This window comes from Enhydra lutris, unplaced genomic scaffold, assembly GCF_002288905.1.
Source record: "Enhydra lutris kenyoni isolate GAN:26980312 unplaced genomic scaffold, ASM228890v2 scaffoldscaffold21, whole genome shotgun sequence".
Classification (NCBI taxonomy): Eukaryota; Metazoa; Chordata; class Mammalia; order Carnivora; family Mustelidae; genus Enhydra; species Enhydra lutris.
The window spans coordinates 48,757,560-48,828,876 of record NW_019154105.1 but is presented as its reverse complement, the minus strand read 5'-3'; the positions used below and the strand labels follow the sequence as shown (position 1 = coordinate 48,828,876).

At 45.8% G+C, this 71,317-nt stretch overlaps 1 protein-coding gene across 1 annotated transcript; it reads left to right on the top strand.

Annotated features, from left to right (window-relative positions):
- Positions 1–25,849: 25,849 nt before the first annotated feature.
- LOC111149128 (solute carrier family 34 member 2) lies at positions 25,850–49,209 on the top strand. Its single transcript, XM_022506062.1, has 13 exons — positions 25,850–25,887; positions 35,686–35,800; positions 35,902–36,036; positions 37,045–37,173; positions 38,597–38,740; positions 40,020–40,131; positions 42,493–42,688; positions 43,454–43,549; positions 43,969–44,089; positions 45,452–45,619; positions 46,999–47,115; positions 47,209–47,333; positions 48,583–49,209. The coding sequence occupies exons 2-13, from the start codon at positions 35,689–35,691 to the stop codon at positions 49,207–49,209; spliced, it is 2,082 nt and encodes a 693-aa protein (XP_022361770.1). The 5' UTR covers positions 25,850–25,887; positions 35,686–35,688.
- Positions 49,210–71,317: the final 22,108 nt, after the last annotated feature.

Below are 71,317 nucleotides of genomic sequence, written 5' to 3'. Positions count from 1 at the left end.
TGGTCCAATGGGTGTTTTTTTGTTTGTTCTTTTGTGTGCCCTTGAGATTGGCTTTTGTGTATGGAAAGAGGTTCCGAAAAGATTTCAGCTTTTACAATGTTTTAAATTTGTGTAAGCTGCAATTTTTAAAAATTCTTCTCTCTTCATTTCCTTCAATTTAGTTTTAAAATATCTTAATTCAGTTTTAAAAGAACTCTACCCAAGTTTAGACAATTTTTTAAAATTTATTTTTATTTAAATTCAATTAACATGTAATGTATTATTGGTTTCGGAGGTAGAGGTCAGTGATTCATCAGTCTTATGTAAAACCCAGTGCTCATTACATCACGTGTCCTCCTTAATGCCCATCACCCAATCACCCCTTCCCCTACCCTAATCCCGTCCAGCAATCCTCAGTTTGTTTCCTATAGTTAAGAGTCTCTTATGGTTTGTCTTCATCTCTGATTTTGTCTTATTTTTTCCTCTCTTCCCCTTTGCTGTTCTGTGATATCATATGATAATTGTATCAGTGACATCATATGATAATTGTCTTTCTCTGATTGACTTATTTAGCTTAGCATAACACCATCTAATTCCATCCACACCTTTGCAAACGGCAAGATTTCATTTTTTGATGGCTGAGTAGTATTCCATTGTATATCTATACCATTTTCTTCATTCATCTGTTGATGGACATCTTAAACCACTGGTTCTAAGAGTACTTTATTTACACGTTAGACTTCATTTATACTTTGAACATACTGGTTTGTTTGGTTTCTTTAAGTTATTGCAACCGCCAAAGGTAGCAAGTCTTCCAAGATACCCAAGTAATTTTTATAAATCTAACAAATTAAACCTTAACATAGTGGATTTTAGGTTCTCTTAAGTGTTCCGATATGGTTTACAAACTTATTAAGATTTCCATTTAAATTCACAAATCTAAATCCATTATGCAATTACCTATATTAAGTTAAAATCACTGGGTTGGTCTATTTAAAATACAAATATGCTGGATTGTCCTTAACATTTCAAGAAACTAAAGTGACACATACATAGAGATTATAAATAAAAATTTATTTGACATTCAGAGTTTGATGGACCTTGTAGCTCTTTTTAATTCTGAACCTCCCCGGGGGATAAGTTCTGCAGCCCCATCAAGGGAAGAAATCCCGTCTCTGCTGTACTGAGCCTTCTATGGCAGTCATTGTGTCCCGGCCCCAGACTCTGAAAGGGAGGGTCCCAATCTAATCGCTGAAATCTGCATCTCCACTAGGACTGCTATAAGATTATAATTTTTAATTAGATTTGATTGCATGGGGCTTTTGTTTGGTTTACTCCTAAGTCATTTAGGTGTTTTTCACCTCAGACTTGATGGAATTCTTGCTGATTTTACGTGGTTCACACCCAGTGGACCACACAGCTCAAAGCCCACAAGGTCTCATGGAATCTGTCAAGGCTTTGCCTGAGTCCTGGCTCTCAGAAATCGCGGGCCACGCGCGGGACAGCATCAACCCTCAGATCCCAAGTTACGCCCCCTGAGATGTGTTAGTTGAATTTACAGAAGGCGGAGAACTTGATCTAAGGGAGAGAGGGGAATCATGGGAGTGAGTGTCAGCCAATCGGAGGGAGCGCATATTAAGCCCAAGGGTAGGGTGAAGGTGGGGCGACCAGCACAGCGTGATGCCACGGAAGCCGAGGGTGGACAGAATCCTCAGAAAAGAGCATTTACCAAGACTGTCAAAACTACAGAAAAATTGAGATGGATGAGGGTTTAAGAAAGACCGGAAATCGCTTGGATTCCAAGGGCGTGATTTCTGAACCTGACTGTTAGCTGAAGCTTCTTTGATACCGGGCAAAAAGGCTAGCATTATTTCAAGGAATGGTTCCTTTTCCTAAAATGTGTTAGGATTTCTAGGTCCCCCACACTGTATGAGATTCAAGAGGCAGCTGTGTCTTTTCACACAGGCTCCTTATGGCCATACCAGATCCTTGAAACTTCTGCCAAACTCCCTTCATCTCTTTTTCTGGGCACTGGAAGAAGAAATCGATCATTAGACTTTCCCTTCAGGTCCCTTTCTTGTGTCTCCTGAAGGGAGGAATTATTCTTGACACTGTGAACCTCCTAAGCAGGAGAAGAGAGCAGCGCCACATAGTAGACGGAACACGGATTTAGGGCATATATGGAGAAAATGCAGCCTCTATGAGTTTTGAAGAAAACAGAAGAACATGCTAGTTCAGGATTTCTCAGTCTTGGCACTAAGAACATTTTGAGCTGGATCATTCCTTGCGGGCTTGGGGGTGTGTGTGTGGTTGCTGTGCAGTGGAGGGTGCTCAGGGCTTAGAGCATTCCTGGATACCCATCAGATGCCCTTAGTACCCCCACTTCCAGTTGTAGCAAAAAATGAGACCAAAAATGTCCCCAGACTTTGCCAAGTGTCCCTTTTGTCAAATTATCACTTGCTCTAGCTATTTCAATCAGAGAGAGGGGCTTAATTCAGGAAATGGGGTGCTTTTAGAACCACACTGGAGGGCTCCAAGTTTGTTTCAATGTCAGGGAGACCTCTCTGCAAATCCTTGGTTCTGCCCTTGGCCAGTGCACGCTCTTGAGTCAGTTCATTTCTTTGAGCTTTGGTTTCCCCATCTTGGAAATGGTACATAATACCTATTTGGAGTGGTTACTTAACTCTACTCCCCAACATGGGGATACAAATAGTACCAACCTCATTGGGGTCATTGTGAGGATGAGATAGTAGATGCATTTGAAGGGCATACAGCTGGGTCTGATGCTACAGGAGCTCAGTTGTGCTATTTTTGTTTTCAAGATTCTAGATAGCTGATGCAGAGAATGAGTGCGTGAGGCACACTGCAGGTGAATGAGAAAGAAAGCTGTTGTTAGTAGTAGAAGTATATCCAATGGTCAATAACAAGGACTATCTTCTTAGGAAACAAGAAATTTAAAGATGCGGTGTCCAGCTGTGGACCACATCTGGTCCTTCTAATTTCAGCCAGATTGCAGGGCAGGTGTGAACCAGGTGTGCTTAGAGTTAGAAACCAAGATATGGAGTTTTGGTGATGCTGATTCTTGAAGTTGCTTTTCTTTTTTTTTCCTCTCTGCAAAATGAAATCTTACTTCTCAGACCAAAAACTGAGCATGGTCTCCAGGGAACTGGAAGAAAAGAAAAGTTATAAAGAACCCAAGTGCTTTCAAACTGTAAAGAGGAATAGATACATTAGTATGTCTAAAAATTTGATGGCAAGTACCCCTCCCTCATTTTTTAATATGGAGAGTTGTATTTTTGGAAAAAGCCATATTGATAAATGAGCTCGGTGAACTGGTTCTTCCCACCCCAGCCCCAGCACTTCTGTCTCTTCTAAATTTCCCTCCTGGATCCTGCTGTTCTCTCCACATCTGAGCACTCCATCACTGCCTGGGTCTGATGCATTCCCTTGCTCTGCAACTTGGCCCTCTTCCCTCCTGCAGTCTGGGCATCTTCTCTCTGCCTGTTTCTGTTCCATAGATCTCAATCCCATTTTCTTTCTTTTCTGTCTTTTGTTTCCCTCCCTATCTTTTTTACCTTCTGTGTCTTTCCTTGAACTGCTGAAGTACGCTTGTCAAGTGAAATTTATCAAATAGAACTTTTATGTTTTTTAAAAGACATCAGGAAAAAAAAGACATTGGATTGTAAAACAAAAACTCCATCAACTCCATCAGAGAAAGCCTGGAAAAATAAGAAGCATTTAAAAAGTTCCCTTTAATCTTATCACCCTCATACCATTATTCTTATAAATCTGGATACACCTTATTTTTTTTGCTTTACCATTTTTTTTCCTGTTTTTTTTTTTCCTTCCCAACCTATTTCTTAAATTTATTTTATTTTTATTGATTTATTTTTAAAGTAATCTCTCTGCCCAATGTGGGGCTCGAACTCATGACCTTGAGACTTCCCAACCTATTTCTGTTTTGGATTTCTTTGTTACATCATATCACAAACATTTTTTTTTAAGATTTTATTTATTTATTTGACAGAGAGAGAGAGAGAGATCACAAGTAGGCAGAGAGGCAGGCAGAGAGAGGAGGAAGCAGGCTCACTGCTGAGCAGAGAGCCCAATGCGGGGCTTGATCCCAAGACCCTGAGATCATGACCTGAGCCGGAGGCAGAGGCTTAACCCACTGAGCCACCCAGGCGCCCCCATATCACAAACATTTTTATCTTGTTTTTATAAATGCTATTTTTATTGTATTTTTGCATTTAATTTATTTATTTTATTTTTTTCTATTTTTTTATTATTTTCAGTTAGTTGCCGTTTGTACGTTATTAGTTTTTGATGTAGTGTTCAATGATTCATTATTTTTTTTATTTTAAGTTGAAGTACGGTGGGCTGATAGTATTATGTCAGTTTCAGGCGTACAACATAGTGATTTGGCAATTATGTACATTATGAAATGCTCACCATAGTAAGTGTACCTACCCTCTGTCACCACACAGTTATTACAACACTATTAACTATATTCTTTATTTCGTATTTTTTATCCTTGTGACTGATTGATTTTATAATTGCAAGTTTGTGCCTCTTAATCCCATTCACTTATTGTACCCATCTCCCCACCCCCTACCTTCTGGCAATGAAAAGTTTGGTCTCTATATTTAGGTGTATATTTCTGTTGTTTGTTTCTTTTGTTTGTTTGTTGTTGTTGTTGTTTTTCAGAATCCACATACAAGTGAAATCATCTGGTATTGTTTTTCTCTGTCTGATCTATTTCACTCAGCATCATACCCTCGAGGTCCATCCATGCTATTGTGAATTGTCAGAGTTCATTATTACGGTTGAGTAATATTCCATTATATATATATATATGTACTATACGTAATATATATATGTACTATATATACCATTATATATATAGTACATATATATATAATGGAATATTAACCGTAAAACTATATATATATATGTGTGTGTGTATATATATATATACCACTTCTTCTTTATCCATTCATCTATCAGTGGACACAGAAGTTGCTTGCATATCTTGGCTAGTATAAATAATGATTCAGTGAACATAGGGGTGCATATATCTGAAGAAAGTACCCAGAAGTGAAATTTCTGGGTTGTATGGTATTTCTATTTTTAATTTTTTGAAGAATCTTCATACTGTTTTTAATAGTGACTGCACCATCTACATTCCTATCCAGAGTGAACAAGGATTCCCTTTTCTCCACATCCTCAGCAACACCTGTTATTTCTTGTCTTTTTGATGCTAGCCATTATGACACAGGCAAGGTGACATCTCCTTGTGGTTTTCATTTGCATTTCCCTGATGATTAGTGATGCACATCCTTTCATGTGTCTGTTGACCATCTGTATGTCTTCTTTGGAAAAAATATCTTTTCAGGTCCTCTGCCCATCTTCCAATTGCATTACTTGGTTTTTTGGTGTTGAGTTTTATGAGTTTATGAGTTCTTGAATTTATGAGTTTATGAGTTCTTTATGTATTTTAGATATTAACCTGCTATTGGATATATAATTTACAATCATCTTCTAAAATTCAATAGGTCACTTTTTTGTTTTGTTAAGGGTTTCTTTCACTGTGCTTTTGTTTTTTTTAAGATTTTATTTATTTATTTGAGAGAGAGAGAGAGAGAGAGAGAAGGATGAGCATGAGGGGCAGAAGGAGAGGGAGAAGAAGGCTCTGCATGGAGCCTGACACAGGGCTCAGTCCCAGACTCTGAGATCATGACCTGAGGTGAAGGCAGACACTTGATCAACTGAGCCATCCAGGTGCCCCTCCTTCACTCTGCTTTTTAATTTGATATAGACCCCATTGTTTATTTTTTATTTTGTTTCTCTTGCTTGAGGAGATATAACCAGAAAAATATTGCTAAGGCTGATGTCGAAGAGATGACTGCCTATTTTCTTTGGGAGTTTTATGTTTTTCAGGTCTCACATTAAGCTCTTTAACCCATTGGGAGTTTATTTTTGTGTATAGTGTAAGAAAATGACCCAGTTTCATTCTTTTGCATGTAGCTACCAGTTTCCCTAATACCATTTATTGAAGAGACTGCCTTTTCCCCCATTGTATATATTCTTGCCTCTTTTGTTGTAAATTAATTGATCAAATGAGTATGAATTTATTTCTGGGCTCTCTATTCTGTCCCATAGAGCAATGTATCTATTTTTGTGCCAGTACCATATTGTTTTGACTATTGGGACTTTATAGGATAATTTGGAATCTGGGATTATGATAACTCCATCTTTGTTGTTCTTTCTCAAGATTGCTTTGGGTCATAAGGGCTCTTTTTCTTAAAGTGGCTGCAAACAGTCTTAATTGCTCAGCGGAATATTTATCATGCTCTCATTTGGGATATAAGACACACTTCCTTCTTTATTCTTTACACTGTGATGAATATTTTAATTCATATGTTTAGGATCTTTTCTTAATGTGAGCTACTAGGTCAAAGGGTAATAATCATGTTGTGTTTCTTAACACGTTTCCAACTTTCTCCCAAAGGCTGTATGAACTTGAATTACCAGTCAAACAGGAAAATATCTATACCATTGCTCACTGCAACAGGACATTAATGTTTCAAACAAATCTATACTAGTAGGGAGACGTGTCCTTTAGTGTTAATATGTAGTTCAAAAGATTATTGGCACTTTTCAAGATTGGATTAGTAGATCTAGATCTTTTATGGTGGATTTCCTGCTTACTCCTTGTATTTATGGAAGTCTTAGAGTTTGATTTACTAACATAGATGAATTTGAACAATTTAAAAAAGTGGTACCAACTCAATGTTTATTACCGAGCAGGGATATTTTTTCTTACTGTAATTTTTATCTATTCAGTCAAATCTATAGCTCTTTTTGTCTGACTCATTCATCATTTTTCTGTGGTCTGCGTTTTATAGTCTATCTGGAATTAATTTTGATAGATGATATGGGTGTGTCTGAGTTAATTTTTTTCAATTTGCTAGTAAGTTACTCTAGAAAATTTAGTAATATTACTTGATTTTAAAGTTGATTTGAGATGCCTTCTTTATCAGATTTTAGCAGGGGTCTGTTTCTAAGGCCATTTTATTCAATTAATCCATCATCTTGCTCCTAGGCTGTTACCATACTATTTTGATAACTGTGGCCTTTTAGCATGTTTTAATATCTTATAAGGCATTTTTTCATCTCACTTCTTTACTGTCTTCTGAATGTTCTTCTATATTCTTTCCTTCCCTGTTCTTCCAGATGAGTTTTAGGATTGTCTTCTTGATGTTTATACCTTCTTCCCCAGCAGGGATGTCAGTGGGCTGGCCCAAGTGTCCTGGGTTTCTAATGCCCCAGAGCATATGTATGTGAACCAGACTAGGCTGCTCAGAGGGGTCATCACAGCAAGAGGCTTGTGGTGAGTATGAGCAGAACGAAGGAATCACCCCAAAGCTGGGTCTCCAAGCTGAACAAGGGAGGGTGAAAGCAACCCTAGGGAGAAAACGGAATGAATGGATTTAGGGAGGGAGCTGGCAGTGATGGGCTGTTCCACCCTAAACTGAGTAAAGGAGATTAAGGGAGGCTGCAGGCTATATATTTTGGGAATGGGAGGCTATGTCTTGGCTCACCCCGGATAAGGTCTGGTGTCTTTTTCCTCCTCAGGCAGTAGCAATTTCTGGCTTTTCCTGACTCCATCCTTCTCAGGTATGATGACGGGGCATGAGGGACCTAGAGTCTTTCACAGTGTACTTATTTTCCTCAAGTCCTGGGTGAACAGAGCTGGTTTCTGGGAAGGTGGTGGAACGTGGGGTGCCCTGTTGGGCAGAGAGGGTCAAAGTAAGTCTGAGGGATCTGTAAAAAGGTCTCCATTTTCCAGTTGCAACAGGTTCTGTGTTGGGAGTTGGGGGTGGGGGTGAGTCCCTGTGCCTAGAGTGTTGTACTTGTGTGTCACTGAGCTCCCCATTGGGAGGACCCCTGTTGCAGAGCTTGGGTCCCACTAGAAACTCCCCATTGGGGAGGCCCTTGTTGGAGAGCTTGGGTCCACAGATTCATGCTTAGGCCCCTGAGGGGTTGGGTGGAGTGGTCATTAATCTGGGTTTGCATCCTGATTGGACCAGAAACTAACTTAATGCTTTTGGGAAAAAAAACAGAAGCCTGTCTGAGCCTGAGCCTGAGTTTTTCATCTGTAACATGAAGATTCAGTGACCAGTTGACTCAGGTTTGTTATGAGCCACAAAGGTTAGAGATTAAAAGCAACAGGTTTTGGTACTGTGGATTCACCATGCTTTGCCACTCACTAGCTGTGAGATTTTAGGTAATCTGCAAAATGTGGATAATGATGGGATCAAGCTTATAAAGTGATGAGGATTAAATGAGATAAACCCAAGCCCCAGAAGGTAATGGAGGATAGTTGGAAGAAAGGCCTGCAGGGGCAAGGTTCCTTTCTCCTAAGAGGAAAACTACCCTTAAAAGAAAAAAACAAACAAACAAACAAAAAAACCATCCTGTTATTCTATACCACCCCTTCCCACATGAATAACTACCTGATAGGTAGATGAGTGTGTGGACAAAAAACCTGATTGGGTGGGGGGGGGGGCAGCACAGGGAGGATTCATCAGATTAAGAGTCTACCAACAAGCTCATAAAAATCTCTAGATTTAGAAACTCAAAGGGCAACCCTCTCCCGAGTCCCCTCCCTCCTCAGGAGCTTTGGTACTATCACCTGATAAACTTTGCTGCGCTGCTTACCACTCATTGTCTGGTCTACGTCTTCATTTTTCAAAGCAGCGTGACCAGGAACTGTGGACACTGAAAGAAAAGAAACCTTGAAACAAAGGTTTAGCCCTGGACTGTCCATTCACTCCACTCCCACAAATATGGTGATTTCCAGAGCCTTGGGGGTAATCCCTTTACTCAGCAGGGGCTCCCAATACACTTCCTTCAGGCAAAATCAGGGAGTGGGATTTGGAGCCTTAAGAGGACCCCTGGTATTGCTTCCAGGCTAAATTATGTAGCCTTGCTTTTCTCTCTCGTTTCTAGGGAACTGAGGGTAAGAGGGAGGAAGGTGCCCTTGAGGGTGGATGGAGCTACTTCATCCTTGGGGAAGTACCCACAGGACATTATGAACGCAAGAAGGAACCACCCAGTTCTGGAGTCCCTATAAACAACTATCTTTGCAAAATGGGGGACAGGGTGTGTAGGGAGGCATGGTGCCCACCCATTTCTCTTGAACAAACCCTCAGCAGAATCCAGAAGAGGCGTCTGTGATTTGTGGAGTCAGTAACTTTAAGAAAATTTAATAACCAAAAAAAAAAAAAAAAAGCCACTAATAGCAGAATAGAGGGAGAAATAGGGAAATGAAAGCTTATGCACAGAATAACAATTCTATCAGCATTTCCTTAAGCCACTCCTCTCCAAGCTGGCGGTACCCAAGTAGCAGGCATCTACAAGGGCCTGAAGTTACTTATCAGCTCCGGATTCTTTCAGGTTGCGGAGGGCAGCCCGAGAACAGGAAGCCTCACGGAATCTGGAATTACAAAATTGACTTGCCTTCGAGTACAAAAACCTTAGCAAAAGCCACTTTGGTTCTAAGTAGAGAATTTATACTAACATACCATCTGGTTGTGGTGGGGGAGGTTAGCCAAGTGCCATACCCTTGTCATTGGTGATTGAAATTATCTCTAGATCTGGTCTTCTCCACAATACACCTGATGGGGCAAGTAAGTACACCTTGAAGCATGGATTGCCAAGTGCTTTTTCTGTGTTTCAACAATTAAACTACTCCATGTGGCTTCGACGGGGCCTCAAAGAATTCTCATTCCAGGTAGAAAGATAACCCTTCAAGAAGACCCTTGACCTACCTTAGCTCTGGGCAAAATTGCAGAGTTATCCTTGACAAGTCACTGAAGTTTTGAACAGCAGGTTGGCAACGTGTTTAATAAGGGAGGTCTCAAAGATCTTAAATTCCAGTTCTAAGGTTTTGAGTGTTTTAAGTCAAGGTTGTCCCCCCCCCACCCCGCCCATCCGGTTGAGTTTTGTTTTGCATGTGAATGCTTTAGGGCAGATCAGGCTCCATCCATTTTGCCTCAAGTCCCACTTAGTCCTTATCCCTATCTCACCATTCTTGCATTGACCTGCTTAAATGCAGCATTTGAGTATCATTTGTTATTTCAACAAATATTTATTGAATACCTATTGGGTATCAGGCACTCCTTGAGCCCAGCGACCAAAATAAATCCTCCTTCAAAATAAATCCTCCTTCACGGAACTTGTGGCCTACAGACAATGGAAAAAGTAAGAAATACATAACAATGTTATGTGATGATGAGTGTCAATAGAAGGAAAACAGGACGAAACAAGGGGCTACCTAGACCTCTCAGTTCTTTTTTGAGTGAAGCAAAGAAGCAAGTTGTACAATACCTGTGCCACCCAGGAAGAGAGACCAGTAAGGCCAATGGCCCTGGGTTAGGAATATACTTGTCAAGTTTGAGGAACAGCAGGAAGGCTGATGTGGCTGGAGCAGAAGGAAATGAGGTTAGAACAGCCATAGGTGGAGAGTCTGGAAAGACTTTAGAGATTGAGTTGTAAGTGGGATGGGGACACATGGGAGGGCTTTGAGTGAAGGACATGATTTAGTTTATATCAAGGATTCCTTTAGCTGCTGTGTTGAATAGACTGTAGAGGGGTTGGAATAGATGTAGAAAGACTAGCTAAGACACTCGAAAGAGTCCAGGTAACAGATGGTGAGAAGTGATTGCATTGGTGTATATGTTGAAGGTGGATCATTTAGAAGGATTTTCTGATAAAGCAGATGTAGGGTGAGAAAGGAAAAGGTCAAAAGGGCACAAATGCAGGCCCTGGTTTTGGATCTGAGCAACTGGGTGAATCGTTGCTGAGCTGGAGAAGGCCAGGGATGGGGCTTGCCAAGTTTGAAAGGCTGGTGGGATGTGCCAATGAAGGGACTGTTGAGTAGGCTCTTGGAAATTCATGTCTAAAGGTCAGGTTCAGGCTGGAGATGATAAATTTGGGGGTTGTCAGCATACAGATGGCATTTAAGGACTAGAGCATGACCCGATGGTGGTCTTGAGCAGCATTTTAAAAAGAAAGAAAATTTCAGATACTGTTGAACATAGTAGGGTTAGTCACTGTTCTGCAAAACATTTTATGTCAACTGTGTTTATATACATGCACAAAGCTCCTGAGTCAGGATGTGAAATATATTTTACCGTGGGTTGTGATCAGAAAAGTTTGAAAGTCATTGACCTAAGGGCTGAGTGGAAGAGAGCTGAGGACTGAGCCCTTGTGTGGGACACTTGGGTGTGCAGAGGTCAGGAAAGGAATCCAGCAAGAGGCAGGAGTGGCTGGCCCACGATGTAGGAGGAAAGCATTTCAGGTCAGGAAGAGGGATCATGCACTTCTCACGCTGTCACAAGGTTAGGAAAGATAACTAAGAGCTGAATGTTGGGTTGGCAACATGGAGGACAATGGTGACCTTGATAAGAGCTCATTTATTTTTTAATTTTTATTTATTGAGAGAGAGAGCAAGCAGAGGGAGGGTCAGAAAGAGAGGGAGAGAAAGAATCTCAAGCAGATTCCATGCTGAGCACAGAGCCCCAGGCGGGGCTCGATCCCCAGACCCTGAGACTATGACCTGAGTGGAAATGAAGAGTTAGATGCTCAACTGACTGAGCCACCCGGGCACCCCCAATAAGAGCTCTTTTAGTGAGGCATATTCAGAGCAAAAACCTGGTTAGAATGGATTCAAGAGAGAATGGGATGGAGGAAAGAGGAGATGGAGTACGGGTGATCTTTCAAGGAGTACTGCTATCAGGAGGAATAAAATAGCTAAGAGGGGGATGTGAGGTCAAGGATGAGGGGAAGTTTCTAAAGATAGCAGGAAAACCCTGCATTTGCATGCCAATTGGAAACATTCCCACTAAGGAAAGACCTCAGTGATGTCGGAGAGGGATGGGAGAGGTGGGGGACATGCCTGGGAAATTGTCCTAGAGCAGGTGAGAGGGAAGAGGATCTAAGGGAGTCTGAGCAGAGTCAGAGGAGAGTCGAGCCAGGTGCAAAGAGGAAATGCAGAGTATATGAATACAAGGTCAGGAGGTTCAGTTAATTTGGTGGAGAGATGGGATGGTCTCTTCTGAATGCTTTTGTCTTCTGGGCAGGATTAGAAACAGTTCATCAGCTGAGGGAAAAGAAGGGAGAGCTAGTGATCCCCAATTACTGCTCAGCGTTAATCCATAAGTCCTCCGGGGTGTGCAGCCTGACTCTGGAGCCCTCCTGCCTGCCCTCCTCCCTCTGACCTGCTGCAGAATGCTTGGGCGACCATGTAGTGGTTGAACTCTGGCCTCCTTTGGGGCTGAGTGTACCTACCTTCCCATCAAAATACCTCCCAAGGGCCTCTGAATCTGCCACTAGGCTCATCTCCACTGAGTGAGGTCACCCAGAAGGGCATTTGGGGTTCTGAGCAGAGTGGTGTCAGGGCTGTGGAGTCAGCCTGGGAGGAGCTGAAGTCCATGGACTCTGGTTTCCCACTTCTGTGTGAATTGGGGAAAAGTGCCCTCTCTGGTTGGATGCAGCCCCAGGTGAAAACCAAGACCCAAAGAAACTACTTTTATGCATAGAAAAAGGAAAGTCTTTATTTTTTCTACGTGTCGTTTATTTGGATTTTGGTTTTCAATATCCCAGCAAATGCTGGGAATAAAATAAACGGAAGGAAATGCACCCAAACTGCCATAGTGGCTATTCATGGAGAGTGACTTGCCCCCCTTTTCTGGAAATTTCACAAGGTTCACAATAACCATAGATTCCTTGTATAATAGGGATCTTCAGTAAATTTTTCTACCCCCCCTCACCATGGGTCAGGTTTTCAAACTCAGGACTCCCAGCAGTTTGGTGGAGCTCCCCCCTTCAGAACAAGCCCTGCCCCGAGGTTATCCAAGGACTGGAAGGAGATGGGAAAGAGGACAGAGCAGTGGGGGAGGAGGATCAGATCAAGCAATCCTGTTATCTGTTTTATCTGTTTGTGCTGAAAAATCACTGGGCTAGATGATTTCTAAGGTTTGTTCCAACTTAAACATTCTGTGCTCCCATTGTTCCTATAAGTCATTCAGGTGATAGCAGCACTGTGATTTTATCTGAACAGTTTTCCTCAGGGTTAGACACAGGTGGGTCCCTTCAATTTTGGGGAGAGGGAGAGTGTTCTGACAGGTTCCCTGTAAGATGGGAATGTGTTACACGGCGCCTAGATCAGGAGGGGTTATTCTGGAAGCTTCTGGAAAAAAGAGACATTTGGCCAGACATACGTAAAGGGAAGAGACTACGTGTCTTGTGCAGTCACCCCAAAATGGGAAAGGCCCACTTCCTGAAATAGGGTGAGACCAGGTTGTGGTGGTTCTGTGGAGGGGCAGCCCACTGCATTCTTCCTTGAGTCCCTCCCCTCCCCCTTACATCAGAAAGAATGAAGTAAGTCTGGGTAGCAGTTGAGAATGGCCAACCTCCTGGCCCTTTGTCGGGAAATACAAAGCCTCTAGCCGTGGAGGGAAAATACCTTAATTTTACTGAGTTCCTGTAAGGACAAAGAGCTTGTATTGTTGCCGGTAACTCGCGGTAGTTCCCAGCATACCACCAACCGTCTGGAAACCTGCTCTCAGGGTAAACATGGATGCATCATGTGGGCAAGGAGCCCCTCCCCTCTGTCTGCATTCTGTCACGGGAGAGAGCCCAAGAGGCAACCACATTGTCATTAGCAGCGAGAGGGCATTGGGTGTTTGGGAGAGTCAAATCAGCTGGGCTCTTGGGGGCCCTCCTGGCGGAGATGAGCCAAGTTCAGATAAAGGGGGAACTGGTACAAAGGTGGACTGTGATGGTGATGGTGTCAGGCCGTCCTCTGTCATTAATTCATTCCTCAAATGTCGACTGAGCTCAGCTCTGACCCCGGGCCAGAGTTTGTGAATAAGAGACAAAGCACCCGGGTCTTTGTGCTGCCCACCTTATATTGTGATTAAGAACTTGGAGTTCTAGGAAAGACTTTGCTGATGCTGGGCAGTAGCAAGCTCACAAACATTTGGTGTGTGCTGCATTTGTTCTGAGATGTACTTTTGTTGGGCTCCCACAGTTGGGTTTTGGAGGGTTACTTTTGTTTTTGTTTTTGTTGTGTGTTTTGTTGTTGTTGTTGTTGTTGTTGTTTTGAGCCAATATCTAAAGTCCTGGAATTTTACCCAAAGGTCCTAATTTCTGGCTTCTGACATGTGAGTGGAGTAGCAACCCCAGCCCTCCTCCGAAACTCAGTGGCGTCTGCCCCTTTTAGGGGAGATCCGTGGATCCGTTTACTATCCTGAGACCTTCTGTGGCACCTGGTCTTTGTCACTCAAGACCTGTGGCTGCAGCCCTAGGCCACTGGCCAGAGTTCTGGTTCCGGCAGGGGTCGCACCTTCTCCATGGTAACCACACCCTGGCCCCACTTTCGCAGGTCAGCTTCGGTTTCATGACTATTCAACAAACCTTTGACTACACAGCTACAGAGAACCAGACACTGTGCTAGGCACCAGGGATGCGAAGATTAATAAGGCAGTGTTTGCCCTTACCCTGGAGAGGGCTTCCTGGAGGAGGTGATGCAGGGAGAGGGGTGAGATAAGGCTGGAGGTGTAGACAGAGGCGGTGGATGTTGTGCTAGAACACAGGTGGGGTTCTACCCTACAGGTCAGCAGTTCTCAAAATTGAGTGCACACCAGAGACACCTGTGAGGTTACTGGGCTGTATCTCCAGACTTTGTTCAGAAGATCAGGGTGGAGGGGGAGGTGAAGGGGTTGGGCAGAGAGGTTGTATGGCCAATAAGGTCTCAGGGAAGGTGCTGCTGGTGGTACTGGTCTGGGAACCACACTTCAGGAGCTACTCTAGAGGATGAGGCACTCCTGTGAGTCCTTGGGCTTCTCCCTCCAGCTGGCCTGACTCTGGGCCTTAGCGCCAGGGCAAATACAAAACATCCTTGACCATTTGAGCTGTGTCCAGTCTTGCTAGACCACTCCCCCACGACCGACATACAAGTTAGCTGGCAAGTCATGCCAGCACGTGGAGCATCCTTTCTCTTTAGAGACCACTGGCCCAGAGATTTGTGCTTCCAGAAAGCCAGAAATGGAGACACCACCCTGGTTTTTTTTTTTTTTTTTAAGATTTTATTTATTTATTTGACAGAGAGAGATCACAAGTAGAAAGAGAGGCAGGCAGAGAGAGAGAGAGAGGGAGGGAAGCAGGCTCCCTGCTGAGCAGAGAGCCCGACACGGGGCTCGATCCTAGGACTCTGAGATCATGACCTGAGCCGAAGGCAGCGGCTTAACCCACTGAGCCACCCAGGCGCCCCCCTGGTTTGGTTTTGAAGGGGGATGGGGAGGAGGGGAGGCCAGCTCCAACTGGGTGGAAGCAGGAAAAAAATATGAAGAAAGGAGTCTATAAGTGGAGAGAGAAAGTTTGACAATGTCCCAGCTAGAATCTCAGCAGATAGGAGAGTGTGCAGATCTCTGTACACTTCTGGGGTCCTGCAGGACGTGGATGGATGTGTGGACGCGGGCCTAAGAGGGAGCACCTTGACTTTGGTACTTCAAACCGAGCCTGTGGCTGGACCTGGACAGAAGCAGAGGCTTTGGAGTTTGGTGGACTCGAGTGGATCCCATCTGGCCAGGGAAGTAATGGACCTCTGTGGTCTGGATTTCTTAGCTCTAGAATGCAAACACTCATGCAGTCACTGAGTCACTGTGAGGATGAAGGGAGGTCATGCGCAAGCAGCTAGATTTAGTGCTGAGGCTGAAAGCAGAGAGGCTCCTCACACAGATCGAAAACTAAGAAACAGCGCTGAGTACCTACTGTGTGCCAAACCTGAGAATGTGGCAGGGGCGCGCATCAGTTAAATTACTCAATGACAATCCATTACCATAGCCCTAGGAAGGCAGGGCCGGGCCCTCACGTAGAGCTGGGCACATAGTAGGTGCTTCATGAGGCTTCTTGGCTGAAGGATGGAAGGCCCCTATATCTGGAATAGAGATGATGCTACTAGTCAAGGAGAAGGGACAGGGGAGGACCTCAGTTTCCAGGAGAAAATAAACAGGAATGATCTATTGCCCTAGGAGAAGTGGGAGGAGGAGTTGGTTGGCATAAATTACCCCAGTAGCAGTGAAACAATAGAGAATGGCAGGGGATTTTAAGGAAACATTTTAACTTAAACAAAAAACTAACTTGAGATAAAAAAGTTCAAGGCGCTGAGGTCTGATTCATTAAATTGATAATTTTAGATTCTACCTGTATGTGTTCATTATACATATAGATTGTGGTGGGCCAGGTTTGAAAGCCAGAGAAGCAAGGGTTTGAGATCCTGTTTATGCCTCTTAGTTGAACAGACCCATAAGAAAAGAAATAAATGGAATTATAGTTATTTATTGAGTCCCTACTTTGTACCAGGCCGTGTGATAATACTTTATATTCATTGACTCAACAAATAACGTCTAATATTTACAAAGTTTGACAGACTTATTTGGGATCTATTAGTTTCAACTTTGCAAAGCATTCGTGTCTCTTGCTAGGACGAACAGTCATCGTGTGATTGGTCTCCTATGTGTCAGACATCATGCAAGGCACTTTACCTACAGCATTTGGATTTACCAGTTTTCCATGTGACTATAACCCTCTGTGATGGATTTACTAGGCACCAGCCCAATGCCGGACCATTACAAGCACTTAATAAATGGTGCCATTCATAAGACTTGCAAGTCTTAGTTAATTTCACATACCATCTAATTTCACATACCATCATCTCATTTGAATATTCAAAACCACATGGGAGGCGGGTTGAGCAGAGATATCTTCTTGTTTGAGAGATGGAGTAAAATTGCCCCAAATCTGAGGAGTCAGGGATGGGGGACTCACAACCAGCCTCAACTTTAAAAGGCAGTTACTTTTGTGGGGCTCCCTGCTCAGTGGGGAGTTGCTTCTTCCCCTCCGTCTGCCCCTCCCCCACTATCCAGCTCTCCCATGCTCTCTCTCCCTCTGGAATAAACGAATAAAATCTTTAAAAAATTTTAAAATTTACTTTAGAAGTCTCTGGTTACAGAAGGAAACTATGGTTTTAGAAGACACAGGAAGAAAGCCCTGAGCATTCAGTTTGTTTTTACCTGATGGACACCAAAGGTCTTTCTTTAACTAGGGCTTTTTCCCACTCTTAGCTGACTACAAAACGGAGAGCCCAAGGCGCCTGAGCTCCAGCAAGTGTAGATCAGCCTGCTGTATGAAGTTGAACCGCATGACGTTGACCTACAAAAATGGCAATTTCATTGGGTTCGATTTAATGTGTAGCACCTGGCCCTCTGCTGCCTCAGTCCTCCTTCCCCGCACTTCTTTGCCACTTCCTTCACTCATTTTGAATCAAGTTTCTTTTGTCCGTTCATAAGCTGCCTTAAATCCTTTTTGGAGCAGCATACAAACACATAGCAAATAGTCACCCATTCCCATGGCCAGAGGTAACCTCGATGATTTCTGTGTCTCAGTTTCCAGGGTTTCTCTGCACATTTGTATGCATATTTAAGCAAGGTTGAAAACAGCCTTTAATGATGCCAGCCTGTGTTCTGTTCCTTTAGCAGTTCTCCGCTGAAACCTGATCCTTTGAAGTCTAGTGCTTTCTCACAACGATGTAACCCATTATTTGACGTTTCCTGAATTCTGGCAGCAGCCAGACGAATGGATTCCCTATAGTGGGCCTGACTGAACAATTCTAAAATGATCAGCACCATCAGAGAGCTCTTGAAGACACTCCTAACGAATGCAGAAGTTCAAAGTGGTTTAGTTCAGGTGTTATTCTTGGAGCCACTTTTTCAGGATCTTATGCTAAGATCCATCTTGGTAGCAGTGGCTGTGGCCAGGGGAGCGCCAAGCTGCGGACCCACTGGCCCTGGGGTGGGGTCCCCGCCAGCAGGTGCAGAGCGCAGCTGCCCCTTCTCCAGGCCCAGCCTGACGGCTCAGAGTCGGGCGGGCAGTGCCCCTCTGTACTTGCTTCTGTCACTGGCCAGCTTCATGCTGCTGGAGAGTTTGGAGTGCACAGGGCAAGAACCTGGCTTTTCCCATCCGTATCGGTACCCAGGTTTTCCCAGGCCGGGTGACTCAGGGCAGGGTGCTGAGTGGAAGAAGAAAGATGAGAGCCGGGCTCCCGGGCGCCCTTCTCAGGCACAGCCCAGGGAGGAGTGCCGTCCTCCCCTCTGGAGACATTCTCCGCCACCTCTACTTTGTGAAGACTGCCAGCCCCACTAAAGGCTTTAGGAGATTGGCAGGAGGAAACCCCAGGGGGTCTCAGAGGACACAGCCCTGTAGCTGGTCAGAAGGGCAGCGGGCCAGGGTCTGCACACCTGAGAATTTATTTTGGTGTCAGGATGAAAACTGGCAGTCTACAGACCTGCTCTGTTTGGTCTGTCTGGTTATTAGTTGTTTGTTGTTTTAGTGGTACATTTCATAAACCTGGTTATCTGGCTTCTCCAGCAAAGTCCAAAGATCTTGCAACATCACTCCGTGTCTTCTCATGCAACCCCTGGAGCTGAGCCCTGAGAGGGCATTTCCTGCCCACCAGTCCCCCCCCCCGCCCCCCGACACAGAATGCACCTGTCCTCTAGTGCCTGGCTTCCTCATGTGTGTTTCCTACCTGCAGCACCTGTGAGGGAGAGACTCCTGCCCCACTCTGTTCAGGTGCTTTATCTGTTTCCTCATCCAAGCAGAACTGAGCTCTAAAAGCAACAGCACTATTTAAAGGGAAGACCTTTCCCTCCCTGGGCCCTGGTGCATCTCACTCTTCCAAAGGCAGCAACACTGGGCTGGAGGTGGGTAAACTGGGAGGCAGGGACTCTAGGGGAGGCTTGCTGGATTGCCAGGAAATTGATCTTTCATGAAGGAACCAGTGTGAGAGGACACTGTTTTTGTGGGCAAGAAATCTAAGTGTCTTTGGTTAGCTGGTAAGGTGTGGGGTGGGTAATAGGGTGGTTTAGTGGGGGAAGAAGGAAGGAAGAGAAAGGACCCTCATCCTGGTAGAGGCCAGGCCTCCCCTTCACCTTGCCTCCACTGTCTTCCTTCTAGATTGTTATGTGCATGAGAGTTAGGTACCCAAAGAGCTAGAGTTTGTGTTATTTTAAATTTACCATGTGTTTTGGCAGCTTTTCAGGTAAGGTGAGAGGACATAGAACTGATAAAAATTCCAGTCCTCATCAACGTACGCAGACACATTTGGGGGAAGTTTTGGAGGTTACAGGTAGACTCTCCTATTTCCTACACATTTCACGAAATTAGGATGTGTGTATGCAAGCTCCTTATTTCCATACAGTCCAACTAGCCTACATCTGTGTAACTCTACAGTTACCAAGCCCTTTCCTGTTACAATCTTAGCAAATTTTCATTACGAGTTGGGGAGGGTAGGTTTAAAATTTTTCCCCATTTAATGGGTATGAAAATTCCCAACTCAGAAATTGGCGGCATCGCCTAATGGATGGATGGATAAAAAAAATTTTTTTCCTAATTTTTAAATTAGTAGGTATCGTTAGTCCTATCCATAACAAGAAATGATTAGATTTTACCCTGTGATTATCCCTGTTAAGGTTAGTATATACCTTCCAATCTGTTTCTTCCCATAGCTATCCTTTGTTTTCAGTGGTAACCCATTGGCTCATGGCTGGCCTAATGAGGGTTTTATTATGTATGCATAAAGCAATAAATATATTTTTTGCCTACATGACAGCATTATAATATATCAATGGGAGAAAGGTGGTTACACATTCATATAAGTGGTTTCCAATTGTTTGCCACCATAAGCATTACCTTTTAGGAACACCTAAAAAATACTTCTGGAGGAGGGTCATGAGACCATCTAGGAGTAAAGCAGAATAGAGACCAATTTTAAACACCACTGTCACTGACAGTATCATCTGAGATAATATGCACTGCCCCCCACTTCGTCTTTTCCCCCAACCCCTCCCACACTGGGTTCTAGAACTTTCCCTTCTCTTTTTTCTTTTCTTTTTTTTTTTTTTTGGTAGTCACCTGTGGTGGGAATGTGAGATTGCCCTAATGGGCTGTGGGAGATCTCTCTGTGTGAGCTGGCACTCAGGAATCACTCACATCTCTTCCTTTGGCATCTCCAACCAGGCCTGTGGGATCCAGACCCAACAGAGAGTGGAAAAGAGATTCGAACCTCCAGGATGGCATTCAGGCTTAAGTTCCGAGCTGTGAGTTCTTCCTTAACTTCAGATTATTTTATTTTTTAATGTAATTAACCAAAAACTAACTTTAAGTAATGTGGTCAAATGTTATACATTTGAATTACTTTAAATCCCCTTGGTTTAAAATTTAAGTCAAGTGACATATTTAGGGAGCCATTTGGATTCCCAATCCCAGTCCCTCAACCCAGGAAGGAGACATTTCTTTGGAGATCTAGTGTTGAAAAAAAAGAGGCCCTATGATAAACTGTGAAGGAAACAGAACTGCGGTGACAATGGCTGCAGGCAGGGGAAATGTTCAGTGAAAGTCTGACACATGAATGACGAGGGGGAGTGTCCATGTGAAAATTCAGAAAAGTGTTCTGGGCAGAGGGATGACAAAAGCAAAGGCCCTGCGGTAGGAATAAATGACGGAAACAAAAGGAACCTCAGAATGGCAGGGAAGCCACATTTTTCTCTGCGCTGAACTCCTGGCCACCCCAAAGGCCCTGGGGCCCAGTGTGATGATCTGATCCCCACCGCTTACCCTGGGCCCTCTGTATGGTACTAATGTGTCAGACTTACTCCCTTACCATTTTTGCCCTTGTAAAATGGGATTTTAGTGTCAATGGCCTCAGTACTTTAGAATCTAGCTTGGTACTGTGGAGTAAGATGTTTTCTGATTAGCTAAAGCGGTGTTAAGCCTGGGCAGTAAAAAGATGCACAGAAATAGGCCCATTAGACCTTTCCCTCTTGCTTTACACAGTTTTAATGACCATTAATTAAATGGATAAATGAATGAGGTGAGCTGTTTTCTTAATCCCCAACAGGTTAGAAATAGCAATATAATGATGGCTTCTGATAACGATAACACAGGCGGTTCCTGCTACGTGTGCTCAGAGAGACAACTCAGACCTAACTGCTAATACCGTGCAAACAAGGACTAAAAAAAAAATCACCAAAACCCTCCCCAGACACATGCACGCCCGCACACACACGGGAAAAATAGAAAATTTAGCTGTCTGGGCCTGTTTCAGGTAGAAAAATAGCTCTGAGGTGCTTCAGAAATAAAGAGACGGTCACTAGGTTTTGCAAAAGAAGGTCATCGGGAGGCTGTTGGAGTCCATTTGGTGCTGGCAGGCAAAGTCCGTGTGCGTTCTGTTTTAAAAGTGGATCACATAACTGGTGAAACATCTGGGACAGAAGCAGCTATCCTTCCAAGTGCCAGAGATGCGGACGATCATAGTACATACTTCAAGGACGTGGACAGTCAGTGGCTCAAACCTCCCTTCAAAGGATTTCAAAGTCCCTGATAGAACCCAGAGCCAGATCTCTTTCCTGGACCCCTCCCCAGGACCACCAGGGGTTTTTTGTGTGTGTGTTTTTAAGCTTTTTAATTGTGAGATAGTCACAGGAAAGGAAAAAACCTAGGATTAGTACAGCTCAAGGTTTTATCACAAAGCAAATGACCACAACCCATTGTCAACGCCTCAGAAATTCCAGCATCCTCCCTCAGTCTTACCCCCTCCTTCCCAACACAGTGACCCTCACGTGACTTCTATGGTAAATCCTTGCTTTTTTCCTCAGTAATACCAGTTAAGCATGCATTCCTGAGCACTAAGATTTTTTTTCTTTTTTTTTAACTTTTTTTTTTTTTAATTTCTTTTCAGCGTAACAGTATTCATTGTTTCTGCACCACACCCAGTGCTCCATGCAATCCGTGCCCTCTCCAATACCCACCACCTGGTTCCCCCAACCTCCCACCCTGTGCCCCTTCAAAACCCTCAGATTGTTTTTCAGAGTCCATAGTCTCTCACTAAGATTTACGTTTGGGCCGGTTCCGGGAGTTTCATACACGCAGAATCCAACAGTGTGAACCCTTATGTCTGGTTTCTCTAACTTAAGCGGCTACCTTTGTGAGAACACCTATCCATTTCCTTCCATGTAACAAGTGGTTCATTTTCATCCTGGGTTATCTGGCCACTTTTGATGCCCCAAATGGCAATTTCCTAATAGTATTACATTGTAGGAACATTTTTTGGTTAATATGCCATCCTATTAATGGAGGTGGGCTTCTGGGCTGTTTCGTGCACTGTGCTGCTGAGGACAAATTTGGGTGACTTTGTCTTTTGGGGAACATATGTGTCCATGTCTCTTGGGCATATGTCTGGGATTGGAGGTGTAGACACTGGGTTTAAATCTAATGGCGGTTTAATTCTCCCATTTCCTTCAGTTGTGATACAGAGCACCTTTAATGTGTTTATGAATTATCCTCATTTGTGAAGGGCCTGTTCCAGTCCCTGGAACATTTTTTAAATTAGATTTTTTTTTTCTTGATATCTGAACACTCTTTACATATTCTGAAATAAGCTCTTGGTCAGTTCTATGTGCTCTAGACCTCTCCCTCTGCTCTGGTTGGCCTTTTCACGGTCATAAAAATATCTTTTCCTTTATGGTTAATGCATCTTGTACACTATTTAAGAAGTCTTTCCCCCACCCCGAGTTCATGAGTATTTGTTGATGTTGTTTTCTAGAAGTCCCAATTATTTTGGCTTTTACATTTAGATAAACGCTTGGGTGTGTAGGGTGTCCGGGAGAGGGTCAGGTCCGATCTGTTGCTGATTGGGTCTGCATTTGTCGTGGGTCATCTTCACCCTGCTGCTCTAAGAAGATATGGCTACAAATCTAATGTACATATGTGTTCCCGAACTCTCTATGCTTTCTGCTCATACCCGTTCTTTGGGCAACCAAACATCCCTAGAAGGAAAAGGAGATAGGAAATTAGTGAAAATGCTTGCTGGTTAATGTGGGTGGAATTGGTAACTGGATTAGGACTTGAACCCTGTCAACTAGGAGCAGTCCTGCCACATGGGGGAGAGTTATTTCCGCTTCTCTGGGGCCCCGTTTCCCGGCCTCTAGACCTTGCTCCTCCTAGTAGAAGGACTAATGACTTCATATATGTACAGTATTCAGAACAGGACTTGGGTAAGTGCTCAGTACAGAGCAGTCACAAAAGTCTTTAGTCTGCAAGGTAAAAACTCCTGTCAAGCCAAACCCTAATCTGAACGAATAGATCAAAGTCGTGCTGTGTAGTATACTATTCGGACATCTTTACAGAAAAAGATATCAGAAGGTTTGATTGCAAGGTGCTGCCCAGGCCCCAGAGAGTGTCTCTCATCTTACTTTCCCCAACTGGAAAGTTCTGAATTCTGAAGCACCTGGGCCCCAAGGCTCAACAAGGATTGTGGGCCTCTATTATTAGCACAGAGTTTTGTAGCCTCAGGTAAGACTCTGGGTGGGCCTCGATCTTGCATTGATACATTTAATCCAATCAGTGTTACCTTACTGGGCAATAGCAGGCACAGAAAGCACTCAATGAAAGTACTTTTAGAAGTTTGTGTGTAAACAGGGACCGTGCAAAGTGTGCAAAGTATGCGTAGGTTCTTCTTAAGCATGATACTGAGTTGTATCTGAGGTGGGATGAAAATGGGAAAACACCCCATAGCAAACTGTGCTCCCCTAAAGGGAGGGATTCAGGAGTGACACATACACACAGCATCTAGATTTCTTCTGGACTTTATGGAAAAATAGGAAAACGATAATCCCAAACTAGAATCAAATAGATATTATCCCTCATCAATTACCAGGATGCATACACATGAAAAGAAAGCCTCCTGATTGAACCAGCATTTTCCTTTTCAATTAGAATAGAAAAGGGAAACCTTTCCCTTTTCAGTGTTTTTTTTTTTTTTTTTTTTTTTTAATTTTATCTATTTGCTCCTCGTTGGGAGTGACAGAAAGGCAACATGACCGTGCTTAGCCCTGTGCCCCACAGCAAAGCCCACCATTATTGGTCACGGGAGGCTTGTTGGGATGGATGCCCAAGGCCGCCCCCGAGAGCCCCTGAGATGGTGTCTGCAGCCTGCCTGGCCAGGGCTGGAGGAGGAGCTGAGCTCCGTGAACACGGGCCAATGGACCACCATCGCCAGAAGACTCTGCTTTGGAAGTCACCCGGAGGAGACTTGCTGGTTGGTCACTGCCTCCAAGGACTAGCTTTGAAGTCTGGCACCCACTAGCAAAACCATTATCCCTCGAGTAAGAACAGCCCCAGGGCTGATTTGATTTCTCTGCCCACTCTCCAAGCACTGAGTCCTGACCCCTGGACTGATGTGCCTAGCTAGCGTCTGAGGCTGAGGAGAAGTAACCTCAGTCCTGAGGTTCCCGATGAGACTAATCAAAGCTTCCCGCTCAGTCTTCTAACACCGGAGGTTCCTGGTGAAAACTACACTGGTTAATATGTACTGAGTGCTTCTCGTGCTCATCGGGGACTGTGCTATATGCTCTAAATATTTTAGCTGATTTTACTCTGATCGGGACATTATTCCCATTCTACACAGCAGCACATGAAGTCAGGGAGAGCAAAGGGTAGAACCGGAAACTGGGCTTAGGCACTTTGACCAACCAGAGTTAAGTGTACATAACCACCGACTTCTCAACCCCGGGGACAGTCCTTCTCAGTGGGTTCTAGGAAGTGGCACTGCTGATTTCCTCCTCCCCAGGGAGGAGAGGGCTCTTGGTTTGGGGATTAAACCCATGGGCCCTTCCACACTTCCTCTGTGTGCAGCAGGGCTACTGGTAAACTGAGCCTCGCTTACCTTCACTGTAAAACCAGGATTATGTGGCGGAGGGAAGGGGCCTGGGTTTTGCAATAAGATCGAGGTTTTGCAATAAGATCGAGGTTTGATCTCCGCTTAGCAAACCTGAGTAACGCTGTGCCATGCCCCCTAACACTTCCAGAAGCCTCCACTAGAAAGGAAGCTACTGTCCCTCCTGGGAAGGGGTTTGTGTGATCATCGGGGGTCAGCCCTCACCTAACTGGGTAGCTCTTAGGGTAAGTGCCATGATAGGCTCTCCCTGGGACAGGTCCTCTCACAGCCAGACAAAGCTGTGGGGCCACATGGGGAGTACACAAGTCAGAAGAGGGTGAAATTAGGGACATGGTTTGCCAAAGCCCAGATGAACTGTCAGGGGCACCAGTCTAGAGCTAAGATCAGCCCCTCTCCCCTTGCTCAGCCTGGCTAATCCAGCCCAGCCCCGTGGCAGACCCAGGGCTCCAGCTGGCCAAGTGTCTTAACTGCAGAGTCCAGGCTAGGAGGGCAGAAAGCACCCCAAAGACTGATAAGGCCGAACAATCCTGGCTTTGTTTTGGAAGGATTTGTCCCTGAGTTTCCAGTTGACTTTTATCTGTGTCTCAACGTCTCTGACCTCTTCAGCCTCACAGGAGCTAAACTAGAAGATTCAGGGTCTTGCAAAGAGCAGGGGACGGGGTGGGATTGTGGGGCCGCGGCCGGCGGTGGGGGGAGCCCGGCGAGCCCCCACTTGCTGGGCTGTGCGGCCCGCGCTGGGGCGGGGGTGGGGGCAGGGCGCGCGGGACTAGCGCTGCTTTCAGGACGCGGGCCAAGTGAGGTTCTCCCGCAGTCTGGGCGCCTGGCTTTCCTCCGAAGCGGGGCGAGGTCACGATGGGCTCATTAAACCGGCAGGTAGGCAGTGCCCCGGCGGCGGCAGGCGGTCCTGGAATGTGCGAGGGGCGTGATGACAGCCGCTGCCGCCGGCCTCTTTGCGCAACACCTTCGCTATATATATTCGGGCCGCGGAGGCTGAGCTCCGCCTGGGTGCCTCCTTCGGTCCATTACCTGCGGGAGGAGCGCTGGTGAGTACCCGCCGGCCCAGGGCGCTTCCTTCTCCCTCCTTGCCCTGGAAAGAACCTTCATTTACACTTCCCACACTTGATTCAACCAGATGGCCCTCGATGTTCACCCCTCCAGGAACTTGGCTGGTTTGGGGCTGAAAACAAAATAATACACCTTCCCTAAATTATCAGATTCTATTTGTGTTCTCAGTGTGACTGCTTTTGCTGTTACAACTCCCATGAGGACTCTCTTAGTGCTGACCCTGTTATTAGTCAACCACGGGTGTGGGGGTGGGGGGTGTCTAAAATTACACATATTCTGAAATTCGTGGCTTGGGGAGGGGAAAATGGGGGAACGAAAGGGGCCACATAGGAATCCTGACGGCAGGGCTCTCTTTTTTTGGTCATCGACTAGCAGTGTGACCTAAAGCAGGTGGCTATGAACCCCTGGGCCTTAGTGTCCCCCTCTTTGTGAGAAGGGGAAGGGAACCCTCTCCAGCCTTTCCTGCGCTGAAAATTCTAGGTTTGTGTGGCTGTCAAGTAATGCCATTCCCACCAGTGTGACTTCCATGTGTCACCATTCTTGTTTTTGGAGTTACTGATCTAAAGTGAGTAAGGATACAGTCTTTTTTTTTTTTTTTTAAGATTTTATTTATTTGACAGAGATCACAAGTAGGCAGAGGCAGGCAGAGAGGAAGGGAAGCAGGCTCCCTGCTGAGCAGAGAGCCTGACGGAAGGCTTGATCCTAGGACCCTGGAATCATGACCCGAGCTGAAGGCAAAGGCTTCAACCCACTGAGCCACCCAGGCGCCCCGTAAGGATACAGTCTTAGGTTGCTGGTCCCATCAGGACAGGCTGCCATCCGCACAGGGCTGGTCTTTTCAGCTTGTATTGGGAGAACAGCGCCCACAGTTTTTCAGTGTTTGCAAAGTCAAAGGATACCAGGTGAGCAGTCTGGGGGGATGGCTTTCAAGGAAATATGCACAGGTGTGGTCGGCTTGGGAGGGCACCCAGCATCTCTAGGTCAGAAACAGTTGGCACATAGAACGGAATTAATTCAGTCTTCGGATTCCCGGAGGTTGGAGTGTTAGAATCAACTCCTTTTCCTTAGGGAGGTGGCAACTTTCTCAAACAATAATTGATTTCATGGAGGCAGCTTGTGGATTTCATCACTCAGAATCCCCTCTCCCTCCCTGTTTCTATTCACAAGCAATTTCTGTGTTAGCTCTGCGTGGTGGGGACCTGTTTGTCTTCCTCTTGTCCCCACTCCTGAGCTCAAAGTTGTTCAGGGTTGGGTATTGAAAAAGTTGTGCCTGAGAGGAGCAACCATTATTTGAGGTTGTTAAGAGTGTTTGAATCTCTCTGCTCCTGCCAGCCAACCTGCTGATAATGATCTCTATTTTTGTAACTTTGGGAACCGGTGGCAGGAAGAGCATGCTTTTTACAAGGTTTGGATGTTTAACAAATTGCCCCTTCCAAAATCCACCCCAAATCACTCAACCACCTCATGGAAACAAGTCCCGGGTGGTGGGAGGACGGACGTCTGGATTATAGCTGTTAAGCACTAAGCTGACATAAAAATAGCCTGGATTCAATTTAACGAAGAAAACAGCTTCTTGGGATCAGTGATTTGGAATAAACTTTTAACACCATTTTCAGCCACCTTCCTCCCTGCCTGCCCTCTTCCTCTCCCCCCACCTCCACTGTAGGGACTGCGGAATGGTAGTATCAACAGGAAGTTGTTAGGACATCCCACTGAATTCAGAAGTGCAAAAAGAGGGCTGCAGACAGATTGGGATAGGTTTAAAGTGGTTTCGGTCATTAGGGCTTTTAACCCCCACCCCCAACACAATGTACAAGAATTGGTATAGTTAAAAGTGAATGGCAGGATTTATTTTAAAAGTTCATAAAAGTACATTGAAAGTGCATCCTGAGGGTGTAGCTTGGTAATATAGCCCAGGTTTAAAGAGCTAGAATAAATGTATTTTTAAAAACCCCGTTCGTGCCTATAGTCAAAATTCTAAACTAAAGCCATTCGTGAATGCAAAGCCCAGACCAATTGCTTCCGTCTCCTGTGCCACACACCTCCCCCCGCAACTACCACGCACCCTCCCCGCCTCCAACTACCGTGTCTTTGGGATTATTTTGCCTTGTGATGGCTGAAGAAAGCTGAAAAAAAAAAGTAGCCATTGCCCTCTTGGGAATTTTTGAAGTCTAGGTCATTCTTTCAACGTCTGAAAGGATTTCTGAAGCGTATTGAACATTGGACTCAGACTACCTGAGTTTGAATTGTTCCTGAGGGTGTAGAGTCTGTAGAACATGAAGCAGTTAATTTCTTTGTGTCTTAGTTTTTCTTCCTAGTTAGAATTAGCATGAAAGTACAAGTGCTTAGAAGTAAATGTGCAGAAGTGAAGTGCATGTGAGATGGGACGGGTTAGTTTGCGTGGGGTGCTCCCTGCAGTGCTGGAGGCCACTGCCTGGGAGGAGACAGTGGGCCTGTCTCCTCTCCCTGCAGGAGCTGCCCTGCCTCTTCCCCCTCCCACTTGGAATGGCGGCTGCTGTTCTGAGTACAGGCGGCACCAGCACTGGTCTTGGTTGGGGAAGCTCAAACAATGCCTAGTGGAGGGGTTGGGTGACTGCCAGGTGCCCTACATTTTCCTGCTCCCCGGGTCTGAGAAGTGTGTCCTCTCCTTAGCCTGAGGAGGTCCTCTTGGCAGGCGGGCGGTACACATGCGGATGTGGGAAGTTGAGCCGAAAGGGTTATTCTGCAGAAGCCAGTGCAGTTGTAGGGATGAGTGGTGGGGAGCAAGAGAGTAGTAGGTGTGTGCTCAGACCCACCAGCCTCGTGCCTAGGGGTTAAAACAAACAAACAAAAAATCTTTATGGGTATTAGTACCAAACAGACAAAGTGGATGACTTGATGCTTCTCTGCTTTTTCTGGCAGGTGGCAAGACATTGCTGGAGTGTGCCCTTGGGAAGGTGGCAGGGGAACAGCTAGATCAAAGGATACCCCGGGGAGAGACGGTGGTGGGGGGGGGCTCAAAGGTGCCAAAGACCCCAGCGGCTGCTCAGAGCCCCTTCCTAGAGAAGCAGGTTCCAGACAGGCCGGTGTCTGGCACCCCACTGGGAGAGTGGCCTGAGATTCAGGTTGGGGCCTCTGTCCAGCTCATTCAGTGTCACCTTTTCCTGCTTAGCTGAGACTCTTAAAAAGGTTTGGCCTCTGCTGAATCCCGGTCTCCATTAGGCCAGAAGCCTTTGTGGGAATAGCAGCCGGTCATTCCAGCATTCTTGGCTGGCATCTCTAGCCCTCTAAGGGATTAAGTAGGAGGGACCCCTGCAGGGGGACGATACCGGCCAGCTCTCCTGCAAGTCCCTGGAGCCTGGAGCTTGGCACGAGGCTTGGAGGGAGCCCAGAGGATTCCTAGTCTCTCTGTCTCAGCCCCTGGCTGAGAGGTCTGTGGAAGGGGGCCTCCGCTTGGGAACTGGCATTCCTGGGTTCCAGTACTGACCCCATCTGCAGGTAGCTATGGAACTTTTTAAATTTCTCCGTGCCTCAGTCTCTGTAAACTGGAAAGAACTTGGTTACTGTAAAATTTAATAAGGCCACGGATCACATAGGACACTCCCCCATCACAAAACAATGTTAGCGCCTTTCTCTTGTGCTTTAGGTTCCTTTTTTGGACAGATATTAACAGAGGGTTCGCTGCTGTGCTGAGCACTGAGAAGACGAGCTTATGGTCTAGGGCCCAGTGGCGTTTGGGCTGTGCCTTGTCCATGATGCAATTCATTCCACAGAGTTCTCCATTCTTACTCTGCAAGGCGCTCTGCTCAGGGGCTCACGCAGGCCCATTAATCAGTCAATCCTGTAACAGCTCAGGGAGGGAGATGAGATTGTCCGCATTTTGTAGATGTTGAAACTGGGGCTCAGAGAGGTTCAGGGTCCCACATCATGGCAGGACTCCGCAGACCAGGTCCTCACCCACTGCGGGATGCTATCTTGGTGCTGTGTGCCGGGCGCTATCCTGGCAGCAGACCTGGCAGCTCTGGGGGCCTGGAGGAGGGGCCCTGAGTTGGTTCTAGGGCCTCTCTTTCCTCCCGAACCGTGGAGTCAGCCCACACGAGAGCTGGGGTTTTGCTGCCTGGGAAGGTGAGGTGAGTGGAACCTGTGTGCCTACGTTGCTGAGAAGAGTGATTGCAGTAGGGAAGACAAGAGTTCTAAGAAGGAGGCGTGGAGACGTTCATAGGTTTTTTTGCCTTCTGGTGGTACTGGCAAAGAGTAAAATGAGGGCCTGGACGTGAATGAGGCCAGCAAAGGACTCAGAGTAAGTTGGTATTTGAGGCCCGTCAGCAGGTAGGATCCCTTGCCGGGAGGTCCTGTTCCTCTGCACCAGCGCAAGTGGGCGTCTACTTGACCCACTGCTCACTGTCCTCTAAGCGCCCTGGATATTAGACTGGGCGAGGTGTCTGTTTCGGTATTTGCTGGATAGTTGGTGACCACTCAGAAATCCAGTCCCTGAAAACACAATTTAAATGGGCGAATAATCACCCTTCTGACCTAAGTGGGGACGAGAGTTTCCCAAGTGGGGCTGCTGTGATGTTCAGGGCCCAGTTTCTTGATGCGGGTCTAACATCCAGCAGATCTTGTCCAACCCAGCTTATGGTGGGGGTGTAAACTGCAGGCTTGATGTGTTTCCTAGTCAGGGACCTGGTGCCTCCCTTCAGCAAACCCTGAATGCGGACTCCTCCATTCCCAAATGTGAGCAGCACCGCGAGGTGTAGTCTACTGAGCACTAGGAGAAAAAGCGTTAACATGTGGGTCTTGCCTCAAAGTTAAACAGCAGTAGAGAAGGCTGTAGAGATGTGCAAAGAGATAGGAGTATGATTCTAGAGTGAATTAAGATTATAAAAGGAGAGGTTGTAGAAGGTCATAATAGGTTTTCAAATTTTTCCTTCAAGCTACCCTGGAGCAGAATAAGCCAAGTATATGGGAACCCCTAGCAAATCTGTGAGTAGTTCAGAGTCGCCCCTTGTAAGCTCAAAGCAATTGTTTTGTGTCCTGTCTTTTTAATTTTGAATTCAGAGAAGTCTTGTCCTCTATTTTCCAATGTCCCTGATTAGTTTACTGCAATAGCTGAAAACCACAGAAGGTTTAACAAGGTGTCAAACACTATTCTGAGAACTTTTAATATATAACACCCTTAAGCATAACAATCCTTCCTCAGTCATGTTATCCTAATTTGACATGTGGGGAAACAGAGAAGCAAAGGATCTAGCCCAAAGTCACACAGCAAATGGCGTCACTGAGACTTGAAACCAGGTAGCTGGGATGTGAAGTCTGAAGTTATTCTCAGTCCCCAAGGGACATTTGCCGATGTCTGGAGACCTTTTGGGTTGTCAAAACTAAGGGGAAAGAGGTATGTTGAGAATAGAGACCAGGAATGCTGCCTCTCCTACGATAACATAAGATCGCTGGCACAGCAGAGCATCATCTGCCCCGAATGTCAGGAGCACTGAGGCTGAGCACGGGCTCCATGTAAATATCCTGTGTCCAGTGTAATTAACCACCAGGCACACTCTTCAGCCTCCCCATCCCCCAGTTATGGGAGTAAAACCAGTGCTCCAGGAAAATACCTTTACATTATGGCCAAGGATACTGTAAATCAGGGCCCCAGCCTCACTGACTGTGTTTAAAAACTGTCCCTCCCCTGCCGGGTGACTTTGATCAAGTGGCATAATCTCTCTTTGCACTCCAGGTTTTCCTGTTTGCAAGTGGGGATGAGCATGACCCCTTTCTCGCATAAAGATTGCAGGAGATATTACGTGTCATGGCCCAGCACGGTGCCTGGCACCTTGCTGGAGCTCGTTAAACGGTAGTTGTTATTAGAAATCAATGACTCCGTGTGTGGCGGGGAGCCCAATGAGTCACACAGGCAGTGCTGCCTGGCACATGGGGGTGGTCAGAGGAGCCCGTGGGACTCAGGCAGGTGTGGAGGGAGGGCTTGGACTGAAAGATGGGGGGAGGGCCTTCTGAAGAGGGGTGCTCCCCAGGCAAGAGCAGAGGGTGGCACCCTACAGAGAGGACTTAGGGCCCCAAACTGAGGCCAGTGTGACCTGAAGAGGGGATCATTTAGGGAGCATTGGGCAGTAAAGAAATGGGGAGTCCCCGTGCAATCACAGCTGGGTGCTGGCAAAGTTAACCCCTGGGAGGCACTGGGGCCCAAACCAGTTAAACAGGCTGCTGTGTATTGGTTGGCACTGGGGCCCAGCCTGGTGAGGTGGCACGGGGAGCCGGAGACCACAAGCTGTGATGTTCCCAGCTCGAGTCAGCAGGTCCTGGTGCTGGCTGGGTGTGGGGGCTGGCAGAGACGACCTCGCAGTTCTGGGTGGCAAACAGCGAAGCTAACGTTTGGGGTGATGGGGAAGTGCCGACTGCTCCAAAGGGCCCTGAGGTGGCTGAAGTTTGATGCAGGTGAATGCTTTTGTGCCAAAAACTGGAGTGGCGGGTGCTTTGAGACCCAGGCCACCGAGCTGTTGCTTCCTGCCTGGGCTCTGTATGTGGAAGTGGGGTGCTGACTTCTACCACCTGAGTGTTGAGGCATCTTCCGACGAGCCTGGTAATGAGGCATTCATCAGATACAGTGCATGTTTGGTGCCATTATTGCATGACTCATCCCTTCCAGGAGCGTTCCAGACGTGGAACTGAGAGGCAGGACCGACTCCGGGGTCAGACCCTCTCAAATCGTGCTGTGGACCTGGGCCAAGTGGCTCTACCCCTCTGAGTGCTTTGGCTTTCTCATCTGTAAAATGGGAATAACACTAACTCCTCTCAGGGGTGCTGGGAAGAGGAACCTTAACCACTTGATCAGACAGGTTACTGTCCCAAGAACTTTGCAGAAATTAACTCATTGAAGCTGTCTAATAACCCAGTGGGTTATGGACTGTTACAAGCCCCATTCTGCATAGGGGAAACTGAGGCACAGAGCAGTCGAGTGACTGCCTTAGTATCTGAGGCAGAGCTGGCCTGCGATTCAGAACATCTGCACTGTGTAAAGTTACCCAGCCTAGCGCCTGACTAAAATGAAGAGCCCCAAGAGTGCTTCTTTCCCCAAAACCCTGGGGCTAAGGATCCTGTGTTGGGAGAGTCACAGAGGTAGACCCCTTAGCTATGCTTCCCTAAGCATGGGGACCTGGCTCTGTCTTTTCTTATCTCTGTGCTGTTTCAAACCTGAGCCAGTTCACCTGCAGAGTGGCCTTGAGCTGAGCTTAGAGCTCTCTCCGACCAGCCTAGGTTGTCCTCCCCAGCCACCCAGCTCCCACCTCTCCTGCTGGGGCCCCAGCCTCATAGCTGCCTTCCAGTACAACTCCAGGAAGCCCATCCCCTGCCCCACCCTAGCAGGCCTTGAGAATAGCAGGGTTTGCCCCACCTTTGATGGTCAGCTGTAAGAAGGAATTTCATGGAGCTTGAGGGAGGAGTCGAACCTGTGGCAGACACAGCAACTCCAGAGGGCTGGACATTAGAAGCAATGTCTAGCCTAGAAACCAATTGAGTGGCCTGCAGAGAACGCCCAGCCCAGGAGCGGCTGCCAGAAAGGGCTCAGGATTCAAATTGACCCGAGCTCACAGCTCTACACCCTGGGTCCTTGGATAAGTTACCTAGCCTCCTTACCCCCAGTTTCTTCATCTATCTAATGGGAGAACAATAACTCCCCGAATGGGTGGCTGCGAGGTTGAGCCCAGCCAGGCTCAGTCAGTACAGGCTCTCGCTGGCCAGGCAGGTCCCAGCGTCCTATGTGGAAAGCATGTGAGGCCGGTTGTGTGCCAGGCCCTGTGTTGGATGCTCGTTAAGTTGAAATGAAAGGCCTGGTTACATATTCATGGAAGCTGGTGCCTGCAAGACGTTCTTCCTTGTGATCGTGGAAGAACATGTCATGTCCTGCAGTTCGTGGGAAAAGTCGAAATTCCCTAGGCGGGTGAAACCCCCTCCTGATGGGGACACCCAGAATCAGCAGAGGGCTTGGCTTACCAGCATAAAGAGTGCCACCACGGGTGTCCCCGAACCATTGCAACTTGTGGGTCTGGGGTTGGGCTACATCTCTTACGAGAATTTGATAATTTCATAGAGAGGAAGAATAAGTCCCCCACAATCCCATCACCCACTCTGAATCCCGTGCAGCTGTCCCAGAGCCTATGAGAACATGCTGTGAGTAGGACAAAGAAGTACCTTTTATTCACAATTTAGCTAAAGCATTTTCCTGGGTTTTTTTCTTTTTATCTTCTTCTGGCTCTTTATCACCTTTTCAGTGGCATGCTGTTATGCCTCACGGACGGACTGTGGTTAATACAACAATTTCCCTGTCTTTACTTTTCATCTCTTTGACAGTGTGGCAACGTCTTTTCGGTCTGCATCCCGTTCATTCGGTCAATCCCCATTTATTGGGCCTTGCCGATGTGCCAGGCAGAGCTCCAGACCCCCAGGATACAGTGAAGATCTAGACAAAGCCTCTATTTGAGGGGTAGAGCTTACATTTTGGTAGGCAGGAAGTAGATCCATTTAAGAAAAATAGGAAAGGAGTGAGACCCAGATTCTGGGAACATCTCTTCAAAGAAGTGATCGGAACAGGGAGGTATTTTGTATTTTCTGGGAGAAAATGTTCCTAGATTCTTAATTCCTAGAAGTGAAATGACTAGGTTAGAGACATATTAAGAAAAGTAAAGCGTTCTATAGTGGTGCTCCTCTCACTGCCTCTTCTCTAGCATAGCACAGTATACCTAAGAAATAATTTTCTGCTGATCTGATGGTCGAAACTTAACTCCCTGTTCCATTTTGCATATCTTAGGTTGTTAATGAGGCCAAATTCTTATTTTGTAGTATTTTAGCCACCTGTACTTCCTCTTCTGTGAATTGTTTGTTCCAGTCCTTTGTCCTCCCCTTGTCTAACGTGTGTCAAAGGACAAGGACCACAAGGAGTGGACTTCCAAAAGTGTGTCAAGAGCCACACTTCCTGTCTGTGTAAGCAAGAAAGGCTTTGTTGAGAAAATGGGTTATGAGGAAGTCTTATCAAAGGTTGGAAGGAATGTGGTTCTGACAAAGGATCATTAATTCAGCCGCATCGCATAGTCCTAATTGCCTGCCTGATGCCAGGCACTTTCTAGGTATCGCCATTAGTCTCGTAACCCTGCAAAGTATGAAGAACTATCCACCTTTAATAGATGGGGAGACATTTATGTCTTTATGCTCAGGGATATGAAAGGACGTTCCTAAACACACACTCACTGATAAGTGGCACCACTGGGATTCAAACCAGCTCCGGCGGGTCACGCTGCTCACAGAAGACTTGGTGGTGGGTCAGGCAGGTAGAACGAATATGAGGATCTACACATACATTATGTCCCCTGGATGAGGTTTGGTGCAGACCTGTAGTTTAGAAATAAAAAGCAGATGAGGGACCCATCGTAGGGCTTGAAGACTTGGTGTTCCCTGAGTGGAAGATGGATAGGTTTGCATCCCCTTGCTGACTGAAGGAGAGTTAAGACCGACACTGAGAGAGGGAAGTGAGAGAAACCGAAGCAAGTTCAGCTGACTTGAGGCTAGAATGGAAAAACACTAAGACAGGGTCTGATGTATCGACAGCCGAGGCGAGCAGGTGAGGGAGACCCAGAGGTGGAAATAGGCATTCAAGAGCCCACACTTGGAAATTGTCTGAGCACGACACCCTTCATCTCTCCAGAATCTCTGCTGCCACTGGTTCTTCCTGACACAGCACCTGAGAGTGACGCCTTTTAGTGGCTGCTTCTATAAGCTCTGTTTTCTGTCCACAGACCATGGCTCCTTGGCCCGAGCTGGAAAATGCCCAGCCCAACCCCAATAAATACCTGGAAGGGGTCACCAGTCAGCAGCCCACCACACCTGGGAAAGGCAAGGAGACCAACAAAAGTAAGTCTTGCCCATCCTGCCCCAGCCTGGCCTCCTGTGAGGACCCCCGGAGACTCTGGTCTGACCCGTATTCTCATGACCTCTGTTGCTTGTTTGGATAGATGACACCGGAAGTCCTGTGACCAAGATTGAACTTCTGCCATCCAATTCCACTGTGGCACTGATAGAGGAGCCCACCGAGGTGGCAGACCCCTGGGACCTGCCTGAGCTTTGGGATACTGGGATCAAGTGGTCAGGTAAAAGCAGGCAGGAGGGACTCCCATCAGTGAGGGTTGGGTTCATGGTCTCCACCATATTGTCTCCTTTGTGTTGTCCTCTTTCTTGCCCTTGCTCTGATGCCCTTCAAACAAAGGTCCTGGCTAGGGACGCCACCTGGCAGTCTTGGAGGCTTTAAGTCCAAGCGCAGTGTGAGGACTGGGGGGCCTTTTGTTCTCCTTCATTCAGCGAGTGTCCCAGTGTTGGAACGCTAGGCACTGTGCTGCTCCCCATGATCCACTGTGGGCCGACTGGCTCCCAGGAGCTGTGCTCGGGATGCAGCAGTGAACAGACAGGGTCCCTCACTGAGAGCTCCTGGATTGAGGGGGCTCCCCACCTAAATGTGGGCATCAAGGAAGGCTTGCAGAAGATAGACTATACAACCAGCAAGGCTGGTATGCAGGCAAATACTGCCTTTCTTTCCTCGGTACAGGGTGTGGGTCTGTATGCAGCTCAGACAGCTGGGAGGGAGGAGGTGAGAACCACTATAAGAAGGAGCAGAGAAAATAGCATCCGAGGACATAGCATTCCAGGATGTGTGCACACCCCAATCCTCCCCAAGTGGAGCCTGTGATTGCTACCTTGTGGCCACGTTCTAGAAAGTATCCTGTGCTGTTTTGAAGGTGCTTAGGAGAGCCATTATCTCTGATCCCACACTTGGCAGGTGTCAAGTGCCCTTAACTGCCCCACTCAGCAGCACTGGTTCAGCTGATCCTGGAGTCTGGCTTGCCTATCAGTGCCCCAGACCCCATAGGACCCCTCCTCTCCAAAGCTGATCCTTCAGAGACACCTCACCACAGGCTTCAACTAAATGAACTATAGTGGTAATTGCTTTGAAAACTGCAGTTATGGCTGTGTCCCATCTCTAGGCCTTGCTTATAGCCACCTGGAGGGGGGGTATAGAAGGGAGAAGGGGGGACCTCTGAGCTCACTGCCAAACTTCTGAGTTTCGGGCACTAACAGACTTCATCCCTTTTCCCTTACCCCAGAGAGAGACACCAAAGGGAAGATTCTCTGTGTCTTCCAAGGAATTGGGAAATTTATTTTGCTTCTGGGATTTCTCTACTTCTTCGTGTGCTCCTTGGATGTCCTCAGCAGTGCCTTCCAGCTGGTTGGAGGTATGGATGGAAAGGACAAAGATGTAGGGTGAGGGGATTTTTGTGGTATTGGGTTCACCTGGTCACAATGCAGGAAGCCCTCTCCAGCTGCAGCCTCTCAGCCTGTTTTAGGGCAAGAAGTCATCTGATATCTTGTGAAGTCATGCCCCTATTTTACAGAAGAGAAAACTGATGTCTGTAAAGGGGCTGTGACTATTGGCTGACATCGCTTAGGCCAGCAGCCAGGGCTGGAGCCAGTTTCAAGCCGTCGGCCTCCTGTATTCATCCACTGACCCTGGACAGGAAGCTGTCTGACAGAGGGACTTATCTCAGGGATCCCTGCTGTCTTGGGCCTCCCACCTGAAGAGATTATTAGCTAGGAGTGCTCTCGAGCTAAAGCAACTGTGGAAAATCAGGGCTGGGCCTTAGCTGGAGAAGAATAAGGGTCCCAGAGTTGGTGGATCTGTATCCTTGGCAGTTATCAAAACATCTTCCAGGACTGAGGGTAGCTGTGCAGTGTGAGGGGGACCCAGGAGTGAGATCAGCATGGGATTGGTCCCCTGTGTTCCCTAATAGGGGATGACACTGATAACCGGCACTTGGACTGCCACCTGGGGTCCTGCACTTTTCTTCCCAAAGCTCTTTTCATTGACGAGGAGCATCTGAGGCCGAAAGAGGTCATGCTGCCCAGACCTTCATTTCACAGGCTAGAGCTGGTATAGTGGGTTCCAAACTCAGATCCCAGTCACATGGAAGACTTTCTATACCCCATGGTGCCTTTTTTGGGAACTCATCTTTTTACCTGGGAGAACTGGGGAAGGGGGCACTTGTGGGGATGGATGAGGGGCAGACCAACCTCCTGGATGCCACTGCCAAGTCCCTGGTCCAAGGCAGCATCAGCAAGGCGTTTCACCTTCTGAGTACCTAACAAGTGGCCTCCACCCTCTGGGCCCATAAATGGGTTGGGGAATGGATTGGTGGTCTTGGGCATCTCAGGCTAGGCTGGGGCTGGAGAATGGGGGTTGGATAAGGTGGACAGAGAAGAATGAGAATATCCATTCCTGGGAGATAAATCTGAACGGGGAATTAGGGCATCAGGAGACTCACTGACATGCACTGGGCCAAGTAGAATCGAGGCCGTTGGTGACCAGAGAAGGCTAGAGGAGGGCTTGCTGTGGAAAGGAATGGCAGAAGTGTGGGAGGCTACAGGGTGAAGGGATATACTGGGTGGTGGGGGTATACCGGGAGCTTGGTCACAGAAGGGGAGACATGGTGCCAGGGCAGCACTGGAAGAAGCCCATGGAAGTAAGAGTCCGGAGGTACCAGCTGGGCTAGAGGCTGGCCTCGCCTTCCCACCCCCCACCCAGCCCACTGGCTGTGTCTAGAGACTACAGTATACTCAGTGCCCACCTAACATTCCATACCGTGCACTTGTTTTCTTCAGGAAAGGTGGCTGGACAGTTCTTCAGCAATAACTCCATTATGTCCAACCCCGTGGCTGGGCTGGTGATTGGCGTGCTGGTGACCGTCCTGGTGCAGAGTTCCAGCACCTCCTCGTCCATCGTCGTCAGCATGGTGGCTTCCTCACGTGAGTCCAGGCACCTGTGGGCCCAGACTGCAGGCATTTTCCCGTCCTGCTGGGGAGCCTGGAATTTGTTCTGAATACATCCAGGCCAGTCACTGGTGTCTTCCTTTCTTGCACAACTATGACATGTCCTGCCTTAATCCTGGGCAGCCTCCTGTTTCCATTCCAGTGGTTGGGTCTTCAAGCCCCGAGGCTTGAAGACTCGGCTCTGAATTCTCTGGAACTGTATTGTCCAGTCCAGCAGCCACTAGCCACATATGGCTATTTAATTTTATTTAAGCTTAAGTTACTTTAAATATAAAAATTAGTTGCTGGGTTGTACTAACCATGTTTTAGGGGCTTGTTAGTCACATGTGGCCAGTGGCTGCCATATTGGGCCATGTAGATAAGGAACATTTCCATCACTGCTCTGTGATAAGAATAAAGACATGTAATCCCATCACACGTTGGCTTGGGGACCACTGAGCTTGGGAAGCCGGCATTCCAAACTTGACTGTGCTGATCGTTTTCTCTGGCTAAACTGGGACAGAGTCTTGGGTGGGGTGGGGGGGCAATTTGAACTGGTTAATTTTCAGCCCAGACAAGTATTTTTTAGCAAAATTAACTAGAACTTTTCTGGGCTAAATCAGAAAAAAGTTATTCTTCAAAATAACTTTACCTTTGGGGCACCTGGGTGCCTCAGTTAAGTGTCTGACTCTTGATTTCAGCTCAGGTCATGGTCTCAGGTGGTGGGATTGAGCCCCGTGTTAGGCTCTGTGCTCAGTGCAGAGTCTGCTTGTCCCTCTCCCTCTCCTCCTCCCCTGGCTCATGCTATCTCTAAAATAAATATATAAAAATCTTAAAAATATATAGCTTTGCTTTCATATGTTAGAACATTGTGGTAGTGTACTAAATTGTCTTAGAAAAAGAAATTTCCCATAATAAATACACAAGTCTTTAAACATTGTCTCCTGTTGTCGCCTGAGCTGGCCTTGCACCTGTAATATGGAGGAAATTGAGAAAGGCACTTGTAAACTGGGCTCCACAGAAGGGCTTCTTTGTGGAGTCTGCGGAGTCCCTGAAATTATGTGCTGGAAATTTTTTGGGGTACACATATTTCTGTGAGCCGTCCCAGCTTGCATCAGATTCGTAGCCTGGTGCTGACCCCAAAATCATTAGGAAAGGCTGCTTTGGCAATTACCAGCTTGACTGAGGTCAGCCTGCCTTGGGCCACATCGGGAATGTAGCCAGGCTGTCTTTCCAAGCTTGCTAACTCCCTAACCTTCTCTCTCCCGTTTTCCAGTGCTGAGTGTGCGTGCAGCCATCCCCATTATCATGGGGGCCAACATTGGGACCTCAATCACCAACACCATTGTGGCGCTCATGCAGGCGGGAGACCGGAATGAGTTCAGAAGGTAGGAGGCTCAGAATCAGCTTTTGCTGGGCCAGGTCCTCATAACTACCTTTAGTCAGCCAATGCGAATATGCTGGTCATTGCTAGAGCTCCGAAGTAGCCGTAGTAGAATGCAGCTGGGGGTTGGGATCACATACTTACCAGCTGATGAAACTCAGCTCCATGGTCAAGGCATCGCCAGGATCACTGGCTGTCTGTCACCTTTGTTGTCCAAAGGACTAAACCCAGGCCTACAGGTAAATGCTTAGCCAGGTAGTTGGCACGCATTCAGGAGCTCCCTAAAGGCAAGCCCTAGCTAGAAGCTTCCCTGCCGTGTGGTGTAGTTAAAACAAGGCCAGTTAGGATAGGATTTACTATCCCGCTGAGTCAGAAATAATTATAACCTCCTAAAGCTTCCTCTTTTGGCTGAGCTCAACCCCTGCCACCTTCCCTTTGTACTTTACCTGTATGCCAGTAAAAGGCAAAATATAGTTTTTGTGGGTGCAGAAGATCGGAAAACGGGGCGGGTTGAAACAGGCAGAGGGTACCCCTTCCTTCCAAAAGGTTAATGGGAAAATGAGGCACATTCTCAGCCTACCTTCTGACAGATGGGCTTTTTCCAGAAGTTTCTAAAACAGAAGTACTTTGTCTACGTGACGCAGTCTCCGCACAGGTTGGGCAGACAGCAGTAAGTAAGCAGGCTGGCTGGGTCATCAGCAGATGACATCCCTCATCAGCTGGTGAACTGGCAGGTGGCAGAGGTCCTTGGAGCTGCTCATTTCTTCTGCTCAGACACGGCTAACCTTCTTTGGTCCCCGATGAAATGTCCCAAGGGTCTTGAGAACGGATACAACATTATCCAGGGCAGGCTGTTAATTTGATCTTCTCAAGAAGCTGAGTAGACTTTTCTTTGCCCCATTTCATTAATACAGAAACACAAAGAGGTTAAATAACTTCCCTAAGGGACATGGCTGGGACTCAGTCTAGGTTTTCTTCCAGATTCTGGGCTCTTCACTGCTACATATGAAATATAAACTTGCCAAATATAAACATGATCTATGAAAGTGGCTGCACATAGGAATAAAATTGAACTAGCCCAGCCCTCGTTTGGATTATTTTAATAGACTGCTTTCAGTAATGTCTTTGGAGACGTGCATCATTCTTTCCTGGTGATTTGGAACACCTCGTGGGTTTTCAGAAAAGTAATGACTATATCCGACCCCTATAAGGCTCTTAAAACATTTTGCCAAACAACTAAGAAATATTTGCATCACTTTATGAAGATGTCTTAAATCACCTTCTCTTGGAAGAATAGGTTACTTTTTAAAAATATTAGCTGATATGGAAGGTAAAGATTTGTACTTAGAAGTAAATAAATGTAAATAAATTTTACTACTAGTGAAGTTAGTTAAGCATTTCCCACACAGGTTTATTAGCTTCTATCTGTTCAAGTCCTTTTTTTTTTTGGTTTGGGTGGTTTTTTGCCCATGCAGATGTGTTTTTTGTTTTTTAAAAATTTTTACTTATTTGAGAGAGAGAGCATGAGTAGGGGGTGAGGGTGGGAAAAGGGCAGAGGGAGAGGGAGAAGCAGGCTCCCTGCCCAGATCCATGAGCTCTATCCAATCCCAGGGGCCCATCTGTGGGGCTTGATCTGATCCCAGGACCCTGGGATCATGACCTGAGCCGAAGGCACGTGTTCAACCAACTGAGCCACCCAGGGGCCCCAAAATGCAGATACTTTTTAAAGGAAAACATTTTTATTGAGGAAAAACATCTCACTTGTTAGTCTGGAGATAGGATGGAATTCAGGGGACTGTGCAAATCTTCTCAGATATAAATTTTAGTGTATATTGACCTGTTTTCTGTGCAGGCCATTCAAACGGTTCATCAGAGTCTCAAGATTTTAACAAAGTTAAGAATTCAGTTGATGGCTTTGGTCACCGCCATACCACTGGCCCCCAGCTTTCCAAAGGAAGATTGTCCTCAATGGTGTGATTCAGAAGTGGTCTGGATGAATCACGGCGCTCCTTGTTATGGCCATAACCTGTCTACTTCCCTTCTCCCCACCCCCTGCAGAGAGAACTGAGTGCTATCTGGCGTGGTGGGGGAGCCTCTGCTGGGCAGTGGGAGTCCAGGGGTCCTGGACCCAGCAACCAGGCAGTGGTCATCTATTCCCCTATACTTGCTGGCCCTCCATTTCCTCATCTGCCAAATGGGGATATTGATATCAACCACTTGGGAACTGCTGTGAGAATGTGAATGTAGACAGAGAGGTGACACCCCCCGCCCCACCGGCAGATAATGCCATCCATGACCTGCCTAGACTGGTACCTACTTGCTTGTTGACTAATCCAACTGTTGGCTTGGGTTGGGATTCTTATAGGGCTTTTGCAGGAGCTACTGTCCATGACTTCTTCAACTGGCTGTCTGTGTTGGTGCTCTTGCCCCTGGAGGCAGTCACCCATTACCTGGAGATCCTGACCGACCTGGTAGTGGAGACCTTTAACTTCAAGAATGGAGAAGATGCCCCAGCACTTCTGAAAGTCATCACAGACCCCTTCACCAAGCTCATAATCCAGGTAACCCAGCTTCCTTCAGAGAGGGAAAGGAAGGAGCTAACTTCCCCTTTCCCCCTAACTCCCCTCCTCTCCTAACTGGGCAGGGATAGTGGAGAAGGATGAGGATCTATAACGCCTCTGAAAAGGCCATGGGAGGTGAGACTCTGGGGACACTGGGTATCATAACTGGCCTTTTCGTTTTCCTTGACTTCCAACACATATCATCTTTATTGGGGTGGGAGCGTGTGACAAGCGCTCCTCGAAACTCAAAAGACTCCATTGGACACTTGGGGCCATTTTAGTCCCCCTACTGACTTCAGCACCCATGGGCTCACGGGAAAAGTATTATCCTGCTTCTGTCCCAAGAGAAAGGTTGCTGTCCTTCCCTTCCATCTCACCCCTCTGCTCCCTAGGGTCATTGAAATATTACTAAAATAAATTTTAAAAGTTTTTTTGTGGTTGTTGCCTTGGAAAATGGGTCAGTTTTGACCTTGCCCCTTACTACCCTTACCTTCTGGGTTTTGCTGTCATCCAATGACGATCTGTTGTGTGTTTCCCAGCTGCAAGCCCGTTGTTGATACGATCATTCCTTTGTCCAACACCTGCTACCATCCAGGTGCGGTGCTCCATCCTGGGGGTGCAGATGGAGTGAGTCCTGGCACACTCCGGCAGAGGCTCTCAGTCGGGCTTATGTTGTTGAAGCCCCTTTAGTAGAACCTTCTCCATGTGGGTCCCTCCCCAGTGCTGAGGATGTGCTGACTGTTTCCTGCCTGTTGTCTTCCTCAGCTGGATAAGAAGGTTATCAGCGAAATCGCAATGAATGATGAAGCTGCCAAAAACAAGAGTCTGATCAAGATTTGGTGCAAAACTTTGACCAATGTTGTGAGTTTCTAAGAATATTGCTGGGTGGGCAAACTCTTGAACCTGTGCTTTAGGCAAAACTTTTAATGCAGTGTGGGCAAATGAGAGGTAAAAGGAAGTAAAAATTGGCCTGTGAGAATCCTTAAGAAAACAAGTTTTTGAATGCTGGATGGACAGATAATGCAGTAGGACAGACCCGGCCCATTCTGCCACACCCCGCACTGCAGATAGATTATTCCTGGCTTGCAACTTTCATGTCTCCTGGCTTACCTTTGGCCACCTGTGTTCCCACTGATGGAGGGACCCATGGAAACAGTGCATCACACATACAAACACACACTGATGTGTGTCTCCCTCCTACTTGCCACACTGCCTGCTAGTCCCCATCAAAAGTGCATAGTGTGAACTATACATACCATTTCTCAATGTTTGTCATTCAGACTCAAATGAATGTCACTGTCCCTTCGCCTGAGAACTGCACCTCGCCTTCCCTTTGTTGGTCGGATGGTTTGTACACCTGGACTATCAAGAACGTGACCTCCAAGGAGAACATTGCCAAGTGTAAGTGGGTCTCAGCAGAGTGTCAGCCACGGGGATGGGTGCTGGGGGCTGCTGACAGTGTTCTTTCTCTGCGTGAAGCACAGTAAGTGAAGGCGCACTAGGATTCACTGAACACCAGCATTATTCCAAGTCACAAACTATGCACTTTCACAGCAGCAGGAACTAAGTCTCAAGGACAGGTCCAAGATCCCACAGTAGGGGGTGGAACTAGGTCTTGAGGCCCAGTTCCTCTGTCGGTCCCATAATGCACCAGAGTTCAGCAATAGGTTCGGGAGTTCTCCCTCGGGATGCATTGGTATCCTCCGTGCTCTAGGGAGGTACCCACCAGATTTGCAGGAGATGCGGGGCCCACATGGAACAGAACAGATACATTGACCCTATAGTCATGAGTCCCTGCTGTCCAGTAGGCCCTGTTCAAGACCCTGGAGCTAAAGCCCTGATCAAGGCAATGAGCCTATGTGATGCTCTGATTCTTTAAGAAGCTAGACTGTTGTCCCAGGAATGTTGGCCTAGACATCTTTAATTCTTTTTTTTTTTTTTAAGATTTATTTATTTATTTATTTATTTATTTGACAGACAGAGATCGTAAGTAGGCAGAGAAGCAGGCAGAGAGAGAGAGATGAGGAAGCAGGCTCCCCGCTGAGCAGAGAGCCCGATGTGGGGCTTGATCTCAGGACCCTGGGATCACGACCTGAGCCGAAGGCAGAGGTTTTAACCCACTGAATCACCCAGGTGTCCTGACATCTTTAATTCTTATCATTCCTTATCTACTCATGTGTGTATCTCTGCTTCTCTTCCTCCTCTCCCCACCATCCACATTCATTCTGAGCAGCAAGTATTTTAAGTGTGGTTGACCTCACAGTGTCCATGAGTTCATCACCTCCTGTGTTCTGGGTGGTAGCCATCCATCAGTAAAACTATATAATCATGGGGCCATGCAGGACTTATAAAAAAATAAGGAGGCTTCCAGTTAGCAATAGCTCCTACTCTGACTTGTCCACTCTACCCCACTTTGCTCCTCAGACTCTCCTTTGTAATTATCTTCAGTTTCATGAGTAGAACATTGTGTGGAAGTTAGAGGTAGAAGAATGCCCAGACTAGCTCTGCAGCTACAAGGACTTCACCTCATGTTCTGGCCTTATGAGGCTCCCACTGACCAGAACAGAGCCTCAGGGTCACACCTCGCTGTAGAAGGCGGCTAGGAAGTTTGGTCTTTGTTCTGGGTTGCCATAGGTCAAGCTAACAATCAAGATTCTGTTACTGTCATACAGAAAGATGTTGGGGGAATGAGTACCAACTGTGGCCTTGGCAGGGGGCGGAGGGAATGGCCCTCCTAACAAGGGCTTTCCATGGTCTTTTCAGGCCAGCACATCTTTGTGAATTCCAACCTCCCGGACCTTGTCGTTGGCACCATCCTGCTGTTAGTCTCCCTGCTGGTCCTCTGCGGCTGCCTGATCATGATTGTCAAGCTCCTGGGCTCGGTGCTCCGGGGACAGGTGGCCATTGTCATCAAGAAGACTCTCAACACTGGTAGGTACCCTCACCCCCCACTCCTGCCAATTCTGGGCTCTCTAGGGCATGGCATCACTATGGCTACTGGTGTGGGGGGACTCCTTTAGATTTTTATCTAGCAATGGCCTCTGCATGGAGTTTCTCTCTTGGAACTGATAAGCTGAAGAAGTTGAGATCCCATTTGCCCTTAAAATCTTCCTTGGTGTCTTGGGTAGAGTCTGGGGAAGTAGGCACTAGCTTTTGTCATGTTTGAAAGGTCCTGAGGAAGAGGGGGCTCAAATCCAGAGATCTGTGAGACAAACCTTCCTTCCAGCAGGTTTTCCTATGCCCATGGCTTTGGGGTTTGTTAGGAGCCCTTAGGAAAAGGGTAATGGATGTCCACCCTGTTCCCTACTTCTCTTCAACTCCTGGGAAGAAAATGTGATTGTGGATAATATGTCAGCATCTCAAGGCAGCCAGCGCAGCCCCACTGGCCAGGAGAAGCTGCTGATGAGTATGGCATCCTGGCCAATGAGAGACTGCCAGGCCCAAGGACATCGCCTCCCTGTGAAACCTCAGTGAAATGGGGCCAAGAATATCTGCCTCCCAGGGTTGTCCCAGGGTGGCCATGTGGCTGAGCTGGGTCACTCTGGGCACCTGCTGGGTGGGCAGGGTCTGAGCCATATGGGCAGTCCTGAGAGCTCCATATGTGGGACTTCGAGCTGCCCGTCCTGCCTCCATGGTCCTTCACAAAGATGGAGGATCTATGGCACTTGGAGACCAGGCCAGGCAGAAGAACAGAGGTCCCAGTGCTCCAAGTGCTTTGTGGTAGGAAGGTGGTTATTTGGGTGGTCTTAGTTCTGCTACTGTAACAAATTATCCTAGGCTCAGTAGCTTGAACAGAAATGTATTTCTGAGTCCTGAGGCCTGGGAAGTCTGGGCGTGGTACCAGCATGGTCAGGTTCTGGTGAGGTCCCACTTCCTGATTTACAGTGGCCGACTCCTCACTGTGTCCTCCCATGGCATTAGTAGAGAGAAAGCAAGATCTCTGTTCTATAAAGGCACTAACCCATTCATAAGGACTCCACCCTCATGAACTAATTACCTCCCAAAGGCTCCACTTCCTGATACAATCACACTGGGCATTAGGGTTTCAACACAGGAATTTTGGGGTGTGTGTATTTGCCTTCATAACACACACACACACATTCTTGGCTCTACCATCTGGATATGCAAGGGGAAAGGATTCTAAAAATCCCATTTGTTAATTTCTGGTCATGGCGTTGGGGAGGCTGCCATACAACCTGACCTTCTGGCCCAGCCCATGCCCCCCCAGATCCTCTGGAGGTGCCAGCTGGGCCCCCAATCCAGGCCTCCTTAGGAAACCTGTGACAGCTTTCTTTACCTCTGTCTCCTAGATTTTCCATTTCCCTTTGCCTGGGTGACCGGCTACCTGGCCATCCTCGTGGGGGCAGGCATGACCTTCGTCGTGCAGAGCAGCTCCGTGTTCACATCCGCTATGACCCCACTGATCGGTGAGTTTCTCCTCGGCTTCCCCCTCTTGTTGCCATTACCATCTCCCATCATCCCCTGAGGCTGATACTCTAGTTTCTGTATCTTCCCACCAGGTATTGGTGTGATCAGCATCGAGAGGGCGTACCCGCTCACGCTGGGCTCCAACATCGGTACCACCACCACCGCCATTCTGGCTGCCTTGGCCAGCCCTGGCAATACCCTGAGGAGCTCACTGCAGGTTAGGAAGGGCTATGCAGGCTGGGGTCTCTGGGGGAACTAAGCACCATTTGTGGGCTTGCAAGCAGATGGTTTTGAACAAGAGCCAAGTTTTTCTGTGTTCAAAACCATGAGACCGCTCCCATCCCTGGTGGTGGTTTAAACAGGTGGGGCGGCCACTACTTGGTAGTGGTGGGAAGAGTATTCAAGAGGCATAAATACCACACTACCCATCTCCTTGCTCCCCTCTTGGGGAACTCTGCTTGGACACTGGGAGGTCACTTGTGCTCTGGGCTTAGAATGAGGGGGACCTGCTTGGATCAGCTCAATTACTTGGACAAGACCTTTGGCATTGGCATTCTTGTCCTGCCTTTCCAGGCTAAGTGACCTTAGACAGGTGACCTGACCTTGAGCATCAGTTCCATCATCAGAAACCTGGGAACTGGATCTCATTAGGATTATTCTAAGGATCTGATGAGACTCTGTCTGGACAGAAATCTGAGTGTAGAATATAAATTTGAGCCACCCACGTAATTAAAAATTTTCAGTAGCCATATTTTAAAAAACTAAAACAGGGAGATTAGTTTTAATAACGTATCTGATTTAACTCATTATCCTTTCCAACATGTAATCGATTTAAAAGCTGGTGAGGTGTTTTACCTTCTTTTTTTTTTTTTTTAAAGATTTTTATTTTATTTATTTGACAGAGAGAGATCACAAGTAGACAGAGAGGCAGGCAGAGAGAGAGAGAGAGAGAGGGAAGCAGGCTCCCTGCTGAGCAGAGAGCCCGATGCGGGACTCGATCCCAGGACCCTGAGATCATGACCTGAGCCGAAGGCAGCGGCTTAACCCACTGAGCCACCCAGGCGCCCTTACCTTCTTTTTTGGACTAAGCCTTGGAAACCAAGTGTGTGTTCTGGACTTGCAGCCCATCTCATGTAGACCATGTGGGCTAGCCACATGGTCACGTACTCAGCAGCCACACACAGCTAGTGCTTAATGTATCAGACAGACTGGTCCCGAGCCCTTCGTGTGATGCCTGGCACCTAATGGGCACACGGGGAAGGAGCAGAGTGTGGCCTCTGGAGCCAGGCTACTTGGGCAGAGAGCCTCCGTTCCTCCTTATCAGGCCCATTCTGAACTGTGCTCTGAAGACCAGGAAGACCCCTGCCTCTGCTTAGGACGCCTTGTAGACCAGTAGACCACCCTTCCATCACCCTGACTCCCCCAGGCACCAGACCCACTCACCTGTCCCCTCTCTTGTGTTGTAGATCGCCCTGTGCCACTTCTTCTTCAACATTTCGGGCATCCTGCTATGGTACCCGATCCCCTTCACCCGCCTGCCCATCCGCCTGGCCAAGGGCCTGGGCATTGTCTCCGCCGAGTACCGCTGGTTTGCCGTCTTCTACCTGATCTTCTTCTTCTTCCTGACCCCGCTGGCCGTGTTCGGCCTCTCGCTGGCCGGCTGGCCGGTGCTGGTGGGCGTGGGCGTGCCGATCATCTTCGTGATCCTCCTGGTGGTGGTCCTCAATCTCCTGCAGTCGCGCTGCCCGCGCATCCTGCCCGGAAGGCTCCAGAACTGGAACTTCTTGCCGCTGTGGATGCACTCGCTGAAGCCCTGGGACGACCTGATCTCGCTGTTCGCCGGCTGCTGCCAGAACCGCTGCTGCCTCTGCTGCCGGCTCTGCTGCCGTACGTGCTGCCTGTTGTGTGGCTGTCCGCCGTGCTGCCGCTGCAGCGGCTGCTGCCAGAACCTCGAGGAGGAGCCTGAGCTGCCCATCAAGGTCCCCGAGGCCTTTGATAACGTGGCCATGAGCCGGGAGGCCCCGGATGGGCCCCCGCAGGCTCAGGGGGAGGCCGGGGGCACCAGAAGCACCGCTAGCAGCACCGCCTTGTAGGGGTGGCCGGGAGGCGGGAGGGTGCGCCCCCCCCCCCCCCCTGCACCAGCCCATCGGTCTCTGCGGGCCCTCCTCTGCCTGGCGGGGAGCCGTTCCTCCTCAGAAAGCTGTTCGCATCAGTCCCCCGCTTTCACGGCCCTTGGCCCGGTAGACTGCACGGTGGCTCCATCTCCCTGCGGACTCCCGAGCTTCCGCCTGCAAGACGTGCCCAGTGATCTTGAAAGACTGGGACAGAGAATGGCTCCAGATGATCACACTGCCCAGCCCTGCCCAGCTGGCTGGCTCCACAGAACCCGTTTTTCAGACTCCAGGAGTCCTCTTCCAAAAAACCCCCGAGGGAGGGATTTATGGAAGGTTCTCCAAGATGCACATGTTACGTGCGTATGTGATGGTGAGAACGCTCTGCCATCTCTCTTATTTACCAAAGATTTGCTTCAGCCAAGAGCAGTTGTCCCCAGGAGCCCTTGCCCCAGACCAGACCCCTTGGGTGGGGAGGGTGTGGGAATAGTGTAATTGTGTGGAGACTTGGTGAGGACCACAGGGTGGGCCTTTACCCTTTGCCAGAGCTCCCCAAGTCCCTTGTTGGGTGTCTTCACCTAGACAGGTGTGGCTCACCTAAGCTTCCCTGCTGTGTCCTTGCCCAAGTTTTTAGCTGCATCTGAGCTACCAAGAGGTTCAGGGTGCACTTTGGTTCCCCTTTTGGCTCCATCTTTCTGAGAAGTGAATGGTCCAAGTCCTGATCTGGGCAGTTGGGAGGATGAGAGCTAGGGAATGGGGAGCACTGGGGTAGAGATGGTTTATCTGGTACAAGAGCCTAGGGCTCTTCTTGACTTGGCTACTCTAAAAGCCAAATTGACCATCAGGCTAGAACCCAGTGCTACCCTCTTGATCAGATAAAATTGCCCTTGTTGAGTCTTTTGGAGTAAGATCCGAAGCCCCTCTGATCCCCTCCACTGCTGCCACCTTGAATCCCAGGAAAGACATGGGACAATTGTAGCTTCTGTCTGCCTGCTCACTCCCTCTGCAAGATAGATGTGTGGGTCAGCTTTTTGGTGGGCAGCTTCCATTCATCCATCCAAGCCAGAAACTCTTCCAAACATTCTCTCGCGTTCCCATAGATAGGCAAGCTCCAATATCCTGCCTTCTCTTCATGCCTGCGGAGATCCAACCTTTTTCTCAAAGGGCAGAAACCAGGGCATGGCCCGACAGTCCCCAGAACGGTGATCATCAAGTAGCATTAGGGGTCTGTGTGGCTATGGGTCCGTGGGCTGTGCTCCTCCTTGCTCCTGATGCCTTCTCTGTGCCTTCGAGAGTGGTCTGTTGTCTTTACACCTACTCCCTCCACCGCTTCTCACGCTGAACACTCCCGGTCTGCCCCCGGGAAAGGGAGGGAGCCTCAGAGGGGTCTGGGGGAGAGAGTTCAGTGCAGCCTCACTCCCAAGACCTCATTCTCCCCCATCCTGGCTTATGTGTCAACTTAGTAGGTTGGGATGCCAAACTGAGCCGTCCTCTAACCCTTAACTCCTGTAGATACCAGGTCCCAAACAGAGCCGTTTATACTCGTGTATTTATAGTCGCACATCTGTACAGCATTATTCGTAAGTTATATGGTAAGTAGTAGCGTGATTTGTGTTTTGTAGTGCTCTCATTTGGAAATGAGGCCGGGTTCTACTATGAAATAGAAAGAAAGCACCTTTGTATATTTCGTAATACCGCCTTTTCAATGTGCCTCTGTAGCAGCACCCAGGGCCACAGGCCCTGTAAATATGTACGTTAAGCCTGGGCAGGGCTGTGGCCCTCTTTGCACACTGTTTTTTGTTTTTTTTTTTTTTTTTTTTTTAAATTGGATCCTTGTACCCATGTTGATTGTAATTTTTTTTTCTTTTCTTTTCTTTTTTTACTGGTTGTGGGAAGGGAGAAATAAAAAAAGACAATCAAATCCAAAGGACTGTATTGCTTTCCATTCCAGAGAAATAGGGGCCTCCTGGGTCTGTTTCCTAAAAACATGGGGTCTCTTCAATATCACGACCCACCTCTCCATCACCGGGGCCAGCTACATCATCTGTGGGGCCCCTGATTCAGAAGCAGAGGGAAGGTGCCATTATAGGCACTAAATATAAAAGCTCTCCTTCCTTCAGTGATCTCTCTCTTGACTTAGGGCTTTTAAAGTGTTGTTGGGTAGTGCTACTCTAAGATTTAAATTTTAATTATTAGCGTGTATGTTACGATTCATTTTCATATCATGCAATGTCCATTTTAAATGTAAACATGAGAGCTTCCAACTCACATATGGGATTGCTGAAATCACACAACTCCTTTTGTAGCCCGTACGTGTATCTTGTTCCTGCCAGAACAGCAGGAATGCTGCATAAAACTCCATTTTTATTTCTCCTCTTGATGTGTGTGTGTCCATGTCCATCCATACCCTACCTTACTGATGAGTAAGGACAACAATGAAAAGAAGCACCAGAGGCTGACCTTTCCTTCTATGTCATCATTCCAGCCTAGATGAGTGGCTAACAGAGAGGAAACATGAGTGAGAAGGGGTAAGATAGAGTTCCTCAGTCATTTCTCTTGTGGTGCTTGAGGAAGGTGCTGGTTTGAATGGGAAGTGTGTCCTCCTATGACTGTCCGTATCCGGGGATACTCGGTTGCAGACTTAACACTTGTATTTGGCTTGGAGTCTTGCTGCACTTAGGCTCGTTGTGGGTCTACTTGAATTCTGTGCTCAGGGGCATTGCCAATGGGCTGTACGAGTAGGGTGGCGAGGGACTGTGTGGGTACACAGATTGCCCATTATGCTCCCACACATGCTCCGTTGTCCCATTGGACTTCACTGACAAGCCTAAGTTAAAAGATTCGGATTTTCAGGATGCTGATGGCAGAGCATTTGAGCCAAGGATGAGGTCCCTCTTCATGTGAGGTCCTGTGAGACTGCAAGCTCAGGAAGATGGCCAAGCCCAACCCCCCCATGCCAGTCAGTGTTAAGGAATAGTTGACTGAAATAAATGTGTGTAGAAGGACGATACATCAGTAGTAACCTCTCTAGAACAGTGGAAGCAGGTGCAGAGGGCTAAGTTGGCACTGTAGGGTGGTCATATGCTCAGGGTTGGGATTGCCTGGAGAGCTGGGTCCCACTCCTGGTTATGTCATTTACTAGCATAACAGTTAACCTTCCTCAATGTCAATTTCCTTATCTGAACTACAGGACAGTAGTGCATGGCTCCTAAGATAATGAAAACTAGGTAATAAATCTAACTATTCAGCCCAGGGTTGGTTTACTGTAAGTGTTTGGTATACGGTCATGCCTCAAGCCATAGGACACCTGACATGCCAAGTACTGGATGTACTTGTCGTTGCTTGTGCGCATTTTTCTTTACATATTTCCATGGTGAAATGGCAAGTCAGAAGAGCTATCAACCCAAGACCCAGTGGCCAGACTGACCTCGATTCATTATCAGGACAACGTGGACAAGTGTCTTGTGATTCACTTCCAAATGGACTTGGACAATTGGAGGGTCGGGGTAAGAAGGAGCCAGGAGACAGGATGCAAACAGGCACTTAGCACTTTGGAAACTGTCCTCTGAGGGGAGGCTCCCTCTCTAATACCAACCTAGGATGCAGAGGTAGGCATTGTTTAAAAAAGGTTTTGACATTATTTTTGTCAAGGCTGAAAATCTAATAGTTTATTATAGAGTTTATAAGTTGCTGTTGTCACTTGCCCCATCCCTCCTCATACTCCTGTCTGTTTTCCAGAAGCAACCTTTCCGACTCTTGGGCTGCTGTCTTCTGGTATTTTGCTCCATAACCATCATATGAAATGATGGGTTTTCCTTATACATCTATTCACCTGATTTTTGGTAAATGAGGTTTATCTGACACATCTCCCCACAGCCACCAATTTCTTAAATCAGTAGTCAATATTTATCTCATTATGATTAATATGATTTAAATTATTATGTTGATGCAGAACATTATTTCTTTAATTTTTTTCATCAGTGTTGTCATATACCTATAAATATTTTTTCTCTAATTGCTCCACAAAATGTCTGACAACCTTTTGGTTTCTTTCTTTTCTTTCATTTTTTTTCTTTTGTTTTTTAAACCCTTACCCTCTTAATCCCATATAGACTTATATTATGCCTGCCTTTTGAGCAGCTGTCCATCATCTTGGGCTTTGCCACTCTGCTAAGATGGATACCGTGTTTTTTCAAGTTCCTATTTTATTTTGCTCTCCAGTTTGGATTACCTGAGAGTGTTCACAAAAGAAATGAAATTTTTGAGCCCAGGCATGTGTGGAAGTTTATCCATGGCCCCCGCCCCGCCCCCAGCCCAAAAAGCCCATCCCAAATTGCTGAGCAACTTGTAAGCTAAGAAAATGGTGGCCATTTCTAAGGCACGAAGTTCTGAGGTTGTTTGTTACACAGCATTAGATAACTGATATGGAACCAAGTGTTCAAAGCACAGAATTTTACTTTAGTCTAATGTTTCTTATCACCTGTCCTGCCTATCATGGCTTCTTTGGCTTAATTCCTTGAGAGAATAAATCTCCCCTCACCTGGAGTGGTTGGAGCAGATCTACAGGTCCAGCACGAGGTTTTACTTTATTTTTAGTTTCAGCTTAATGTCCTTGGTGTGTGATACTAGCAGAAAAACATCATCTTCAGGTGCTGGCTAATGGACAGCCTGTGAGTAGAGTGTGAATTATGCTGTCAGTTAATAAAATTGTTCCTTCGTGTTTGGCTCAGTGTGGTTACATAGGATCCACATGGGATCTGGGATCTGCTTCTGGGGTTGAGGTGTAGTGGTCCTACATTGTAGAGAAGGCTTCACTGGAGTCCTAGGGAATCAGTAAATAACAGCCCTTTCTTCTCTTCCAGAATTTGGAATCAATGAAAAATAAGACATAGAAGATGGACGGATAGAGATGAAAATATCTGTTTTATTACTAAGGGGGATGATTGTAAGATGTGGCTTATATATCTTCAGAGGTGGGAGAAAGCTTCTTAACATTCCACTGTTGAATGAACCAATTAACTTCGCCAGTCACAGGGAGAGGTGAATGCTGCAGGCCTCCCCCATGGGGTAGAGCCCTGAGAGACCTACCACAGCTGACTGAAATAAAATGGGACACTGAGCGTTCCAAAGCTGAGCATACTCCATCTTCCCCCAGACTTACCCATCAGATAACTGGGAGTCCCACACTGTGACTGCTGTGGACATTCCAGAGCACTTGAGGACCCCCGCTAACACCACAGATAGGCTTGGGAGGCCACCTTCCACAACCAACAGCACTTGAGAGCCCTAGGTAGCTCTTTTCCATGCAACACCTCATGGACTGGCACTAGAGCCTTAAAGAGACAGGAGTTACTTACTCCCATTAAATGAAGGAGATTCAGAAAACTGATGGTCCCAGATGATAGGATTCAAATAGAGCCCAATGTCCAACCCGGTGAATCATGCTGCCTTGTTATTCGCTGACCTCTATTATTATAGGGCATGTTCTAAACATATCAGAGTTGAAGTGTCAAGGCATTCTGGAAGAAGAAGCTTAGAAGAAAGGAGGTGGGACAGTCTAGGAATAAGGAATCAAGAGTATCGAACTCAAGATTATCCAGTGTGACAGACATGTGCTGAATATCCGTCACTTCCTATATCAACCTCCCAAATCCAACTCCCTGTCCTCACAGGTGCCCTGGTTTTTCCTGCTCACCACCCACTGAAGTATGTGTGGGACACATCACAAATCAAAGCAAGCAAGTCACTACCCAAACATTCAGGACAGAGGGGAAAAGAGCATTATAGTGTCACCACACATCACTTCAGAACCAGATGAGAACCTCGAGACTTGCTGGTGGAGGGAGAAAACTCTCATCTTTCTCCCCCCCTGAAGTTTTAGTTCCAAATAGCCAAGAGGGAAGATTTACTCAGGGAACTGTTTGCATCCCTTGCCTTGATCTTACCTCTGGCCCCCACCTTTCTGGCTGGAAACAGTAAGGGAATCTTGTTCCTTCCTTCTTCTTACCATCACTTTCACTTTTTGCTCCTCAAGAAAAAAAGGAGATATTAAGAATCTAGATGTGGTGGAAAGAAGACCTCTTTTATTTTTTAATAGAGCATGAAGTTTAGGCAGGAGCAGATGCAGCCAGTGGTGGGCCAGGCCGATGGCACGGAATGCTGGCTGTGACTATTACCTCCCTTTCCCTACCACTTCACATCTTTCTGTCTCAGCACCAATCCAAGATGGCCATGCTTCCTTCCTTACTCAAGTTTAGGGAGGTGACTTCATGGAACCCTCAGAGGGTGAGGTTGGAGTGCTCTGCAGCAGATGAGGACATGAGATGGTGTTACCCAACTTGTGTCTGAGGAAAAGGGGCTGGTGGAAGTGGAGAAAAAGGCTGTGTACTCTGTCGGCCAGTTGAATGTTGTCCAAGATGGCTCACTCACACAGCTGCTGGCAGGGAGCTCAGCCAGAGCTGTCAACCAGGTGTCTTGATTCTCTTTCATGTGGTCTCTCCATGCAGCTTAGGCTTCACAGAACATGGTGACTGGATTAAAGAAGGGAGTGTACCAAGAGTGGGAAAGAAGCTGTGAGGCTCTGAAGGCCTTGCTTCAGAAGTTATACAAGATTGCTTCTGCCACATTCCATTGGTCAAAGCAAACACAGCCCCAACTGGAGGGGAGAGGAGTGGACCCCAGCATTCCACAGGAAGAACAGCAAAGAATCTGTAGCTGCCTTTAACCACCACACTAAATTTGCGACTTAAAGTAATCCTAACATCACTAGCAGTGACTAGAAAAATTGTGAGTTTTTATGAGGAAGGCAAGAACTTCCCATTGAAGAAGATTTAGAGATCAGCAGGAAAAAAAGTTGCTTTCTGATTATATATAAGTAGTTATATTTATTTAATTTTTCAGTTATGATTATAAAAATAAAATAATCTAGCATTGAAATACATAAAGCAATGTGCTGGAGATTTTTTTAAAGATTTATTTATTCATTTGAGAGAGTGAGACCACAAGCTGGAGGGGCAAAGGGAGAGGAAGAGAGAATCTTAAACAGGCTCTAATGTATGGAGCTCGACTCAGAGCTCCATCTCACTACCCTGAGATCATGGCCTGACCAGAAACCAAGAATCAGATGCACCACCCGTGCACGCATCCTTGTACGGGAAAATTTTTTTTTTTTTAGATTTCACTTATTCACTGAGGGGTGTGTAAGCAAGGGAGGGTAGAGAAAGGAGGAAAGAGAGAATCTTAAGCAGAGTCTGCACTGAGCGGGGAGCTCAACCTGAGGCTCTATCCCTCGACCCCAAGATCATGCCCGGAGCCAAAATCAAAAGTCCACATTTAACCGACTGAGCCACCCAGATGCCCCTGTACTGGAAATTTTGATAGAATTCATAAGTGAAAAAATTTCAACTAAATTTTAAAAAATTTTATCTTTACCTGTGGACCTAAGCTTCAGTAATTATCAACTCAGAGTCATTGTATTTTCACTTATACTCAAGCCTACTTTCTCCTTTCCCAAACTGGTGTGAAACCCTTTTCAAAGATCACATAATTTTATTTGTAAATATTTCAACATATATTTGTAAAAGATAGGAATGTTTTAAACACTCACGGGGGATCAGTGTTCACAGACATACAGTGATGATCATTTCACAATATGTACATTAACGAATCAGGAAGCTGCACACCTGAAACAAATATGTTATATGTCGATTACACCTCAATTAAAAATCCAAAAAATATGCAAATACCATTATCACATGTAAATAACATTAACAATTCCTCAAAAAGTAGTTGGGCATTTTAGTACAGCTTTATTTGGCAGATCTAGCAGGCAAAAATAAGTAAGGATAGCTGCGCTGCCCAGTTCATCAGAGAGTAGCCACATGTGGCTGCTGAGCACTTGAAATGTGGCTGGTGGGACTGGGAAATTGAATTTTTAATTGTATTTAATTTTAATATAATTCTTAAAAAGGATACTTGATTCAGAATTGACAACTTTTTAAGATTACTGAGAACAACAGAGGCATGTGAATTTACCTTTTGAAATGTAGATTTTATGGAATCTAAATATAGATCAAGGATTCCTGATGGCAATTTAGTATCTGAATCTAGAAGTGTGATAAATGTAAAAGACACATGAATAGTAGACAAAAATGTAAAACATTTCATTAATATATTTTATTTTTATTATTATTATTTTTAAAAGATTTTATGTATTTGACAGAGAGTGATCACAAGTAGGCAGAGAGGCAGGCAGAGAGAGAGGGCGAAGCAGGCTCCCTGCTGAGTGGAGAGCCTGATGCGGGGCTCAATCCTAGGACTCTGAGACCATGACCTGAGCTGAAGGCAGAGTCAACCCACTGAGCCACCCAGGCACCCTCATTAGTATATTTTATATTGACTACTTATTGAAATGATAGTATTTTGGATATAGGGTGTTATATAAATATGCTAGTTAAAATTAATTTCACCTATTTCTTTTTACTTTTCAACATGGCTACTAGAAAATTTTTAATCATATATTGTCTACAGCATATACAGATGGCATTGGGATAGAAAGAAAGTCTGAATTATGCAATCAAGAAAGTCAATTTAATAGATAAATATCGTATTCCCTTTTCTTATAAACGTAACACTCTCTAGGACTTATAGATCACTTTGATACTGATTATATATTACTCAACAAAGAAAATTTCAGTAAATTCCCCAAAACATGAATTATTCAGAGCATCCTCTAACCAATATTAATAACATAACTACAATCAACAAAAAGACTCAACTCTATGAAAATAGAGGGATTCTCTCCTAAAAACCTTTTCTGTCAAAAATGAAACCAAAATGTAACTGGTGGATATTTCAAACATAGCAGTAATTAGCATACTGCATAGCAATGCTGTAGGGCCTGACAAAGCTGTAATGAGAAGCAAATTCACAGCAGCAAATGCTTTCACCATTAAATAAGCAAGAAGGAAAGTAACAGAATTAAGCAGTAAGCTTCAAAAGTTAGAAAGCAAAGTAGTCTGAAGGAAATCCAGAGAAAGGAAAGACAAAAGTAAAACAGAAAAAAATACACTAGTAATTTTGTAGAAATAGACAGTCTTAGATAAAAAACAAAAACAAAAACAAAATAGGTAATGTTTTGCTTATATAATAAAGGAAAAAATGTGGGAAAATGCAAATACCCAATATTAGGTACATAAAAACAGCCCACATTTACTGAATTTTTCCATGTTCTAGGCATTGCGCTAAGCACTCTGCCTACCCTCCTTCCCCTCCTAGCATCCTTATAAAGTGCAAAATCCTATTATATCTATTTTTCATTTTTGCATTTCAGAAGCCAGTAACTTATCTAATCTCATCATAAGAGGAAGTAAAAAAATTGAGATTTGAATCCAGGGTCTCTGAACCTGAGGTCTGGTCATTTTTTAATTTATTTTATTTTATTTTTTCTTTTTTAGGGAGACAGAGACAGAGTGTAGGAGTGGGGGTGGGGAGAGGGGCAGAAGCAGAGGGAAAGAGACTCTTAAGCAGGCTCCATGCCCAGCCCTGGGCTGAATCCGTCACCTGCGATCATGACCTGAGTGAAAAGAAGAGTCAGACACTTAACCAACTGTACCACTGATGTGCCCCATGGTCCTGCCATTTTAAATCTCTACACTGTACTGAGTAGTGAAAATTATAGACACAGAAATTTTTTAAATTATGTAAAACTCAGCAATACACTTGAAAATCCATATAAAAGCTATCTTTCTCCAGTAAAATGTGAAGTACCAAACTTGGATCAAGACAGGGCTAATAGGGATGCCTGGATGGCTCAGTTGGTTGGGCATTTGCCTTCAGCTCAGGTCATGATCCCAGAGTCCTGGGATCAAGCCTGGCATCAGGCTCCCTGCTCAGCAGAGAGCCTGCTTCCCCTTCTCCCTCTGCCTGCTGCTCTGTCTACTTGTGCTCTCTCTCTCTATCTCTCCGTCAAAGAAATAAATAAAATCTTAAAAAAAAAAAAAAGAAATGGATAATAATCTAAACAAAGCAATAACCATGAAAGAGAAGTTGATTGCCTTCACAAAAGATGATGGGCTAAGTGATTACAAGAGAAAACTCTTAAAAAGACATTGAAGGAGTAGATAATTCTCATGATAAAGAACTTGTTCTTGGACAAGGGACAGGGAAAACAATGGATTGCATCACAATTCAGTTTAAGAGGCTAATTCAAAACAAAGTTAAAATAAAAAGTATAGATGATGTTCATTTATGTATATCGAAACAAAAATTTTTAATAAAATTCCAGCAAATAAACCCTGTAGTGCGTGAAATGCCAAGTGATGTTATATTAGACATATAAGGATAGTTTAATATGAAAAATCTTCTCATAAAATTCATCAATATCTGTCCTCTTGACAGATATTTTTGAAAAATTTGATAAATTTCAATATCCATTTCTCATTTAATTTTTTAATTATTTTAAATTTATTTTTAAATAGTGAACTTTGATTTTAGAAATATACTTTCTTTTTCTTGGTAAAGAACCTCTGTCTCAATGCCCAAAATCTATCTGGTATAAATAAGAATCAATATCATAGGGGTGCCTGGATGGCTCAGTGGGTTAAAGCCTCTGCCTTCCGCTCAGGTCATGATCTCAGGGTCCTGGCATCAGGCTCTCTGCTCGGCGGGGAGCCTGCTTCCCCCTCTCTCTCTCTGCCTGCCTCTCTGCCTACTTGTGATCTCTGTCTGTCAAATAAATAAATAAAATCTTTAAAAAAAATCATAATTAAAAAGGGCACAGCAGGGACGCCTCAGGGGCTCAGTCCATTAAGCTTAAGCGTCTGACTCTTGATTTTGGCCCAGGACATGATCTCAGGGTCATGAGCTTGAGCCCAACATTGGGCACTGTGCTCAGTGGGGAGTCTGCTTGAGATGCTCTCTCTCCTTCTGCCCCTCCCTCCCTGCACACTCTTTCCTGCACTCTCGGTCTCTAAATCTTTAAAAAAAAACAACAACAACAAAAAAGTGACACAGCAAAGTCATCCCCATTAAAATCAGGAACAAGACAAAGATTCAGGTGTCACCACAATGATTTACCATTATTCCAGAAATTAAAGATGTTCCTAAATAATGCAAGGGGGAAAAAAAAAACAACACTACAATCATACCAATTCTGTTTGTCCTCCAGGAATAAATAAACCTCTCCAGGAAGAAACGTGAAAAGGGAAGGAATCAAAATTATATATATATATATATATATATATATATATATATATATAATCTGATCTTTGCAACATTTTAGTGGAGACAGTGAGCAACTTTTTCAATACTTTCCTAAACCTTCAATTTAGCATAAGCTAAATGTTACGATCAGGAAAAGATCGGTAACAACCACAAAGGAAAAGACTCCCTAGGGAGCGAGAGATGGAGGAGGAGCTGGGGTGAGTTGGCAGTGGCAGGTGGGGGTCCTTGGGAAAGGGAATGGCTTGAAACCAAGGTGCACATCCCTCCACCCCTGGTGCCGAGGACTTCTTAGGAAACCCTGCTTCCTGGACTAAGTCTCTGTGCATCCAGAGATGAAGGTGACTGTCTCTTAGAACACTGCAGTTCAAATTCCTCAGTGAGTCAAGCCGCAACTTGCCAGCAACCAGAGGCTACAAAAGACAGCAGAGGCCAAGCATGGGGTATGATAGTGTTTCTGCAACTGGTTAAAGTCCTCAGTCCCAGACAGCCTGACAGTGGGCTTTAGGGCCCTCCGCCCAGCTTTTCTCAAGGACACATGGTCCCAGTCCAGGGTGAGCAGGAGTATTTTCTGGCCAACTTTATTTTTTCCTTCTGGTTTCCTGGCATCAACCTGGAGAGGGGGAAGAAAGAGATTGTGTCTGTGTGTGTCTGTGTGCATACAGAAGTGTCTATATTCTCCAGACATTTCCTTTATTTATCTCTTTTTTAAACATAGTCATTTATTTTTGAGAGAGAGCGAGAGAGAGCAAGAGTATGAGGAGAGGAGGGGAAGGGAGAAAGGGAAGGGGAGGGGGAAAGGGGGAAGAGCAGAGGAGGAGGGAGAGGGAGAGAGAGAATCCCAAGTGGACTCCCAGCTGAGACTCCATCTCAGGACCCAGAGATCACAACTGGAGCCAAAACCAAGAGTCTGACGCTTAAGGGACCGAGCCATCCAGGTGACCCCAGACATTTCCTTTAAAACTCACCCTTTGGAGGTGCCTATGTGGCTCAGTAGTTAAAACGTCTGCCTTTTTGGGACGCCTGGGTGGCTCAGTGGGTTAAAGCCTCTGCCTTCAGCTCAGGTCATGATCCCAGAGTCCTGGGATCAAGCCCCACGTCGGGGCTCTCTGCTCAGCAGGGGGCCTGCTTCTTCCTCTCTCTCTACCTGCCTCTCTGCCTACTTGTGATCTCTGTCTGTCAAATAAATAAATAAAATCTTCAAAAAAAAAGTCTGCTTCTCCCTCTTCCTCTGCTCCCCCACCCAAATAAATAAGTAAAATCTTTTAATCTTTTTTTAAAAGATTTTACTTATTTATTTATGAGAGAGCACCCACAAATGGGGGGAGGGGCAGAGAGAGAAGCAGGCTCCCTGCTGAGCAGGGCTTCCCAACGTGGGGCTCTATCCCAGGATCCTGGGATCATGACCTGAGTGGAAAACAGACACTTAACTGACTGAGCCACCCAGGTGCCCTAAATAAATAAAATCTTAAAACAAAACAAAACAAACAAAAACAAGTCCCCCTCTGAGGGTTGCTGGTGAGGAGGTGGGTGGGCTAAATGGGGGATGGGTGTGAAGGAGGGAACCTACTGTGAGGAGCACTAGGTGTTACATGTAAGCGATGAATCAGTAAATCCTACTCCTGAAACTAATATTATATTCTATGTTAACTAATCAAAATTTAAGTAAAGATTTGGGGAAAAAAAAAAAAAACAAAACAAAACCCAAACCCCAAATCTCACCCTCCTTGCAAGTGCGGTGACCAGAGGCAAGTTATTTAACCTCTGGGACCCATCGGCTTCTACCTCAGCAACGTGAAGATACCATTTTCAGGAGGTTGTTGTAAGGATTAAGTGCCATTTCCCGGAACCTCGGATATCAGCCCCTCCCCCTTTAGAACGTTCGCTTGCTCTCCCTGCCAGGTTCGTCCACTCACATTGCCACGCTTTGTCCTAAGCAGCAATGTTTGTGACATCTTGGGTTTAGTGTGTGAGTCCTATTTTTTTTTCTTCCTAAAGAACACTAAAGCAAATGCACAGCTATTCAAACTTTTAAAATTCATCTGAGTCAGAAACATTTCATGTGTCCCGGGGTGGAAATACTATACTCAGGAAAATACTGAGATTCATAATTAGAGCACCTAGCATGTTGCTTGGTGCATCATAAGGCTTATAAGCACACAGTTCTGTTGATTCTGAGGAGGTAAGAGGGAGGACCCAGTACCTTGGGAGTGGGGAGTGGGGGAGTGGGGGAGTGGGGGAGGGGGGGGGGGGGGGGGGGGGGGGGGGGGGTGGGGGGACTGGGGAGAAAGACTTCCCAGAGGGGCTGATCTCTGAACACAGCCCGGAAGCCTGAGCTGTCGTCACTGTCCCCAGATTCCTAAAAGGGCTTGAGGACCGGTTAGGGGGGAGGGGAAAAGGGAGGTGCTTTCCAAGAAAAGGGAACAAAGGCCAGGATCAGAAGGGGACCTTAGAACTTCGAGGAATTGCTGCAGGCTGGCCTATGAGCAAGGAGCCTGCAGAGAGATAAGGCGGCTCAGGTAGAGATAACGGGAGTCTTTGCGGAGTTTGGACTTGATCCTGACGGATATGGAGAAACCCGCTGAGAAATCACATGTTCCCATGGACAGAGAATGTTTAGAGGGGCTCCAAGCGGAAGGTTCCAAGGCTGTGTGCCCCAAGGCTGCCTGATAAATCTGTGAAAACCTCTCTCACTCTTCCATCCCTTCATTCACTCACTGGGGGCTTCCAAATAACGCAGGAAGGAGCACCTTGTCTCTGATACCAGCTTCTACCGTCCGGAAGAGCTAAGGCTGTTCAGTCGTCATTCCCCCACCAGGTGGTGGAAGCTGGAAAGCCGGGAAACTGGCTGTCTTCGCTAACCCCTTCCTCCCCGCATTGCCCACAGCCAGGGGCTGCTGGCCTGACCATTTGGCCTTTTTGATACCGTGCCGGTCTTATCCCTCTTCTGCTGCTTCTGCCTCTCCAGTTCAGACTGTTCTCATCTCCCGGGTGGGCTCCACACCAGGCTCCCTGCTGCTCACACCTGGATTCCTACGTATCTACAAGATCCCAAGTAAATCCCTTATTCTTACGAAGTCCCTATTTCCTCTCTGTCACATGGGAATAACATATCCATGCCTCTGTCGCGTAGGGTTGTTGCGGGGATTCCATGAGATACCGAGCGGACGGCATTTTGCTGTGCTGCAGGGCACGTGGTAGAAGTCTGGTGAGGGTTTGGTATTATTGTAATAGCTTCCTCCCCGCCTCTGCTGTGTAATCAGTGGCTGCCTAAAATACCCAAGCTCTATAAATGAATAAATCGACCTTCCGGTGCTAGACATCAGCCTCTTGGACTGATAAGTCCGTGGGAATCTGTCCTCTGAGTGTCATTGCATCTGATCTCTGTGTGAAGATTACTGAGCCAGGTGAGGCAGAGTATCAACAGGGGAGAGGCTGGGGTAAGGCAAGAGAGGCACCAAGGGCACAAAATTTAAGGAGGCGCTCGTTCTTGAGGTCATACAAGTGCTTCCTTAAATTGTGTGCTCTACTTCCCAAAGTGGGATTATAATCTGCTGTTTCCCTCTAACTGAGTGGTCCCTTACAAGAGAACTAAGACTTTCCGGCTGTTGGTAAAACAGCAAGCAAGCGCCTCGTGCATCCTTCCAGGCGCCATCAGACCCAGGGGGGCAAGAGGAAGAGGGGAGGCGAGGGGAGGTTTAGGGTTCCAGTGACATCATGCGATGGGGGTATTCTTGGGGGAAGACATGAGCATCGGTGTCCCAGGCACCCAGACCGTTCAGGGACAGAGATCTGCCTTCCACAAGTAGACACTGGCTCGCTAATAGGCTGGTACATTTCAGGATTCAAGTGTGGGTCTCTGCTTTCTCTCACCCCCAGCTCAACCTTCCAACAAGGAAAAGATCCCCCTTTCTCACCTCTTGCTTGGCCCTGGCCCTAAACTATCAAAGCATCTGCTGATTAACTGAGGTCTTCCTTCCACGCCCTGGCCAGCTTTAGATCACTGATTCCCCGGGCAACTCTGGAGCCTCTGAGGGGGATACTGGGGCTTGGAGGCTGGAGGATAAGGCATTATCCTATCAGGGACATGCTCGGGGCCGACCCATCTGCCATGAAACCCTCACATCCAGCACAAGGAGAGGGTTATCTTGCAGCTCTGAGGGATGTGGCGGGAATGGGGTGTGGTGAGGTGGAAGCTGAGGACAGAGAGGGGGCTCTGATTTCCCATGCATCTTTCCTGGCCAGTTTTTTAGAACTCCCTTCGAATCAGTGGGTTAATGTAGCATTGCGAGGCCACATCAGGCTGGTCCCAGTCTGGTGCTTGGGATTAATGTCTCATGAAAGAAATCAAGACTGTGGCTGAGACCAATTAGAAAGTCAGTGGTGTTGGGGATCACAGTCAGCAAGAGTTTCACACCCCTGCAGGGCTTTCCCTCTACCCTGGGGCTCTTCTCCTCCCCTCCTACCCAACCAACCAACTCATTTCCTCTCTCCCCTTTGTCCCCCTCAAGAGCCTGGCCCAGAGAGTGGCTTTGAGCTGAGAAAGCAATGTAGTGGACCAGGATCTTATGAGTTTGGGTGCATGCTAGCCTGGCTTTGAATTCTGGGTGGAATGGGTTTGGTCCTGTCATGATTTTTTTTTAATTAATTTATTAAGGTGAAATTCCTGTCATGTGAAATTAACCATTTTAAAGTGAACAATTCAGTGGCATTCAGATTCACGATGTTGTGTGCTCCCCACCTCTCTCTAGTTCCAGAACGTTCCCATCACTCCAAAGTCAAACCCCTTTCCCATTAAGCAGTTCTTCCATTATACCTTCCCCAACCCCTAAAACCATCTATGTCTTCTCTCTCTCTCTATTGATTTTTCCATTCTGAATATTTCATGTAAATGGAATCACACAATATGTGACTCTTTGTTTCTGACTTTTTTATACTTAGCATAATGTTTTCGAGGTTCATCCACATTGTAGTATGTATTTTTATTTCTATTTTAACCTTTTTGTGGCTGAATGATACTCCATTGTATGTCTATACCACAAATTGTTTATCTGTTGATCTGTTAATGGAGGTTTGGGCTGTTTCTGCTTCTTGGTTATTGTAAGTGAATGGCTCCACTGATAGAAGACCTCCTGCTGATTTGAGATAGCCAATGAACCTGAAATTGTAAATAAAGTGGTTGGGAAAGACTCTACATTTATAATGTATATGCCACACCAGATTCGCTGATGAACTAAGGGAACAAGAAAAGAGGATTCATGTTTTCTAAGTATTTACTGGATGCTAGGCCCTCAGGTGCACAACTTTTGCTTTCTCATTTAATCCTTGCAACATGCAGTAGGTATCCTGATGCCCATTTTACCAATGTGAAAACTGAGGCACAAAGAAATTAGTCACTCGCTCAAGGCAGATCTCTAAGAAGTGTAAAAACCAGGATTTTAGCCCAGATCCACACCCTGTCTTGTAAAGAGTGGAAACAAAGTTAAGTTCACTTGCAGTGGAAAATTAAAATGAGCTAAGAATGACCCAATTCATTCAAACTGGAACTTCTCTTGCCTATGTATATTTAAGTCACTTGGGCTGAAATACCACATGGGCCTTTAGTAAACTAGAACAGAACTCCTATTTTGTAGAATGTCAGTACCTGTTGGAGAGACCTTTGACTCCTTTATCTAAAATCGATGATTTCAAGAGGTAGCTTTTTGTTGTGCCTTCCCCCAAACAGACCCCCAATCGATTTTCAGAGCTGGTTCTAACCTGGATCTGTCAGTTCTCACTCCTGGTTCTAGAAGTTCTAAATTCTAGCTAGTTCTAGGTTCTGAACCTCTGGAGTTCAGAGGACCACCCCCCAAAAATCTGTCCACCAGACCATGAGTGCTCCTGATTTTAATCCTTCAGGGTAAGAACCAGAGCTGGACGAGCATCTGGTAACCATGGGTTCTAAGGCAGCAGGCGAGCAGAGGGAAGCCAGCTTCTGAGCTCTGGAATGTAGCTTCACCCCTTGAAGCCAGAGTTTGCTGTGACTGCTGCTGGAAACCCAAACATCGTAAACTGAGTGGTCATGCCAGCTCCAACCTGAGATGTCAAGCCAATCCAGCCGCATACAGCAAGACTTAAACTGTACACCCTCATTAATCCAGCAAGTCTACTTCCATGAATTTATCCCAAGGGAATTAGTATGGAAATTATGGATTTAACTACAAGGACTTTTTTTGTCAGAATTTTTTATAATAACCAAAAATCAGAGATAATGTAAACATGCCATATGGGAAGACTGGATAAACCAAATATAAATACATCCATATAATGTAATATAATTCAGCCATTAGAAATATGGTAAAGAAAAAGAAATTTTTTGACCTAAAAAGTTGTTCTGTTAGGTGAAAACAAGAATTAAGTTGGACCGTTTACAAAGCAATACTGACTGCTAATCTAGCTATCAACTATCTATCTCCAGAGCCTGGATGCGTAAACCCTATTAGCAATGGGCATCCTCAGCAAGGGAAATTATGGAGATTTTGTGTTTTCTCATATTATTCAGATTCAGCTGTAATTCACAGGTTACTTTAGTAATTGGCTATATATATATACGTATATATGTGTGTGTGTGTATATACACACACACACACACATATACGTATATATTTTTTAAACAAAAATTAAAATAGATCCAGAATACCTCATGACTCTGGAGAAGAATTTAAGATCTCATTGCTTTGATAGAATTTGCTTTCCAGAGGGTGAGACCTGTGATTTTAAACATATATTTAGTCTATTTTGTTGCTCGGTCTGCATAGCTGAGGACAGATGGTATTACGGCTGTGGTACTCCTTTTTCCAGGACCGCTACCCCCTATGGAATCAGGCCTCTGTGATTAGGATGTCTCCTGAGTAGTTGATGTCCATTGGGTAGTTAAAAAAGAGCAGGTATCAGCCAGCTCAGTGAGTGTAGAAGGACCTAGAGCCTGCACATGATTCCCATTCATTATATGTTTGTTAATTGATTGCTAGAGCATCTTGACCCACTTTAGAAGTCCCTTCAAGAACCAGGAGGGAGAGCTAGCTATAACCTCCCCACATTTCATTAACTGCTTCTGACAGTGAAGATCTAACAATACTTTGACAATGCTCATAAAGATGAGGCATTTTCCTTTTTTTTTTTTTAAATTTTTTGCTTCATTTGTATTCATATTTGGCATTAGGTTTATTTCTGGGTATGGTGTAAGAAAATGGTCCCTGTTCATTCTTCTGCATGTGGCTGTCCAATTTTCCCAACACCATTTGTTGAAGAGACTGTCTTTTATCTATTGGACATTCATTCCTGCTTTGTAGAAGATTAGTTGGCCACAGAGTTGAGGGTCCATTTGTGGGCTCTCTATTCTGTTCCATTGATCTAAATGTCTGTTTTTGAGCCAGTACCACACCGTCTTGATGATTACAGCTTTCTAATAGAGCATGAATTCCAGAATTGTGATGCCACCAGCTTTGGTTTTCTTTTTCAACATTCCTTTGGCTATTGGGGTCTTTTCTTGTTCCATAGAATTTTTAGGATTAGTTGTTCCAGCTCTGTGAAAAAGTTGATGGTATTTTGATAGGAATTGCATTGAATGTATAGATTGCTCTAAGTAGCATAGACATTTTTACAATATTTGTTTTTCCAATCCATGAGCATGGAACATTTTTCCATTTCTTTGTGTCTACCTCAGTTTCTTTCATGAGTGAGTGTTTTTGAGTTTTCTGAGTACAGATCCTTTGCCTCTTTGGTTAGGTTTATTCCTAGATATCCTATGGTGTTTTGTGCAATTGTAAATAGGATTGACTCCTTAATTTCTCTCTTCTGTCTCATTGTTTGTGTATAGAAATGCAACTGATTTCTGTGCATTGATTTTATATCCTGCCACATTGCTGCTGAATTCCTGTATGAGTTCTAGCAATGTTGGGGTGGAGTCCTTTGGGTTTTCCATATAGAGTATCACATCATCTGTGAAGAGTGAGAGTTTGACTTCTTCTTTGCCAATTTGGATGCCTTTTATTTCTTTTTGTTGTCTGATTGCTAAGGCTAAGACTTCTAGTACTATGTTGAACGAAAGTGGTGAGAGTGGACATCCCTGCCATGTTCCTGACCTTAGGAGAAAGCACTCAGTTTTTCCCCCATTGAGAATGATATTCTCTGTGGACTTTTCATATATGGATTTTATGAAATTGAGGTATGTTCCCTCTATCCCTACACCTTGAAGACTTCTAATCAAGAAAGGATGTTATATTTTGTCAAATGCTTTTTCTATATCTATTGAGAGCATCATATGTTTCCTGTCCTTTCTTTTATTAATGTAGTGTATCATGTTGATTGGTTTGTGGATGTCGAACCACGCTTCAGCCTAGGAACAAATCCCACTCGGTAGTGGTGAATCATCCTTTAACGTACTGTTGTATCCTATTGGCGGGTATCTTGGTGAGAATTTTGGCATCCATGTTCATCAGAGATACTGGTCTATAATTCTCCTTTTTGGTGGGTCTTTGTCTGGTTTTGGGATCAAGGTAAAGCTGGCCTCATAGGAAGAGTTTGGAAGTTTCCCTTCCATTTCTATTTTTGAAACAGCTTCAGAAGAATAGTTATTCTTCTTTAATATTTAGTAGAATGCCCCTGGAAAGCCAGCCAGCCTTGGACTCTAGTTTGTTGGCAGATGTTTGATGACTGCTTCAATTTCCTTACTGGTTATTAGTCTGTTTGGGTTTTCTATTTCTTCCCATTGCAGTTTTGGTAGTTTATACATCTCTAGGGATACATCCATTTCTTCCAGATTGCCCAATTTTTTGGCATATAGTTGCTCATAATATGTTCTTATAATTATTTGTATTTCTTCAGTGTTGGTTGTGATCTCTCCTCTTTCATTCATGATTTTGTTTTAGGTCCTTTCTCTTTTCTTCTTGGTAAGTCTGGCCATGGGTTTATCACCCTTACTAATTCTTTCAAAGAACCCTAGTTTCATTGAACTGTTCTACTGTTCTTTTGGTTTCTGTTTCATTGATTTCTGCTCTAATCTTTATTAGTTCTCTTTTCCTGCTGGATTTAGGCTTTTTTAATGTTCTTTCTCCAGCTCCTTTATGTGTAAGGTTAGCTTGTATATTTGAGACCTTTCTTGTTTCTTGAGAAAGGTTTGTATTGCTATGTACTTCCCTGTTAGGACTGTCTCTGCTTCATCCCAAAGGTTTTGAACAGTTGTGTTTTCATTTTCATTTGTTTCCTTGAGTTTTATAAAATTCTTCTTTAATTTCCTGGTTGATCCATTTATTCTTTAGTAGGATGCTCTTTAGCCTCCATTTATTTGAATTCTTCCCAAATTTCCTGTTATGATTGAGTTCAAGTTTCAAAGTGGTGTGGCCTGAAAATATGCTGGGAATAATCCCAATCTTTTGGTACCAGTTGAGACCTGATTTGTGATCCAATATGTGATCTACTCTGGAGAATGTTCCATGTACACTTGAGAAGAATGTGTATTCTGTTGCTTTCGGATGGAATGCTCTGTATATATCTGTGAAGTCCATCTGTCCCAGTGTGTTATTCAAAGTCCTTGTTTTCTTGTTGATCTTTTGCTTAGATGATCTGTCCATTGCAGTGAGGGGACATGTTAAAGTCCCCTACTATCATTGTATTATTATCAATGTGTTTCTTTAATTTTGTTACTACTTGGTTTATATAATTGGTTGTTCCCATGTTAGGGTCATAAATATTTATAATTGTTAGATCTTTCTGTTGAATAGATCCTTTAGTGATGGTATAGCGTCCTTCCTCATCTTTTATTACTGTCTTTGGTTTAAAATCTAATTTGTCTGATATAAGGATTGCTAGCTACCTTAGCTTTCTTTTGATGTCCATTGGCATGATAAATGCTTCTCCACCCCCTCACTTTCACTCTGGTGGTGTCTATGGGTCTAAAATGAATCTCTTGCAGACAACATATCTATGGATCTTGTTTTTTTTTTTTTAATCCAATCAGATACCATGTGTCTTTTGATCAGGGGTATTTAGCCCATTTACATTCAGAGTAACTATTGAGAGATATGAATTTAGTGCCATTGTATTACCTATAATGTCACTCTTTCTGTATATTGTCTGTTCCTTTCTGGTCTATGTTACTTTTGGGCTCTCTTTGCTTAAAGGATCCCCTTTAATATTTCTAGCAGGGCTGGTTTAGTAATCATACATTCTTTTAGTTTCTGTTTCTCCTGGAAGCTTTTTATCTCTCTTTCTATTTTAAATGACAGCCTTGCTGGATAAAGTATTCTTGGCTGCATATTTTCTCATTTGGCACCCTGAATATATCATGCAGGTCCTTTCTGGCCTGCCAGGTCTCTGTGGATAGGTCTGCTGCCAGTCTGTTTCTACACATGTGGGTTACAGACCTCTTGTCCTGAGATGCTTTCAAGATATTCTCTTTGTCTCTGAGATATGCAAGGTTTACTATTAGATGTCAAAGTGTTGACCTATTTTTTATTGATTTTGAGGGGAGGGTTCTCTGTGCCTCTTGAACTTGAATACCTGTCTCCTTCTCCAGATTAGGGAAGTTCTCTGCTATAATTTGCTCCAGTATCTCTTCTGTTCCCCACCTCACTCTTTTCTCTTCTTCTGGGATCCCAAAGATTCTGATAATTGTTTCGCTTTATGGCATCACTTATTTCTCAATTTCTCCCCTAGTGATCCAGTAGTTGTTTAGCTCTCTTTTTCTCAGCTTCTTTAGTCATTTGGTCTTCTATATCACTAATTCTCTCTCCTGCCTCATTTATCATGTAAGTTGGAGTCTCCATTTTTTATTGCACCTATTAATAATAGCCTTTTTTTGTTTCAACTTGATTAGATTTTAGTTCTTTTA

Coding starts and splice junctions, on each gene's coding strand:
- LOC111149128 (XM_022506062.1), top strand. CDS start 35,689: ATGGCTCCTTGGCCCGAGCTGGAAAATGCCCAGCCCAACCCCAATAAA. Junction 35,801..35,901: donor AGGCAAGGAGACCAACAAAA/GTAAGTCTTGCC, acceptor TTGTTTGGATAG/ATGACACCGGAAGTCCTGTG. Junction 47,334..48,582: donor CCCTGAGGAGCTCACTGCAG/GTTAGGAAGGGC, acceptor CTTGTGTTGTAG/ATCGCCCTGTGCCACTTCTT.